At 39.5% G+C, this 72,089-nt stretch overlaps 1 long non-coding RNA gene across 1 annotated transcript; it reads right to left on the minus strand.

Annotated features, from left to right (window-relative positions):
- Window positions 1-6,158: 6,158 nt before the first annotated feature.
- Window positions 6,159-53,042, minus strand: LOC111765037 (uncharacterized). Its single transcript, XR_002797499.2, has 3 exons — window positions 52,965-53,042; window positions 9,366-9,468; window positions 6,159-6,317 (listed from the first exon to the last, which is right to left on the minus strand). It is a non-coding gene; the product is annotated as an uncharacterized lncRNA (long non-coding RNA).
- Between the last annotated feature and the right edge of the window lie 19,047 nt (window positions 53,043-72,089).

Below are 72,089 nucleotides of genomic sequence, written 5' to 3' on the forward strand. Positions count from 1 at the left end.
GGATGAACCATTTGGGGCATGAACCATTAACTGAGACTATTTTACTATTCTAATTTTTCCTTTGCCTCAATTTCCTCATTAATAATATTCTTGTATAATATATGTAATTCTATAGCTTCCTCTATAACCTTTTGGCATTTAGCTGGGTCAAATTCATGAAAAACAATATTTTCCCATGAAACAATCTACCTTGAGAAGCAAATCAGGGAAAGGGGCTGGCATTTCCTAAGTAGTCACCTAAAGAGATCATCTGTAAGGTAATGATGATAATAATGAACATAAATAATAATTAATTGATCATTTGATGTAGGCTTATGATGTGGCAGTTATGTTAAATGCTTTCTGTGAGTTCAATTCTCACAATAAACTTGGAGGTAGATGTCACCATCCCTTCTTACAAACGAAGAAGCTAAATATTAGAAATATCCAATATGTCCAAGGTCACCAACTATGTAGGGGAGGAGCTATCATTCCATCCCAGGTCTGCTTGCTTCCAGACTGCATGTTTTCTGCCACTAGGCTAAACTCCACCCATAGGTGGAATAGTTCTAACTCTTCAAAGGAGAAAAGCAGGAGGTGAGATAAGGAGGAGGGAGGTGATGCAAGGAGTGCTTAGTCACAGAGAAGGTTCCATTCAGGTCTCCTTTTTCAATTCTATTGCTTTCAGCCCCCTAAGATGGATGATGTGACTTGGTATATGTATTATATTCTCTACCATGCAGTATTGTTAATTTTAAAAGATGGGGGATTTATGACTTTGGCACAGTCCTGTTCTGTAGCTTCTGTAACTTCATTGTGAGGTTTCCCCAGGGAAGCAGCCCCAGAGAACTGCCATTTTTGTGGGGTCAGCACACTTTTAACTGAATTGACCCCAAAGAGGAATGAATAAGGCATGGTTGAAATGGCATCAAAGGCAATTGTCACTGCACCCAAGAGAAAATGGAAAAATGGTGACAGCATGGAATTTACTTTAAGTAGAGTTTCTCAGGTCAGGCAAGCAGCTGTCACTGCTAGCTCTGTCACATGGGGACAATTCACCTCACTTTCTTTGTCCATTGCAAAGAAATTATAATATACAAAGAAGCAAAAATACATTAAAATAACTATTATCTTACCCCACAAATGATTATTAGTACCAGATCATATCCTTCCAGATCTTTCTCTATGTCAATGAAATTGGAAAAAAAAAATTATACTCTGCTATTTTGAGAAGTATTTTTCTTTAAGAATATATTGTGAGCATCCATTCATGCCAATGAATTTTCCACTACAGCAGAGTCTAGTGATTGGTGGCTCATGGATCCCCCACCCCTCAATTCTGCATATTACCTTAACAGGCTAGTAATTAGACTTGATACCCCTCAAAAACAGCTTACCATTGGTGTTCTATAATAGGTCCACCTCACACACTACCTGCCTGGCTGCTGTAGGCACCTGAGTTTGAGGGTTCCTCTGATTCACAACATGGGAAACACTTGAATTCTATATGTCTTTCCTATTGCTGCTGTAACAAATGATCCCAAACAGTGTCTTAAAACAACATACATTTACTAACTTACAGTTCTGAAGGTCAAAATCAATGTATTGGACCAATTTGTATTGAGCCAAAATCAATGTATTGGGAAGACTGCTTTTTTCTGGAGGCTCTCAGGAATAATTTGTTTCCTTGACTTTCCATTTTCTAAAGGCTGCTGCATCCCTTGGCTCAAGGCCCCCTTCCTCCATCTTCAAAGCCAATGACATGTATCTCACTGACCCTTCTCTGTCACCACATCTCTTTCTCATATAACAACTGAGGAAGTTCTCCACTTTTAAGGGTTTATGTGATTAACCTGACACACCCAGATAATCCAGGATAATGTTCTCATCTCAAGGTCCTCAATCTTAATCACATCTACAATATCATAGTTTATGAGAATCAGAACATGAATGATTTGGGGGGGGGCATAAATGGCACACCATAGTATAGTATGGCTGTCATTGTTTAATCAGCCCCCATGTAGGAATGTATACCATTGTATTATACGGCTGCCACTTGTTTAATAAACCCCCTATTTATAAATGGTATACCACTGTATTGTTTGATTGTCATATTTAATCAGTCTCCTATTTAGGCTGCCACCAACTTTTGTTTTATAAACAATCCCTCAATAATTATTACTGTAATTAAGTCTTTGCTTAGTTCTATTGTTTCCTTAAAAGATTTGGGATTTCTAGATTAAAGCATGTGCCCATTGGTAAAGCTTTTCCACATTCAGAGTTCCAAAAACTTTTCTTGAGTATCTACTTTGTGCCAAGCATTGCTCTAATCAGCAGGGATTTATTAGCAAACAAAATAGACTAAAATATCTCTGCTCGAGTAGAAATTATATTCTGTGGGATACCAATGGTTAGTTGCCTTTTAGGAATTGTTAAACTGCTTTTGCTACTAATTGCCTTTCTTTATCTCTATTTTAGGGAGCCAGCTTTGATTCTGTTTGTGTATTTGAATGTGTGTGTGTGCGTCTTAAAAAAGACATTTATTTCAACATATGGTCGGCAATCATTTAAGGTGGAATATAGCGGAAAATTACTTAAGCTCAGAAACCCAAGGCCCTGTGCTACCAGTATGAACTTGGAAACAGCTCCTCATTCTTATAGATCTTCATGGTAATAAGAGTAATTTGTCTAGGTATATTTCTGATCATTTTACACAAATATCTCAGTTCTCACAGCAACTCTGTGAGTTGAATACTTTAAAGAATACCAATATATAGATAAGAAAACTGAGTCAAATAGAGGGTAAGTAACCTGCCCAAGATCACACAACTAAGAAGTGAAGGAGTCAGGATTCGAACAAGATCAATCTGACACCTGTAAATATATCTATAACCATCTTAACTGTATTCTGGACATAGCTTGGCTTACGTTTAAATTATAGGCAATGTGAATCATACAGATGACCTTGTAACTCTTTTTTGGTTATCGACAGGAAGCTCAGAGGACCTTAGGGAGAACATTTCTATCACCTCAGTGTTCCTATCTGGATGATGGAATTTAGGCTTTATTTTACATTTTCTCTAATATCTTTATTTTTTTTAGAAAATCTTACCATATTGCCTTCAGTCTTTTAAGCCACTTTCAAATAACAGCCTGTCTAATTGCTAAAATCTGTGAAAACACAGCCTAAGAAAATTCTCTGGAGAGGAGATGTGGCTTGCCTAAGGCGTTGGTGGCTTATGGCAGGTGCAGGGTTAGGGCCTAACCAGGCAGGACGACCAGTTCAGTGGAGTCCCTTCACGATGGTGCCCCAAGACAGGAGAAAACTCCTTGGAACCCATGAGCTAGACACTCTGTCCAAGCTGCTTTGTTACAGGACCTGGTGCCTCCAGGAACTCACCAACTGGCAAAATTACTAAAGTGGAAAAGAAAGAGAGAGAATAATGGAAAAACTATAGGCTTTGGTAATATTTCACTTACTAGCTGGGTGACCTGGGGTAAATCCCTTAACCACGTGGGACTCACTCAGTTCCTTACCTGTGAATTGGGAATGTTGACCCCATAGGTAGTTTATGAGGACCCGATCCAATGTTCTGCACGGTGTAGACTAGCCCCTTCCTAACACCCTTGTTTTTACTGTACAGCTAATTGCCAAGGCGTCTCTGCTACAGTGGACTCGTGGGGAAGCGCTCTGATGCTGATGATGAATTAGAGCTGAGCTTTCCTCATTCTCCACTGCCTTACTCCAGGGCCAAATGAATGACAGAGCTGCGAAAGAGAAGACAAAAGCTGCCCGAGGGTACAGGAGTGCAGACCGCTGGGACAGGATGATCGTCCACTCTCCAATCAGCTCTGTCATCATCTCGGTCTGCCTTTTTTGACTAAAGAGACTTGGGGAGTTTTGAATGCTCCAGCCATCAGCCTGGTCAGCTTAACATGTTTGTCTCTTCTTAACCCGCTCTGTCTTTGCTGCTGTTAGGACAGGATGTGTGAAAATTCGAACAGCACCAATGACCAGGGCCCAACAGTTTATCAAACAAAAGCTGACATTTCGTCTGGATCATTTTACATCTCTCTGAAGCACTGTTTACACAAAGAGCACAGACAGATTCTCCTTGACTTCACTGAGATTTATTTCCCGGCTTTGCTATCAGATTGGGGGTCTGGAGCAAGCACTGGCCTAGGGTTCACATTCCAAAGGGGCTGTGTGTGCCCTGCACAAGGTGAGTGCCCCAGTGGCCTGCATCCCTCCTTCCTTACCACAATCACAGATGTTGGGTCCCGTGACTGCTGTTGCACTGGAGAAGAGCCTGAGCCTCCAAAGTGAGTCACTCACCCGAGTTTCCCACCAGAAAGTGTCAACTAGGGTTTGATTCCCAGTGGGTCACTTTCTTCCCTATTGAATTCTCCTGGCCTGCAGACATAGAGCACAGATTCTAATCTTGACTGCCCTGCTTAACAGCTGGGTGAGCCTGGGTCAGCAGCACAGACTCACTCTGAGCTTGTTTCTCACCTGCACGTATGAAATCACTGTCCTGGCCCTGATCACTTCTGAGGTCCCCGTGTAACACAGTCAAGATAAATAGGACGACCATATTATTTGTTGCCAAACCCAAGTGTCAAAGGCGCTCAAGACCACCCCTACATTTAGAGATTTGATAGAAGGATTCACAGGACTTGTACCCACAGCTAAGATGTATTATAGCAACGTAGTTAGGATATAAAGCTGGATCATCAGGGAAAAAGGACACAAGTTGAGTCTGGAGGAATCCATGCAACGGCCCCTAATGCTCTCTCCCTCTATGATGGGTCATGCAGTGTGCACTCTTCCTCAGGGACAAACATACAGCAGTATGAGTGTGATGTCTCTGCTCAGGATAGCCCCTTAGAGCTAGGATTTTAACTGAGGTCTGATGGTGTAGACCCCCTCTGCCGAGTACATCAATACTCCAGACTCCCAAAAGGAAAGCAGGTGTTTCATGTAAAATACCTAGTTTTCCCAGTCTAGGTTCAGAAAGCCGCACCAATGGGGCGGGGGGGGGGGGGGGGGGGGTTGGGGGGAAGTTTTATATCATGTAGGGAACTGCATCCTGCAACTGTTCTCAGATGTCAGCCAAGGCCAACCTTGCAAACAGGAATTTCTAAGGCTAGCAGACTGCAACTGCTATGGTAACTCTTCTGTAAACCAGGATGCTACTGAGAGTGAAAGGAGTTGCATATAGAATGGTATTCTAGGACAACAGGGTCAATCAGGTTATCCCAGGCAAACCACAGCTCATCCAGAGTTTTGACTGAAAAACTGCAATGAACCACTGCATTGCCTTCAGAGGGTCCCAGTTCCCAAATCTGTCTTTACTAGTCCAATCTAACTAGTATTCTCGTGATGGGCAATTTTCAAAATTGAGTTCTGATTTCACGTGAGCTTTATCCAAAGAGAATTCCCACATCAGGAGCTTAAGCAGAAATGAGACATTGTATTTAGGGAAGCAGGAAGTCTAAAATTAAGGCATTACTTAATTGGTTCTGAAGGTACTTAATTAGAATTTCTGTTTGGAGTGAGTGACAGAAAAGTAAGTTTGGTAATGGATGATGGTGATGGCAGTACAAAACTATGAAAATAATTAACACCAATGACATGTATACTTGAAAGTGCAAATGGAACTATTTTGGTTGTATATATGTTACCAGAATAAAAATTTTAAAATCCCACAGAACTGTATAACATGAAGAGTGAAACCTAATGTAAACTATGGACTAAACTTAATATAAATATAATAATACTGTTTCATCAATTGTAAGAAAAGGTACCATACTAATGCAAAATATTAATAAGGAAAACTGTGTTTGGGGGTCATGGTATGGAAGCTAACTTTTTGCATGATTTTTTAAATAAACCTACAATTGCTCTAATTTAAAAAAAAGCATTAGTGAAAAATAGATTCACTTTGTTATGTGTTTTGCATTTGGATGTGCATCTTTAACTTTGACAATGTATTCAAATTACCATGTTTGAATTTTAATATTGGAAACAGCCTGGCAAAGAGGTTTATTAATTAGTATTTCTAGCTAGCTACAGCCCACTAAGTCTGTTGCTTGTTAAAGGCAATATAGTTTTGAGTTCATATGGATTAAAAATAATGAGCAGAATTCGTCTTCAGTTCATTAACGCAGTTGTCAGTACTCTTGGACAGGTGGCCAAATGATGCATCTGACGGCCACAGATGAAGCTGCCATGCGCAGGGAAATCCCCCTTCTGAGGTCTCTCTGTCTTATCCATTCTTGTCACACTTCTCAGCAATGTGCTCTGTAATTCTCTGATCTTTTGACATTGTCGTTTCCTGGTAAAAGAAATTTAATCAAAATATGTATGCTGGAATTTTATTTAAGCAGAAATAATGACACACATAAGTTCGGGTTTCTGTGAGAGCATTTCCATCAGAAATGTGCATAATCTCAAATCTGGCCTCTCTGTGGGAACAAGCCAACCCCTAGGGGAGCGGGCTGGGTGGAGCTTGGCTTTCTTTCCCTCTTTGGTCCTACAGAGTTCTGCACTTGGCCTCAGGCCCAGAGAAGAAGCCAAAGCTGAGGGACCATCCCCATGCATGCTCTGCTTTTTCAGAAGCATTTCTGCCTTACACCCCTCTGCCAGCCCAGCCTTTTAGGGAGAATTAAATAAAATTGTATGTAAGTGAAATATATACATCTCATTACATATGGTGGGTTGAAGGTGGGTCCCCAAAAGAGAAGTCCACACCCCAAACCCCAGAACATGAACTTTTTTGGACAAAGGGTCTTTGCAGGTAAAATTAAGTTAAAGATCTCAAGATATGTGTTATTATAAGAGAAAGGCAGAGGAATATTTGAGACAGTGGAAAGGGAAGGCCATGTGAAGAGGAGGCAGAGATTGGAGTGACAGAGCCCAAGCGAAGGAAAGCTGCTAGAAGAGGCAGGAAAGGATTCTCCCCTGGAGGCTTCAGAGGTGTCCCTGCCAACATCTTGACTTCTAATTTCTGATCTCCAGAACTGTGAAAGCATTAAATCCCTGTTGTATTGAGTCACTAAGTTTGTGATAATTTGTTACTGCAGCTACAGGAGAGAAATACTCTATGTATTTACAAAAGCATATCTAAACCCAGCACAGGCCTGGGCACACAAAGCATATTCAGCAAATGGGGTTCCTTGCTCTACTACCTGTCCTGACCTGCCTCAGTTCCCCAGAGCAAAACTGGCTCTCAGAAGTCAGCACCCTCCTGCATCAAGTGCCCCTCATCCAATTTCAGTGCTTGCACCAAGAGCTCCCTTTACAAGTCTCTTCTCCCCGGCCTCCTTCTAGCAGTGAAAGAGGATACAGACAACTCTGAACCAGGATTTAAGGAGTGTCTCTAAGAACCACCAGGCTTTACCCTAAACATGAAACTCAAAGGCACTCACCCGCAGACCAATAAGGACCAAAGACGAGGACCCATGGGCTAAAAAGTCCTTAGACAATTACATATAGTGTCAATGACCTCAAATGTGGTCCTGCAAATTGGTACACTTGCACGCTCTTGCCATGTGCTGGGCTGTAACCTAAGCTCTTTTTATATAATCACTCATTTAATCCACACAATATTTTTTTTTCCTGAAATAACTACCATTATTATCCCATCCTATGCAGAAGAAACTGAGGCACAAAGAGGTTACAGAGCTTGTGTGCTGGTGTGGATATCTTGGCATCTGGCTCCTAAGTCTGATTCTGAACACTTCAGTAGACTGTGTGAATAACAGGCAGGCCTCAGCATATTCCAGTCCTCTCTCACTCCTAAACATTTTCCAATGATTTATTTGTTGTTATTTTTTTCTCCTCTTAATCACACAAGAGCTGCTCACTTGGAAACTGGCTTAAAAACAACAGAAAATTTTTGGCATCGACTGCTAAAGAGACATCAAATGGAAGCAAATATATTGATGGTAATGTTTCCTGTGGGGAACTCTAAATATTTTTGAAATATAATGCAATCTTCTACAATGACCTTTTCCAAACTTCCAGAAAAAAAATTTAAAAAGAGGGAAAAATCAGTAAGAGCTCTTTTATCATTTTTGAGTTTTATTGACTCCAGGGTTTGGAAAGTTATTAAGGACCTCCTATCTGGTGGGCTTGTTGGGAGTCACAATTATATATTTATCATGTGTTTTTATTTATTTATTCCTTTGCTTCCTCTAACAGGGTCATATAGAATCAATAGGGCTAAGAGAGGGAAACCTTGTCCTACTTGGTTTCCACGAAGAGAGATTTTTTCCTAAGCATATTAGATTCTTTCTCTGCTCTTCTTATTCTTTCCTGAGGAGGCAGAGTGGTTTGCCAGGTTGTTAGTTTTGGGAAGAATAAGACAGGTGTGTTCAGCTCAACTCAGTCCCATACCCCTTTTCGTCTTGGTCCTTGCTGCCTTCAGAAAGCTCTTGTAGCTCTTCTATACTCCAGTTTTATCTGCCAATGCACTGCATGGAGAAACCTGCCAGTGGTATAAGTTTTTAATACCCTTCATTAAAGCTTGGTGCACAAACATGCAGCCCAGAAATATCAGAGTGTTGCAACTCTGGAGGCAATCCTCAGTCAATGTGGGGAGACAAGTAGTAGACAGAGGTTCCAGCTTCCGTCTTTCAAGTGACAATTCTTCAAGGCCTGTTCTATTTTTTCAGAGGAACTGAAGCAATCAAGTCCCTCTTGCCATTAGCAGTGGCCTCAGTAAAAAACCTTTTTGTCAGTTTTTCCTTCTTTCCAGTCTCATCCTCCATACTTCCTCATTTATGCTTACTGGAATCACCGCTCAAATAATCTACCTGCACCCAGGTCCTTGTCCCAGGCTTTGATTTGGGGGAAAGCCAAACTAAATTCTACCCTATTAGAATTAGCAATCAAGTCATTTTGCTCTACTCTAAGCTAAGCCCCCCATCTTCTATCACCAATAAAAATTCTGTTTTTTGCCTCCTAATGTATCTGGATTTATTTCTTAGATTGTTCAGATCTAGAAGGGGAAAACTTATGCTCTTCTGGAGGAAACCCATAGACCTCAGGGTGCAGCACCGATTAATACTCACATGGTATTTTATCGTTTGTAAAGTACCCTGTACCTGAAATTTCAGGTGTGAGGAGGAAGGCACAAAAAGGGTCCCAGCAAGGTCACTCCTTACCATCTCATTCATGTCACAAGTTTATCTGAGCAAGCATTAAATAAGTTAATAGATATTTAAGAAAGGATGTCACCTTCACAATGCTCATGTTAAGCTAGAAGGACAGGGATAGGAAAGTGTAAATTATTAATTTGGGGGAAAAAATTATGTGTGTTTTAAGTTCCCAATGTGAGATGCAGAGATATTCCTAAGGGGTGAGTTGAGACTCCACATACCATACACTTGACCTTCGGTCCTGTTTGAAATCTGGCTCTATCACTTACTAGTTGTATGATCTTAGATAAGTTGCTTGATATCTTTAGGTTCTCCATTTCTCATCTGGAAAATGAGCACAAACATCATACCAGAATTCTCCAAATTTGGGTAAAGAATGACTATAAGAAATAGACAAAACAGGTAGTAAAGTGCCCCACTCACTTTAAGCCTCTCAGTAGAGCCAGCAAATTGTATTAGTTATGTATTGTTGGGTGCATGTCTCCCAAAATTTAAACTATGTAAAACATGGATAAATATTTATTATGTCACAAAGTTTCTGAAGGTCAGGAATTTGAAGACTGCATAGCCAGGTGGTTCTGTTTCAGAATAAATAATGAGGATTCAATCAGATATTGGCCAGGGCTGCAGTCATCTGAAGGTTTGACATGGTTTGGAGGACCTGATTTGAAGATGGCTTCCTCTCATGACTGCCAACAATGTGTTGGCTGCTGGCAGGAGGACACAGTTCCTTGCTACATGGACCACTCCATAGAGCTGCCAGAAAGTTCTCATGTCATGCCTCATGTCATGCCAACTAGTTCTTCTTTCTCTCTCTCTGGCTGTTTCTGATTATATTATCTCTCTCTCTACCTATCTATCCTGATGTAGTTTAAGATTAATTATAGAACTGGGGGCAAGATGGTGTCGGAGTGAGGGCACCCTCATCATCTCTCCTGCAAAAAACCTGCTGAGTGGGAACAGAATCTTGCCCAAGTGAGCAATTTTAGGAGCTGACAAAGCAGGGGGAGTCTGGACATTGATCTGGAGAGACTGCAACAAAAGAGCACTTACTCAAGGTAAAACCACAAGTTTCTGACAGTAAAGCCTGAAGGTGTGAGAAGGCAAAACCCTTTCCCTAGGGCTGATAGCTGCAGCATTCCCTGAACACCACCGGTCGCACAGCAACAGTCCCAAACCCCATGCTCCACAAAATGCCATCCCCAAGCCCATGTCCCCTGAACTTCATGTTCCCCAAACCCCACATTCCCCATAACTCATTCTCCAAACCCACATACCTGAGCCCACATTTTCCCAAGCCCATGTTACCTGAACCAAGTACTTCCCAAATTCAGGCATTCCCTTAGCCCTCTGATCTTGGACAAACTCTGAAAGTGGGAGGGTTTTGGTGAGGGGTGCAGAGGGGCCCAAGGAGTGCAGGTTCACTTGACTGGTTCCCCCCTTTTTTTGAGCATGGAAGAGCATACTAGCTGGCTTAGGGAGAGGCTAGGAGGAGAGGAGAGGTGAATCTGCTGAGAGAGCCCAATTTACCTGAACACCCTGGGATAGGGAAACTAGGGCTGGAAGAAGGTAGAGTCAGAAAATTAACTAATCCTCTGGAGTACATCTAAGGGAGGGGGACAGTAAGAAGCGCTTTGTAGGTTTCCAATAGCATATTTAAGATTCCTGGTAAGGTGTGGATGCTCTCTCTCAAAGAAACTAAGAGTCATTATTTTCTGTAGTGAGTTAGATCACCAGGGTCCATTTGAATCTCCAAGGGGCGCCCTCACACAGCCTTTCTGCTGCTCTGGGAGAGGGAAGTGAAGAAGGGATAAAGGGGGAAGGATAGACTCCAAAGCAGTTTATTCAATTGCAAAGAGGATTCCCTGTTTGAGGCCATGTCTGGTTTTTATCGTTGGTTTATTTTTTTGTCTTTCCTTCCTCATTATCCCCCATGACCCCCCCTTTTTTTTTTTTTTTTGCTTGCTTGCTTTTTTCCCCCCTCTCTTTTTATTTTCTTTTTTTCTTTTTTTCTTTTTTCTATTAAGTGCTGCAGGCAGTGTTTCTTATTTGCTTTGCTTTCTCATCCTCAATTTCCTCTTGTCTGTGTGTACTCATTTTGGGTACCAATGCTGTCCCCTTTCCTTTATATCTTTCTATGTTCCATCATCTATTGTATCTCTTACATTCCACCTCTCTCTGTTTAACCCACACTTTTTCTGACTTTTTATTTCTAACACTTCTATTCTGTTTTCTATCTTTTATTCACCCTTTATATTTTATTCACCCTTTCTTTTCTCTTTCCCTCTCTCCTGACCACACTGGCCTTATAATTCATACTATATTCTTACCCATATTCAATTTACCATTTTATTGTAAGTACTTCACTTTTTTACTGTTATAACTCTACACAGCTTACATGAGTTTAATATTCCATTCTCCTAGATCTCACATAGTTATTCTGCTAAGATTTACTATCAATACTACTATTATACTTTTTCTTTACTTATCTCTTTTGCTTTCCATGGCCCTAATATTTTCCTACAAGGGAACATAGACAACAACAAGGAAATAGGATAAGAAGAGCAAAGTGTCAAAGAGAAGACTTAACACACACACAAAAACAGCATCTAAATAAACCTCAATACTAGATGGAGAAGCTAATCATCTGAATAAACCCATCAAAATAAAATGACAACCAGACAGCAACAAAAAATTACAAACCATACCAATAATCAGGAAAACATGGCTCAATCCAATGAACAAACTAAAACCCAGGAAGAGGAGCAGAATATCGAAAAACTGATCAAAGCTCTCAAAACATGTATCATGGACAAATTTAGTGAAGTGAAGGAAGAGATTAAGGATATTTAGAAAGACTTGGAGAGCATACACAAGAATTGTAAACATATACAGAAAGATAACGGATATGACGGTGATGAACAACACAATCCAAGAAATTGAAAATATACTCTCAGCAAATAATAGCAGGTTTGAAGAGGCAGAGGAAAGAATTAGTGATGTGGAAGACAGTACATCTGAAATCAAATGGATAGTAAAGTTGATCAATAAAAAGATAGAAAAAATCCAACAGGGACTTAAGAACCTGAATGACAGCACAAAATGCACAAATATATGCATTATAGGCATCTCAGAAGGACAGGAGAAGGGAAAGGGGACAGAAGGGGTATTGGAGGAAATGATGGCTAAAAACTTCCCAAAAGTATTGACAGAGAGAGATGTACATGTACAGGAAGCACAATGCACCCCAAAGAGCAAAATCCCAACAGTCCTAACCCAAGACATATACTTGTCAAATTAACCAATGCTCAAGACAAAGAGAAAATACTGAAAGCAGCAAGAGAAAAGAGAACCATCACATACAATGAAGGCTCCATAAAATTAAGTACTGATTTCTTATCTGAAACCACGGGGTCAAGAAGGCAATGGTATGACATAGACAAGGTACTAAAAGAAAAAAAAAAATTCCAACCAAGAATATTCTATCCAGCAAAGCTGGCATTCAAAAATGTTGGAGAGTTCAAAATATTCACAGAGAGACAGAAACTAAGAAAGAGTATGCAAACAAGAATCCTGCCCTTCAGGAAATACTAAAGGACATTCTGCAGGAGGAAAAAAAAAACAAGAGAGACAGAGTTGGAGAAGAATGTAAGAACAACTAAAAGGACAAAAAGAAAAAAAGAAAAAAAAAATGACAAACACAAATCCAAAGAAAATATGGCTACTATAAGTAATTTCTTGAGAATAATAATACTAAATGTCAATGGATTAAAATCACCTGTGAAGAGACACAGATTTGAAGAATGGATAAGGAAACATGACCCACCTATATGCTGTCTATAAGAAACACATTTTAGACCTAGGGATTCAAGGAGGTTGAAAGTGAATAGTTGGAAAACAATCTTACAAGCAAACAATTACCAAAAAAAGGGCAGGGTAAGCTGTATTAATATCAGACAAAATAGACTTTAAATGCAAAATTATTGTGAGAGACAAAAATGGACACTACATATGAGTGAAAGGGATAATCTTTCAAGAAGAAAGAACAATCTTAAATATTTATGCTCCTAACCAGGGTGCCTCAAAATATGTGAGGCAAACACTGGAAAAATTAAGTGAAAGAATAGATGCCTTTACAATTATAATGGAGGGGCTTTAATACACCACTTTCACCATTGGACAGAATATCTCAAAAGAGAATCAAGAAAGAAAAATATTTTGTTATATATTTGAACAAAATATAAGAGGAGCTGGACACAATAGACATATACAGAACATTACACCCAAATGCAGCAGGATATACATTCTTCTCAAGTGCACATTGAGCATTCTCCAAGATAGACCACATACTAGGCCCCAGAGAAATTCTCAATGAATTCAGAAAGATTGAAATCATATGAAATAATTTCTCTGACCACAGTGGAATGAAGCTGGAAATCTGCAAGGGCCAGGGACCTACATTTGGCACCAAGATACAGAAAGATACACTCTTAGACAAACAGAGGTTCAAGGAGGAAATCTCAAAAGAAATCAGCAACTACCTTGAAATTAATGAAATTGATAACACAACATATCAAAACATATGGGATGCAGCAATGCTGTACTGAGAGGGAAATTCATAGCCATAAATTCATACATCACAAAAGAAGAAAGAGCTAAAATTGAAGACCTAACTGCATACATGGAGAAATTAGTAAAAAAAAAAAAAAAAAAAAAACACAAGAAACATCACAAAGGAAAAAGAAAGAAAGAAATAACAAAGATCAGAGCAGAACAAAATGAAATAGAAAACAAGAAAGCACTAGAAAAAAAGCAAAACTAAGAGCTGGTTCTTTGAGAAGATCAATAAAATTTATGAACCCTTAGCTAGATTAACAAAGAAAAAAAGAAGATGCAAACATAAAAAATAAGAAATGAGAAAAGGGATATCATCCCTGACCCCACAGAAATAAAGTCTATCATAAGAGGATACTTTGAAAAACTATATGATAACAAAAATGACTATTTAGAGGAAATGGACAAATTCCTAGAAACACATAAGCAACCTACATTGATGAAAGAAGAAATTGATGATCTCAACAAACCAATCACAAGTAAAGAGATAGAATCAGTCATTAAAAACTTCCCAACTGAGAAAAGTCTTGGGCCAGATTGGTCCACAGGTGAATTCTACCAAACATTCCAAAATGAACCAACACCAATCTTGCTTAAACTCTTACAAAAAGTCAAAATAGAAAGAACATTGCCTAACTCATTCTATGATGCCAACATTAGCCTAATACCAAAGCCAAACAAAGACACCACAAGAAAGGAAAATTTCAGACCAATCTCTCTAATGAACATAGATGTGAAAATCCTCAACAAAATACTTGCTAATCATATCCAACAACATATTAAAAGAATCATACACCATGTCCAAGGGGGTTTCATTCCTGGTATGCAAAGATGGTTCAATCAATTAAGGCAATACACCACATAAACAGATCAAAGGGGAAAAAATCATGTGATTATATCTATGTACAGAAAATGCATTTGACAAAATACAGCACCCTTTCTTGATAAAATCACTGCAGAAGATCAGAATAGAAGGACACTTTCTGAACATGATACAGGATATATATGAAAAACCCACAGCTAGCATCATTTACAATGGTGAAATCCTAAAATCTTTCCCTCTAAGATCTGAAACAAGACAAAGATGCCCACTATCACCCCTCCTATTTAACATTTTGTTAGAAATACTTGCTTGAGCACTGAGGCAAGAACCAGATATAAAAGACATCCAAATTGGAGAGGAAGAAGTCAAAATTTCACTATTTTCAGATGACTTGGTTCTATACATAGAAAGCCCTGAGAAGTCTAACACAAAGCTTATAGAACTTATAAATGAGTTGAGTAAAGTCACAGATTATAAGATCAATGTACAAAAATCAGTAGCATTTCTGTACACCAATAATGAGCAGTCAGAGGTGGAAATCAAGAAACAAATATCATTTACAATAGTACATGAAAAATCAAATACCTAGGAATAAATGGAAAGATACAAAAGACTTATACACAGAAAACTACACAACAGTGTTCAAGGAAATCAAAGATTTAAATAAATGGAAAAATATTCTCTATTCATGGATAGGAAGACTAAATATCATTAAGATGTCTATACTACCCAAACTGAGCTATGGATTCAATACAATCTCAATAAAAATACACACAGCATTTTTTAATGAACTATAAAAACTAACTATGAAATTTATTTGGAAAGGAAAGAGGCCTCAAATAGCCAAAGATATTGAAAAAGAAAAATGAAATTGGAGGAATCACACTACCTAACTTCAAAACATACTACAAAGCTATAGTTGTGAAAACAGCAGGGTATTGGCACAAGGATAGACACCCTGACCAATGGAATTGAATATTGAAAATTCTAATGTAGATCCTCATATATAAAGTCATCTGATATTTGACAGGGACACCAAGCCCACTCAACAAGGAGAGAGTGGCCTCTTCAACAAATGGGGCCTGGACAACTGGATATCCATATAGAAAGGAATGAAAGAGTATTACCTAATCACGTCTTATAAAAAAATAAACTCAAGATGGGTCAAAGACCTAAATATAACAGCCAAGACCATAAAGACCTTGGAAAGCAATATAAGAAACCATCTGCAGTACCTGGTTTCATGAACTTCACACACAAAGCACCAGCAGCAAAAGAACAAATAGATAAATGGGACCTCCTCAAAACTAAAACCTTTTGCACCTCAAAGAATTTTGTCAAGAAAGTGAAAAGACAACCTACAAAATAGTAGAAAATATTTGGTAAACATATATTTAATATCCTGCAAATATAAAGAAAGCCTATATCTCAAAAATAAAAAGAAACAACCCATTTAAAAAATGGGCAAGAGAATTGAACAGACACTTCTCCAAAGAAGAAATACAAATGGCTAAAAAGTACATGAAAAGATGCTTGAAATCACTCGTTATTAGGGAAATGCAAATCAAAACTACAATGAAATATCATCTTACTTCCATAAGACTGGTGGCTATCAAAAAAACAGAAGACTACAAGTGCTGGAGAAGATGTGGAGGAATGGGAACACTCATCCACTGCTGGTGGGAATGCAGAAGGATCCAGCCATTCTGGAGGATAGGTTTTCATTTTCTCAAAAAACTAGCTAAAGATTTGTCATTTGGCCCAGCAATTCCACTGCTAGGTATATACCCAGTAGAACTGAAAACAAGGACACAAACTAATACATGCACACCGATGTTCATAGCAGCATCATTCCCTATTGCTAAAAGTTAGAATCAACCCAATTGCTCATCAACAGATGAGTGGATAAACAAAATGTGGTATATACATACAATGAATACTTCTCAACTATAAGAAGGAATACAGTACAAACACATGGGATAACATGGATGAACCTTGAGGATCTTATGTTTAGTGAAACAAGCCAGGCATTGAAGCATAAATACCACATGACCTCTCTGATATGACATAAGCAAACCAAACTGTCTCAGAGAGCTAAAGAATGGAAGATAGGCTTACAAGAAACTGGGCAGGGGAAGATAGGAAGGTTGTGAGCTGATGCTTACCTGGGTGAAATCTGATAACGTGGAGGTAAGTATTTGTACAGGGAAGGGATAAGCCAGGGGCATAGGGATACTATGGGGTGGGGCTTTGCAGGCTTGAGGGGCTAGGGTTGGAAGGATGGGTCAGATGGCCCAAGGAATTGGGGGGAGAGTAAGGGGGAACAGTTGAACATGGGAGATTGTTGGGTATGTCATTGAAACTGAAATGTTGAGAAAACTCTTTAGAAAATAAAATAAGGAAAGTTTACCTGTTTAAGGTACTTAAGCAGGAGCATCTGGCACAGGGGCAGGCTTCTAGGGAGCGGGTGGGTGCTCATCTTGTCATAGTGTGTTAAATCATTAGGCAGACACTCATACAATGAGTGGGAAGGTGTACCCACATCCTGGGAAGGCCTGGTGTTCTCAAACAGAGGGAATTGTGTCTCTCAAGAGAATTCATGGCTCTCAATGGGGAAGACAGTCTAGTTTGTCAAGCCCTCAGCATTCTTGCAAGTATCTGCGAATCTGGTCCTTCAAGCTTGGCTGTCACTGTGGGTCCTGAGGGGAGGGGAAGAAAGGAATAGAATAGATGGTAGCAGGGTAAGTGGGGGGCAATGGAAGTTTTCCACAAGCTCATGCAATGATGGAAATAGGACATGTTAAATTTCACCAAAAATATATAAAAATCTGTAGGTGAAAATGTAAACCATAATGTAAACCATAATGTAACTAAAAATTTAGAAAATTGTACAGTCTAAAAGATATATAATAATGTAAACCCAAATGAAGCCATGTTTGATAGCTATGTTTCAATATCTGTATATCAACTGCAGCAAATATAACATGAACACGTAAAAAGATCACTGCTAGGGAAGGGAGAAAATGTACTGTATACATGGGAGTCCCCTATATTGTATATGTAACTTTGCTGTGATCTAAAACTTTTTTGAAGATAATGTTAAAAATCAGAAAAAAAATGGATGTAGACATTGAGGAAGAAATTAAAGAAATTGCTTTGCCACTGTACATACAGGACAACACCTATTACAGTGATGAAAGGTGAAACATCAAAAACAATGTTTCATTATATTTTTCATTTTTAAATACCCCAATTTATTTTTACTCTATTTCAGTTTTTTCTAAATTAGTATGTATTCTATTTCTAAATATTAAATCTATCATTACTATTTCATTTTCCTATTTACTGAATATGGTAATATATTAAACTTCACTTTTGAACAAGTTTTGGAACACAGAGGGGTTCAACTATGGCAGGGGAGGAATGCTGGTATGGAGTATTACTGATGGGGAGCATATGGTTGGGAGGGAGTTCTCCAGGGCATGTATATAGGGTGTACAAAAACGTTCATATATTTGTTGGGTACTTTTATATTAGTTACAGTTACAAATGACACCTGAGGGAATGCTGAGTTCCAACCCAGGGGAGCTCTGTCACATTCCCCAATGGAACAGCAACAATCCCCCAAGTGCAAAGGCAAAGACCAATGAAGAAAGATGGCCCAATAATGAACACTTCATACTGATAAGTATGCTTATGAATCTGTGTGCCTGAAATTTGAACTAGGCCTAGAGCTGCAGGGTGCCTAAGAGTTACCTCCTGAAAGCCTCCATGTTGCTCAAATGTGGCCACTCTCTAAGCCAAACTCAGTATGTAAATGTATCACCTTCCCCCAAGTGTGGGACATGACTTCCAGCAATAAGCCTTCCTGGCACCGAGGGATTACTACCAAACACTAACTGGTGATGCAACTAGAAAAAGACCTTGAATAAAAAGAGTAAAGGGTACAGACAAATGAGTAGATCTTTCAAAAAAGTCAGGAGGTCATCAGAAGGGTCATGCTTACGCACACTTCAACAGTTTCCCAAAGACAGCCAAAGTAGATACAACACCAGGTACTGGTACTCCTGAGGGCTATGGAGACATATAGTTTCTATGGTCATGGCATTTGGCTCTGGAATTCAGTGCCTTGTCAGTGGGCCCTACTTTGGAATTTGTGTTCCTGGGTGAGATGGAGTTGGACTCAGTTGTGACCTTTCTACACATGCCTCTTCTGTTACCTTTACTGAACTGGTACTTGGTGCTGTGGTTGGGTATACCCAGGAGACTTGAATCTCTGAACTGGCCATATACCAGCTGGGTCCTGAGCTTCAGCAGAGTTGCAACTCCTACGCTCTGGTTCATTGGACTTACCCAGGTCAGCTAACAGGTAAGTGAAGATGGTCAACCACTACACCAGGGAAATTAGAGTGCCTACAACTCCAAGCAGGAGAATTGCATCCATCAACCACGTGGGTCTAAGCCTCCTCTTGATATAGAGGTAGAGTGGACATCACCATCCCAGGGTCCACAGGACGGAGGAATAAAATATGGATTAGAGTGGAGCTTACTTTTATTGCACTATAGAACTATTGTGAGTAATAACAGAAGAAACTGTAGAATTGATATGGAAAAAGTGGCCATGGTAGTTGCTGAGGGCAGGGAGAGAGAAGAAGAGATGTGATATGGGGCATTTTGGGGACTTGGAGTTGTCCTAAATGATATTGCAGTGACAGATGCTGGACATCATACATCCTGCCATAACCCACTGAATGGACTGGAGGAGAGTATAAACTACAATGTAAACTATAATCCATGCAGTGCAGCAGTGCTCCAAAATGTATTCACCAAATGCAAAGAATGTGCCACAATGATGAAAAAAGTTGTTGATGTGGGAGGAGTGGGGGGGGTGGTGGGAGATGTGGGAACCTTTTATATTTTTAATGTAGCATTTTTTGTGATCTATGTATCTTCAAAAAAATACAATAAAAATAAATGCTCAAAAAAAGACAAAAAAATAAAAATAAAAATAATGAAATGCACAGGGTTTCTTTTTGAAGTGTTTAGAAGTTCTAAGTTTAATTGTATTTATCTGAGAAAATGCCAAAAAAACTTTGAGTTATGTACTTTAAATAAGTGAATTGTATGATAATGTGAAATATATTTCATTTCAATAAAGTTGATAAAAATTTTAAAAAAAGAATCATATAAGGGTAAATTCATGGAAGCAACATTATTAAAAGCAAATTGCTCAGGATACATTAAAAAAAAAAAAAGATGAATTGTGAATCATTGGTTCTCACCAAAGAACAGAAGAGTGTGGTTACACAAGGGACTTCTTGTGATGCTTCAAAATAAGATTAGATTTAGATAGGTGGAAAGGTTAATGAAGAGCATTTCAGGAGCTGCAACAACAGGTGCAATGATATGAAAGGAGTGACACATATTTGACAGATGAAAGAGAATACACATTGGATGAAAACATGGAGTAGGAGAAGACTCGGGCTATTAAAAAAATACAGGGAGAAGTGAAAAATAGGAGGTGGAAAAGGGATCAATGAGGTTAATGACAGATTATTGGAAGCATTTGAACAGGTGACTGACCTGATTAAAGCATCACTGGCTACAATTGGCTTGGGGCATAGTGTAGATTCAGACAGCATGAAAAGTCTTAGAATCTGGAAGACTGCTTAAAATTTTGATTTTCATTCATTATAAGTAAAATTTGTATGTCATTGCAGGATAATGAGCAGTAATTCATTCAAGACTCCTTGAAAGAATATATTATACCCTGTCTATCATAACAGTAGAAATTAAGACATAATGGTACTGGTAGAGGATAACTGTGAGTTGATAGCCCTAGTAATTTCTCTGAGCTCTGGCTCTTACAGTCAAGTCTGGGGCACATTTTGAAGGAAGCAATATGGAGCAGATGCCTTGTTAAATTTTCTTGAGTCACATCATCAGTATCAATTGAGGAATTTGCATTTGAGCAAAGCTCAACAGAATACAACTGAATATCATTTCTGGGTAACTTGGTCCTTCCTCATAATTACCGTAGTGGAATACACCATTGTGGGTGGGGCAGAGCTTGTGCTCTTGAGTCACACTGACTTGGGCTCAAAACCCCAAACATTTACTGCATACTTATGGTTTGCAAGAACTTTTGCTCCTTTTTCAAATAAATGAATAATGACTAGAGACATTTCTGTGAGAATTCATTGAGGTTATACTTGAAAATTATCTAGACCACTAGAGATTATAGTCTTCTCCCTTCCACATGTATTCTCAAGCCACATTACAGACAATGTAAACATTGAAAGGAGTCAAGCATTTTTCTCTAAGGCTGTCAACATTTAAGCAATGGTGGCATCCCCTTGGGCAGGTTATGACCTAGAAGAATACAATCAGCCAAGTGAGGTTTCCTAAGCCCATTACAGCCATTCTCCAGTTTCTTCTATATTGTTCCCTCCTGGTTATAACTTTTTACTTTTCAAATAATTTTAAACTTATAAAATAATTGCAAAAATAATATAAAACCCATACAAAGAACTCTAACATCCCACCCACTCCCCCAATTCCCAGATCCACCAACTTTTTTATTTATTTATATTCTGGTAACATACATAAAATTTCTCATTTCAGCCACTTCAGTGGTGTTAATTACCTTCACAATGTTGTGTTATCGTCACCACCATCTATTACCAAAATTTTTATCACTCCAAACAGAAACTCTACCAATTAAGCCTTAACTCTCCATTCCTTACTCCACCCTTGGCCTTGGCATTTATATTTTAATTTCTGACCTATAAATTTGCCTATTCCAGGTATTTTCTATAACTGAAATCATAAGTTATTTGTCCTTTTATGTTTGGTTCCCGCTTTTTTAACCTACTCCCTGCTGATCTTGGAATTTGCTCCTCAGACTCTGGTTATATCATTAGCAGCACGTTTACTGTGTTCAACTCTTCTTTCAAACTGCGTTTTTCTTTTCTTTTCTTTTCTTTTTTTAATCTCTCATGCTTAATCTGAAGCTTCAAAATCTGCTCTGAGGAATAGATGAAGAAATCATCTAGTCCAAACACACCATATTACTTGTGAAAAGAGACCATAACTTACTCCTTATAAACATATTGAGTGAGAAATAAGTGAACATTTGTGATTAAAGGTTGTGAGAGATTGGGGTTGTTTGCTATGACAAAATAATTTAGTCTATTCTGACTATAAAAAATCAGAAGGTATGGCATTCAGTAATCATGTTACAGTTAGCAAGTAATCGATTCTTTATCCCCCTGCCCGAGAAAGTCATGAAGACCACCTCATTCCATTGAAGTCTTTAGGATAATAGGATCTTGTTTGCAGATCTAACTGGGAGACCAATATGAAGGCATAAAATTATGTAGAGTTCCATTCCCACAGGTTTTTGAACAACAAGCAAAAGCTGTTAGAACCATCTACCTCAAAACTCCAGGAAACAGTTAAAGGGTTGCACAAAATGGGGAAGTCCTGAATCAAAAAAATACAATTTAAAAAAAAACAAAAAATGAGAAGCTTCTGGAAATTTTGCTGGCCTCTCCTCCAACCATCCCAGATGAAATATAGAATCACCCTGTGCTCCCATTGTGGGACATAGACCTTTCTAGAGGGAGCATAGCAACCCATGTGCACGCAGGGGTGGCTTTATGTTAGTGCCAATCTATCAGGGAGCAACTGAAAGACTGTACCAGAATGCACCTCTTGAGCTCATCCTCTCAGAATTTGCCCTATATGCAGAAGCAGCTTGCTCACAGCTAAAGCAGTATGAGAAACAATTAAATCAAAGTGATCTGGTACAAAGAATTACCTCCTTTAAGACATACAATAGAGCATGTAGAGAGAGGGTCTAGTTCTTTGAGAGTAGAAGGGCCTTCAAAGTCTTATAAAATGTGAGAAGCACAAACCTAGGGTGAGGTGTAGTCTCAGAAAAGATGGAGAGAATCCTACACTTTTGCTTTAGACTGCTTGTCTTGGTGGGGGGGCTAAACTCTGAAGAAAAACTCCAGCCAGCACTGAATCACCTTGCAAAGAATGTGAAAAGTGCTTTTTGCATTGGTTTGTTTTGTTAGCTTCTGGGAAGCAAAGGGGATTTCTGTCATACCATTAGTTGGACATAAACTTAAAGAAGACACAATTCAGGGGCTAAATCTCTGAGAAAACAAAATAAAATATTAAAATGTGCAATGTGCAACAAAACTTTCAAGATTAGAAGGAAAAAATAGACAATTCTATATTAATAATAGGAGAGTTCAATACACCACTTTCAATAATGGATAGAACATCTAGGCCAAAGATCAATATAGAAATGTAGATGTAAATGACACTATAATCCAACCAGACCTAACAGACCTATATAAAGTATTTCACTCAACAACAGCAGAATACATATTCTTTTCTAACTCACATTGGTAATTCTCTTATATAAACCATGTTAGGTCATAAAACAATTTTTAATAAATTTAAAAATATTGAAGTAATAAAATGTATCTTTTCTAACTGAAATATAATGAACCTAGAAAGCAATAACAGATGCTGAGCTGGAAAATTCACATATACATGGAATTTCAATAACACATTCTTAAACAACCAATAGGTCAAAGAAGAAATCACAAGGTAATTTACAAAATATCTTGAGGCAAATGAATATGAAAACACAATATATCAAAACTTATGGGACACCGCAAAGCAATGTTGAAAGGGAAATTTATAACTCTAATTGCTTACATTAAAGAAGAATAAAGGTCTAAAATTAGAGACCTAACCTCACAACAGGAGGAACAAGGAAAAGAACAGCAAACTAAATCCAAGATGAACAGAAAGAAAGAAATAGTGAATAATATAGTGGAGATAAACTAAAAATGAAAATAGAATCAACTAAGTCAAAAGTTGTTTCTTTGAAAAGATAATTAATTCAACAAATCTTTATTTAAACTAACAAAGAAAAAGAGGATGCAAATAGCTAAATTAATAAATGGAAGGGGCAACATTACAATTGAACCCAGTTGTAATGCTATAAAAAGGATTATTAAAAATATTACTACAAATAATTGCATGTCAACAAATTAGATAACCTAGATAACAAATTCCTAGAAGCACACAAACTACTTTAACTGACAAAAAAAGGAAAAGATCTCAACAGACCAATAACATGTAAAGAGTTTGAATTAGTATCAAAAGTAATTGAAATCCTGCCAACAAAGAAAAGTTAAGGACCAGAGGGCTTCACTGATGAATTTTATGAAACACTGCAAGAATAATTCACACCGATCTTGCTCAAACTCTTCCAAAAATGTGAAGAGAAGCAAACACTCCCTAACCAATCCAAATAAAGACACCACGAGAAAAGATAGAGATTGATATCCCTTATGAACATAGATACAAATATTCTCAACAAAATACAAGGGAACAGAATACAGTAGTACATTTGAAGAATTATCCATGTCATAAAGATGGTGACATAAGATATCCCCTTAAAAAACAACAACAACAAAATCCTCCCTAAACATTCAGCAAATAAAAGAACAAACCCTGCTTATTTTGACCTCTGGAAGATGGTAGAGACTTGAGAAGGAATTCACAAATACTAAATTGAAGAAAGAGAAAAATATCAGATAGGAAACATCACCACAGGCCAGTCAGTCTACTCACTCTCCATCACCTACTCCTACACAGTTTGAGAGTTTCTCAGACACAGGGCCTGGGTCCCTCCCACATCCTACTGGGGAAACAGACTATACAGTTCACAGCACAGCATTGAGTTAGAACTCCACACATATCCAAGCACAAGGACCCAAGTCCACAGAGATTCAAGGCAGAACAAAGCCACTGAGGAGTGATGAATAAAAAAGGTCCCCAGGAGGAAAATGGGAGAGGGATTTAGAAAGAAAGAGAGGGCAGTAGAAGCTGCACTAGGAAAGTATTGTGCTCACACAATTCAGTTTCTGTTGACTGGAACACCCAAAGCCATGCACATGGAGAGCTGACACAACAAGATGATGCAAGAAAAAGAAACACAGATTCCCGAGCTGCTGACAACAACAGAAGCAGACAAAGAAGAAGACACAGCAAATAGACACAGAGAATGGACAACCAGGGTGGGGTGGGGTGGGGGAAGAAGGGGGGAAAATTAAATAAATAAATAAATAAATCTTTTTTAAAAATGCAAAATGGACTTTTCTGGAGCTGTCCACCTTTCTGGATTGACCCACCTGGCTCCACATGGAACTTGGAAGAAACCAGAGAAAAAAATTGGAGTTAAGGTGAACTGCTGTAAAACAGGAGGTTACCAGAATGGAAAGGAATAAGGAAAATGGGGCACTAAGTGAGGGAATGAATTTAAACAAGTCATAGAAGCTTGGGAGAAAATTCTGGACAAACACAAACAAAACAGATCAATATTCCTGGTGAAGGAACAGAATAAAAGAACTTGCACAAAAAGTGAAATCTTAAAAATTATATCACAAATTCAGGGCAAAAATCAGACGAAGGGCTGAGAAAATCTGATCAATTAAACCTGGGGTATTCTAAAGGTCTAGAACTAGTTGGGCCAAGCATCAAAGAAGAGCATTAACACAAAGCCAATCAACAATAAAATCCTAGACAAGATGAATAAATGGATCTTCAAAGTTAACTGATCGAAATAATCAGATGACTAGAAATCAGCAAAAAAAAAAAAAAAAAAATACAAGCCATACTTAGAAATAGGAAGAGATAGCTCAGTCAAGGGAACAAATTAAGCCTTCAGAAGAGGCACAGAATTTGGAACAATTAATCAAAGATGTTCAAACAAATCTAAATCAATTTAAGGAAATAAAGGGACATATGCATAAACAGATAAAGGATATTAAAAAGACAGTGTGTGAGCATGAAGAATTTAAAAGTATAAAAGAAACATAACAAAAATTATGGGAATGAAAGACACAATAGTAAAGATTTAAAAAATACATTAGAGGGATACAACAGAAGATTTGAATAGAAGAATAAAGAATCAGTGAACTACAAGACAAACAATTGAAATCATGCTGTTGGAAGAATAGATTGAGAAAAGAATAGAAAACTTGCAGTGTCTCAGAGATTTGAGTGACAGCATGAAGCCCACAAACATATGCATCATGGTGTCCCAGAAGGAAAAGAAAAAGAAAAAGTGGCAGAAATAATATTTAAGGAAATAACAGCAAAAGATTTCCAAACTCTTCTGAAGGACATAAATATGTATGTATAAGAAGTACAACATACTCCAAACAGATTAAATTGTAATATACCTACTCCAAGACACATAGTAATCAGATTGTCAAATGCCAAAGGCAAAGAGAGAATTCTGAAAACAGGAAGAGAAAAACAGTTTGTCACATAAAAGAAATCCACAATGAAACTAAGAGCTGATTTCTCATCAGAAACTATGGGTGTGTAAAGACAGTGATATGATATATTTAAGGAACTGAAAGAGGAAAACTGCTGGCCAAAAATTCTTTATCCAGAAAAATTTTCCTTCAGAATGAGGGAGAGTTTAGAGTATTCACAGATAAACAGAAACTGAGAGAGTCCATCAACAAGAGACTTGCCATATAAGAATTACTAAAGGGAGTTCTGCAGGTTTAAAGAAAAAGAAAGGAGAGAGTGGCTTGGAGTAGTGTGAATAAATGAAGATCTTCAGTAAGTGTAACTAAAAGGGTAAATGTAGCTAAAAAGGTAAATTAAAAACCCAAAAGTACTGTATCCTCAATATACAACTCTACTCTTTAATTCCTATAAGAATCAGAATACAGCTGAACCAGGAAAAGATATATTTCCTTATAAGAGCAGAAAACATGTAAGCTATTGAAGGTAAGTTGTTATCTTATCAAATTAGTAGGTTATAGATGTAGATTGTGTAATGTAAAATACAGGTAAACAGAAAGAAGTTATTTTTAAAAAACACAAAAACAAAAATTAAGAAGGAATCAATCAGAATACAGAAAAGGAGGATGCAATAAAGGAAAAGAGATATAAGAAATATAATATATAAAAACCAAAGGACAAAATGGCTGAATTAAATACTGCCTTTATGTAATAACACTGAATGTTAATGGTTAAACTCCCCAATCAAAAGGCAGAGAGTGGTAGAAGGGAAAAAAAAAATTATCCAACTACGTATTGTTTACAAGAGACTCACCTTAGAAGCAAAGACACAAATAGATTGAAAGTGAAAGATTTAGAAAAAGTATTCCATGAAAATAGTAACATAAAAAGAGAAGGAGCAGCTATATTAATATTGAACAATATAGTTTTTAAGTCAAAAGCTGTGATTATGAGGTGAAACTTTAGGTCGTATATGTTACTAGAGTAAAAATTAAGAGATAAAACAGGACTACACAGTACATTTAACTGTATTATAGATGATGGTTAATAATACAAGTATAGGAATGTTATTTCGTGGATTATGTATTAGTTAGGGTTCTCTAGAGAAACAGAATCAACAGGAAATATCTGTTACTAGTAAGAGATTTTATAAGTCTCTCAAGTGACCATGGATATGCACAAGTCCAGATTCCACAGGCAGGCTGCAAATCAGTGGCCCTGATGAAAGTCCAATGAAGGTCCTTGATGAGTTTCTGGGAGGCATTGGCTGTCCAAACAAGAGCTGGAAAATTTTTCCTGAATGCTGAAATCACTTCCCCTTTTAAGGCATTCAGCTGATTGGATAAAGCATCACACATTGCTGATGGCAATCTCCCTGACTGATGTAAATGTAGTCAGCTATCTATGCAGTAAAGTCACTGGTGACTAAAGTCCATAAATGTGTTACAATTAGCCCAGTGCTTGATTGACAAAACAACTGGGCACAATTACCTGGCTGAGTTGACACATTAGCCTAACCATCGACATTCACCCCTTGTCAATTCGGAAACCATACACATTACCTTAAACCATACTTAGTTTCTAAGTAAAAATAACAACAGACATGCATATATATATATATATTTCCACCTAACAATGTTCAACTCTCCTGTGTCCAGCCAGAAACTCATTAATCCCCTATAGAATAGGGTGCAAGTTCTTGGGTAATATTCACCTTAAACTTGACATCCTCAAATATTGTGACATGAAAATCATTCAACTTGTCATATGATAAGGGAAAAAGTTGAGAAAGAAGACAAAGAAATTCACTTTATGTGCATATACAATCAAAATCATAATGAAACAAGAAAGAAAGATTCATGACTATTACAGTCCTCATTTCTGTTACTGGTCACGTGGTCAAAGTTCATATTTTATCACTACTTTCTTCCACTATTTACTCCATGTTCCCATTACCCTCACAAGCAATTCAACTGGCTGTGGTTCTTTACCCGGTGGGATGACCCAAACTTTCAATGGCCCACCTGAAGTTTCTGGGCCATTGTTAGTCCTGCTTGGATTGGGTTTTTGCAATTTTCCATTTGCTTTACTCACAGAACATGGAAGTACTAGGAGATGCCTTAGAGGATCGCCTGTATTCCAGGCAAATTCTTCTTTACCCCGGGTAGGTAATGCAGTACTATTTCCCCTTGATAGTCAGGATCAATGGACCCAGCCAGTACAGTAATTCCCTTCTTTACCTCTTGATTCAGAGGTAAGAGGAGTCCAAAGTGGCCAGCATCAGTTTTAACTTCCAGGTCAATGGAATTATTGTTGTGTTCCCTGGTGGCAGCACTCCTCCTTTTGGGACTAAAACCTGTAGATCAGCAGAACTTGAGGTTGCAGGGACAAGAAGCAAAAACTGTTTGTAGTGAGTCACTAGGAGTAATAGTGAGTGGTTCCACTCCCATTTCCTCCCCTTGATTCCTGGACCCATGGATCCTGGTTATGGAAGAAACAGCACAATTGAATGGATGTTGATTTAGAGCATACACAACCTCCTAGAAAACATTGCCCCAACCCTAAAAGGTATTGCCACCTAGCTAGCACCATAATTGAGTCTTCAAATGGCCATTCCACCATTCTATCAATTCAGCTGCTTCAGGGTGATGGGGAACATGGTAAGACCAGTGAATTCCATGGGCATGTGCCCACTCCTGTACATCATTTCCTTAGAAATGGGTTCCTTGATCAGAAGCAATTCTGTGTGAAATGCCATGGTGATAGATAAGATATCCAGTAAGTCCACAAGTGGTAGTTTTGGAAGAAGCATTGCATGTAGGAAATGCAAGCCCATATATGGAGTATGTGTATTTTCCAGTTAAAACAAACTGCTGCTTCTTCCATGATGGAAGTGTTCCAATGTAGTCAACCTACCACCAGGTAGCAGGCTGGTCATCTTGAGGAATGGTGCCATATCGAGGGCTGAGTGGGACTCTGATGCTGGCAGGTTGGACTCTCACCCATGGCTCTAGCCAAGTCAACCTTGGTGAGGGGAAGTCCATGTTGCTGAACGATGCATAACCTCTATCCCTACCTCCATGACCACTTTGTTCATGAGCCCATGGGGCAATGACAGGAGTGGCTGGGGAAAGAGGCTGAGCATTAGTCATAGAGTGGGTCATCTTATCCACTTGATTAAAACCTTCCTCTGCTGAAGTTACCCTCTGTTGAGCATTCATGTGGGAAACAAATATTTTCATGTTTTTTGCCCACTCATAAAGGTTGATCCACATATGTCTTCCCCAGACCTCTTTGTCTCCAATTTTCCAATCATGTACCTTCCAATTCCCTGACCATCCAGCCAAACCATTCACAATAGCCTATGAATCAGTGTACAAATGCAGCTCTGGCCATTTCTTCTTCCAGGCAAAATGATCAGCCAGGTGCACTACTTGAAGTTCTGCCCACTGGAAGGATTTGCCCTCACCATTATCCTGCAGGGATGTCCCAGAAATGGGCTGCAGTGCTGCAGCTGTCCACTTTTGGGTGGTACCTGCATATTGTGCAGAACCATCTGTAAACCAGGCCTAAATTTTCTCATCCTCAGTCAACTGGCCAAGAGGCCAAAGCTGTAGGTAGGGAAAGAGAAGGTAACAAGGTAGGGGTGGTGACCATGGGCATTTGGGCTACTTCCTCATGTAACTTACTTGTGTCGTCAGGACCTGCTTGAGCCCTATCTTATAAATACCACTTCCACTTTATTATGGAGTGCTGCCATGCATGCCCATTTATGGTTTGGTGGGTCAGACAATACCCATCTCATGATAGACACCTCAACTATCATGATAACTTGATGGCCCATGGTTAAACGTTCAGTATCTACTAAGGACCAGTAACAGGCCAAAAGCTGTTTCTCTGAAGGAGAGTAGTTATGTGCAGAGGGTGTCAGGGCTTTACTCAAAAATCCTAAGGGTCTGCATTGTGATTCTCCCAGAGGGCCTCCCAAAGGCCAGAATTTCTATTTGCCACTGAAACTTTTCAGCACCACTGGACCTGCTGGATCATATGGCCCAAGTGGTAGCACACCTTGCACAGCAACCTGGACCTGTCACAGAACCTCTTCTTTTTCCAGACCCCAATCAAAACTAGCAGTTTTTCTAGTCACTTGGTAAATGGACTGGAGTAGCAAACCCAAATGAGGAATATACTGTCTCAAAAATCTGAAGAGACAGGAAGCAGCTGTGGCTCAATCAGTTGGGCTCCTGTCTACCATATGGGAGGCCCTGGGTTCATGTCCCAGGGCCTCCTTGTGAAGGCAGGCTTGCCTACACACTACAGAGAGCCACTCAGCCCACAAGCACCGTGGAGCACCGCCTGGCTTGCCGGGGCTGCAGAGCATCCTCTAGCCCACAAGTGCCATGGAGAGCTGACTCAGCAAGGTGATGCAACAAAAAGGGAGACAAGCAAAAACACAGAAAGCACAATGAATGGACACAGAGAGCAGACAGCAAGCAAGCTGCAAGGGGCAAAGGGAAGTAAAATAAATAATTACAGATACAGAAGAATGCACAGCAAATAGACACAGAGACCAGACAGCACACAGAAAGCTGGCGGGAGGGGTGGGGATAAAATATCTGAAGAGACCAACTAAGCATTGTGCCTCTTTTTTGGTCAAAGAAGGGGCCAGATGCAACAGCTTATCCTTCAGTTTAGAAGGGATATCTCAACATGTTCCACACTCCTGGACACCTAGAAATTTCACTGAGGTGGAAGGACCCCATATTTTTGTTGGATTTATCTCCATCTTCTCTCATGCAAATGCCTTACCAATAAGTCTAGAGTCTTTGCTACCTCTTGCTTGCTAGGCCCTATCAATAAGATATCATCAATATAATGGGCCAATGTGACGTCTTGTGAGAGGAAGAGATGATTAAGGTCCCTGTCGACAGTATTACGACATAGGGCTAGAGAATTGATATATCTCTGTTTAGGACTATGAAGGTGTACTGCTGGCCTTGCCAGCTGAAAGCAAACTGTTTCTGGAATTTCTTACTAATGGCAATTGAGAAAAAAGGATTTTTCAGATCAGCAGCTGCATACCAGGTACCAGGGGATGCACTGATTTGGTCAAGCAATGATACCACTTCTGGGACAGCAGCTGCAGTTGGTGTCACCACCTGGTTAAGTTTACAATAATCTACTGTCATCCTCCAAGATCCATGTGTTTTCTGCACAGGACAAGTAGAAAAGATGAATGGGGATGAGATGGGAATCACCACCCCTGCATCCTTCAAATTCTTGATGGGCACTAATCTCTGCAATCCCTCTAGGAATCCGGTATTGCTTTTGATTTACTCTTTTACTAGGTAGGGGCAGTTCTAGTGGCTCCACTTGGCCTTTCCAACCATAATAGCCCTCATTCCACAAGTCAGGGATCCAATGTGGGGATTCTGCCAGTTACTGGGTATGTCTATTCCAATTTTGCATTCTGGAACTGGGGAAATAACCACAGAATGCGCCCAGGGACCACTGGACCAACTGTGAGACAGACCTGAGCTAAAACTCCATCAATCATCTGACCACCATAATCCCCTATTCTGACTGGTGGACCATGGTGATGTTTTGGGTCTCCTGCAATTAATGTCATTTCTGAGCCAGTGTCTAATTATCCCTGGAATGTCTGATCATTTCCTTTTCCCCAATGCACAATTACTCTGGTAAAAGGCCATAGGTCTCCTTGGGGACAGGTGGGAGAATAACAATATAAATTTTGGGCAGTTTAACAGGATCATTCCCCAAGGGGACCTGGACTTCTCATTCAAGGGGTTCTGGATCTGTGAACTGTCTCAAGTCTGGGAATTGATTAAAGGGCCATAATTCTCTGCATCTGTAATTTGAGTTAGGGTTTTGTTCCTGATTCAGAAGAAATTTAGTAGACTGCCCAACTATTTCATTTCTAGGTACCTCATGATATATTAGTCTAGGGCATAACTCTGTGGGACTCAGATTATTTTGAGTGCTGCTTTGAATCTGCCTTTCACTGCAGTAGCCACGCCCACCTTGCCCTTTAGTGATTAACTGCTGATACTTGACTTTTACCAGACTGAGATCAAATCATCCCCATAATGTTTAAGGATTCTAATTTCATTACAGTCCTCTCTACAGTAATATCTGGACTACAAAGAAGAGCAACCACAGAGCTCTTCAGGGAAGATGGAATTAGTCTTATAAATTTATTCCTCACAGTCCTGGTTAAGATGTGTCTTCTGGACATTCCTGGGGTTGGTGGATTGTTCTCAAATGGTAAATCCATTCCAGCATTCCAATCTCTCTAAGCCTTTTAATTCCAATTCCCTCTTCTACTATATACCTGGGCAAGTCAGGCATCTCAGACTCAGGCATGCTAGGCCATCTTTTGGTCCATGTTTCAGTCAGCCACCCAAACAAACTGGTAGAGCCCTTTCTAACCCCTCAAGCTACAGCTTTGAATCTAGAATTTCTACTTAGTTGGCCCATATCAATAAATTCAGCCTGATCCAACTTTATATTCCTTCCACCATTATCCCATATACTTAGTATCCATTCCCACCCATATTCCCCTGATTTCTGTATATATAAGTTGGAAAACTCATGCAGTTCTTTCAGAGTATACTGTACTTCCTCATGGGTCACACTTTGTATTTCACCTTTAGGGGCTTGTGGTCTTAATCTCTTGAAGATAAGAGAGGTGTTGGGGTGGGTAAGGAGAAGTATTAGAAATGCCTTGCAAACTACTGACCTCAGGACATTCCTTTGAATTTTCTTCTGGTGAGACAGGATTAATTTCTTCAGGCAGGGGTTTGAAGGCAGTTTCCTCAGGGCAGACTGGAGGCTTGGCAGTGCATGCTGGAATTTAGCTGGTACCCACATCAGGGCTGGAAGGATTTCTGGACTCCCTGGGGCAGGCTGGAGGTTAGGTGATACAAGGTAGGCAAGGTGTGTTCTCCACAGGGCAGGCCATTGCAGGCTTACCTAGTAAAGTCTCAGCAGAATTTAGCATTCACATGTTCCCTGTAATATTATCATCCCATGTCTCCTCTGGACTCCACTCCTTTCCAATCAATGCCTTCACTTTAACTGCAGAAAACCTGTGGGGTTGAGATTTTAGTTTCCTTTGTAATACCGCTACTCCGCTACTTGCTACTTGTATAATGACAGTCTGAGTTTGATTCTCAGATATTTTGAGCCTGTGGCTACAGGAGACAAGATTTTCTTTCAGAACACAACTAGAAACTTTCTTATCATTCATGTGTTTAAGTTTCAAATTCCAAGTCTTTAAGTTTCAAATTCGAAGTCTTTAACGTCTCTCTTTCTTTTGTAACAGTATCCAGAATATCTAGGAGGAGCCTGCCAACATCATTATACATTTTGACTCCACAAAACTCTGTTAACGTGTTGAAAACACTCACCCAGATCCTTGCTTCTTGCATGCATGGAAATAGGGAAATCCAGTGATGATATTTTAAGTATCTCAATTGCTAACTCACACCATGAACTGTTAACAGCCTCTTGTTACTGGAAAGGAAGTCATCAATACCCTTGAGTCCAATTAGAGCAGACAGCCAATTGCAAAACTTCCAAAACCACCTCAGACATCCCATGTTTAAGACTTTGTTCCTCAAGAACTACTCCTGTTACCAAGCTGTATTAGTCAGGATTCTCTAGGGAAGCAGAATCAACAGGAGATATCTGTCAATAGTAAGAGATTTTATGAGTCTCTCACATGACCATGAGGATGCACAAGTCTAGGTTCCACAGGCAGGCTGCAACCAGGGCTCCAATGAAAGTTCAGTGAAGGTCCTTGATGAGTTTCTGGGAGACATTGGTTGTCCAAACATAGCTGGGAAATTCTCTCTGAATGCTGGAATCACTTCCCCTTTTAAGGCATTCAACTGATTGGATAAAAGATCAGTCATTGCTGATGAAAATCTCCCTGATTGATGTAAATGTAATCAGTTATCTATGCAGTAAATTCACTGGTGACTAGAGTTCATAAAAGTCCTTATATTACAATTAGCCTAGTGCTTGCTTGCCCAAACAACTGGACAAAATTACCTGGCTGAGTTGACAGATTAGTCTAACCATCACAGATTATAACAAATATACATTAAACATAGGGTGGTATATGGAAAAATTATACTTAATGTAAAATATGGATGATAGTTTATAGTCCTATTTTAATAATTTTTCATCAATTATAACAATGGTAACTACTGTTAAAAATTAGTACAATTACAAATAGTACTTCATCATTTGTAACAAATATCCCACACCAATGCAAGTGGGGTGGTATATTGGAATCCTATATTTTATGCATGATTGGTCTGTAAACTCACAACTCCTCTAATATATATATATTTTTTAAAAGAATGATCCAATGTGATCAAGTAGGTATTTTCCAAAGTATGCAAAGGTGGCCAAACATAAGAAAATCAACTAATATACTATGTTAAGAGAACAGAAGAAAAAATAGCACATTATCATTTCAATTGATGCACAAAAAGCATTTGAAAAAAACCCAACTGCTTCTTGATAAAAACATTTAGAAAGCTAGGGCTAACAGGAAATCTCCTCAGCCTCAAAAAAGACATATGTGAAAAAAAAACACAACTAACATTCTGTACAATGGTGAAAGGCTGAAAATTTTCACCCTTAGATAAGGAACAAGACAAGAATGCCTACTGTCACCATCACCACTGTTGTTCAACATTGCACTGGGAGTTTTCATCAGAGAATTAGGCAAATAAGAAATAAAAGGCATCAAAATTTGAAAGGAAGAAGTAAAACTTTCCCTACTTCAAATACCCTTATCCTATGTAAAGAAAATTCTGAAAGATCTACAACAAAACTACAGATGTTAATTTAAAAAAATTCAGCAAAGTAGTAGGGTACAATATCAACACACAAATGTCAATAATGGGGAAGCAGATGTGTCTCAAGCAGTTGGATGCCCACCTACCACATGGGAGGTCCCAGGTTTGGTTCCAGTGCCTCCTAAAGAAGATGAGCTGACACAATAGGCTTGTGTGGCAAGTTGATGCAACAAGATGATGCAACAAGATGACTCAATGAGGAGATACAACAAGGAAACACAAGAAGCAGGGAATGGAGTGACTCAAGTGATTGGGCACCTCCCTACCACATGGGAGGCCCTGGGTTTGGTTCCCGGTGCCTCCTAAAAAGAAGATGAACAGACACAGAGAGCACACAACAACAGACACAGAGAGCAGACAGCGAACACAATGAGGGGGAAAGGAGAAATAAAATAATTTTTTAAAAAAAGTCACTAGAGATTCTCTAAATTATTAACAAATAATTTAAAGAAAAATCAATTAAAAATTCAATTAATTCAATTTGCAGTAGAAACTAAAGCAATCAGGTGTTTTGGTATAAACTTAACCAAGGATGTAAAGGACTTATACATGGAAAACAAAAAAAATTATTGAAAAAAATAAAAGAAAGCATAAAAAATAGCAGGATGGTCTGTTTTCATGGATTGAAGACTAAATATTGTCTTGTCAATTCTACCTTTGGTTTTCCTGACTGCTGAAGCAAATATCAATGCAATAGGTGGGTTTAAACAGTGGCAATTTATTGGTTTGCAGATGCTTTCTCTCAGAACACTCTGGCATTCTAGGACTGGCTCCTGCAGATTTTTGGTTCTTGCCTTTGTTGTCACGTGGCAATGCACATGGCAGCCTCTTCTGGTTTCTTCCTTCTCCTCCAGCTCTGCTGGCATTCAGCTTCTGACTGCTCCGTCTGGCTTTCCTCCCTCTGTCACCTTCCCTGCAAAGCTTTCAGTAATAAGATGAAGAGCCATTCCTGTTTGGTTTGGGTCATAACTCAACTGTAGTAACTTCATCAAAAAGTTGTATTTACAAGACTTCACACCCATAGAGATGGATTAAATTTAAGAAAATGTTTCTTGGGAGCACATAGTGCCAAACAACCATACTATCCAAAGTGATTTACAGATTCAATGTCATACCAATCAAAATACCAACAACCTAATTACAGAAATCATCCACTATTAAGTTGGTGCAAAAGGAATTTCAGTTTCAGACCATGAATTTTAAATCATTATAACTAGGTTCAAACACATCTTTATTAATCAAAATAGGAGCCATTACAATGAACACGTTTTTGCCAATGAGAATTGTTTGTTTATTCTGTGCTTTGGGATGCAACAAACTTTTGGAAAGAATTTTCTGCATCCTGCTAGTTGTGGAAGACTTTGCCCTGCAAAAGGTTTTCAAGACACTTGAAGAAATGGTAGTCTGTAGAGGTCAGGTGAATACGGTAGATGAGGCAAAACTTTGTAGCCCAATGCCTTAAACTTTTGAGGAGTTCATTGTGTGATGTGTCATCGGGCATTGTCGTGGAGAAGAATTTGGCTCTTTCTGTTGTCCAATACTGGCTGCAGGCTTTGCAGGTTTTGGTGCATCTCATTGATTTACTCAGATGTAATTGTTTTGCTTGGATTCAGAAAGCTGTAGTGGATCAGATCGGCAGCAGACCACCAAACAGTGACCATAACCTTTTTTTGGTGAAAGTTTAGCTTTGGGAAGTACTTTGGAGCTTCTTCTTGGTCCAACCACTGAGCTAGTCATTAGCGGTTGTCACACCAAATCCACTTTTCATCGCGCGTCATGATCCAATTGAGAAATGGTCCATTGTTCTTGCATAGAATAAGAGAAGATGACACTTTAAAACAATGACTTTTAAAATTTTCAGTCAACTCATGAGGCACCCAATTATTGAGCTTTTACACCTCTTCAATTTGCTTCAAATGCTGAACAACTGTAGAGTGGCTGACATTGAGTTCTTCTGCAACTTCTCATATAGTTTAAGAACATCAGCTTCGATGATTGCTCTCACTTGGTCATTGTCAACTTCCGATGCCAGCCACTATGCCTCATCCTCAAAACTCTCATCTCTTTTGCAAAACTACTTGAACCACCACTGCACTGTATGTTCATTAGCAGTTACTGGGCCAAATGCATTATTGATATTCAGTTGTCTCCACTGCTTTATGACCCATTTTGAACTCAAATAAGAAAGTCGCTTGAATTTGGTTTTTGTCTAACATCATTTCCATAGTCTAAAATAAATATAAAATAAACAGCAAATAATAAGTCATTAGCAAAAAAACATAAAGCAAGAAATGCACATTAAAATGAGATATTGCATAACCACACTTAAGAATGTGTGCCAATATCAAAAGGCAAATTTCAACAATGCAAGTGTGCAATTACTTTTGCACCAACCTAATAAATGGAAGAGTAAGAGCCCCTGAATAATCAAAACCATCTGTAAAAAGAACAATGTAAGAAGAATCAAACCACATGATTTTAAACCTTATTATAAATGACAGTAATCAAAATAGCCTTTTACTGGTGCAAGACATACATATAGACAAACAATATCAAATTGCAGTTCAGAAATAAACTGTCATATCCATGGCCAATTAATTTTTGAGAAGGGTTCTTAGTTTACTCAATCAGGCAAGTATATGTTCTTCAAACATTTTGTTGGGAAAACTGGGAATCTATATGCAAAAGAATGAAAATAGGCACTTCCTCCTAACACATACAAAAATTTATTCAAACTTGATCAAAGAGTTGAATAAAAGAACCAAAGAACCCAAAGCTCTATAGGGAGCATAGGGAAGCACCTTTAGAAATTTGTGTTAAGTAATGGTTTCTAAGACTTATACTAAAAGCACAAGCAACAAAAGAAAAGGTAAATGAATTGACAATCAAAATTAAAAACCTTTGTGCATCAAAGGACTTTACTGTGACAGTAAAAAGGCAACTTATAGAATGGGAGAAAATATTTGGAAACCACATGTCTGATAATAGTTTAATATCTAAAGTATATAAAGAAATTCTACTACTTAATATGAAAAGACAAACAACCCAATTTAAAAATGGGCAAAAACCTGAATAGACATTTTTCCAAACAAATATATAAATGGCCAATAAGCACATGAAAAGATATTCAACATTGTTCGCCATTAGAGAAATGTAAATCAAGGCAAACTGAGATACTATTCATACCCACTAAACGGATATTATTTTTAAAAGGAAAATAACAAGTGTTAGAAAGGATGTGGAGAAGTACAAATAGTCATTCATATTTGGTGGGAATTTAAAAGCTGCAGCTTCTGTAGAAAGCAGTTTGGCAGAAATATAAGTGTTGAATTATCACATGATTCTGTGATCCCACTTCTCAGAATGTACCTAAAAGAATTGAAAGCAGTGAAGCGGTGACTTGAACCAATATTCACATACTGATATTTATAGTGACATTATTCACAATTGCCAAAAGATGTAAGCCACCTATGGTGGTTCGAAATTGTGTGTACCCCAGTAAAGTACATTCTTAAAGTTAATCTATTCCTCTGGGTGTGTAACCATTATAAAGATCTTTATATATACATATATATATATATATTTTTTTTTTAATTTAATGTCTTTATCTCTCTCCACCCCCTCATTGTTTGCACTTACTGTGTCTGTTCATCTTCTTTGTTTCTTTAAGAGGCACCGAGAATTAAATCCGGGACCTCTGATGTAGGAGGAAGGTGCCTAATCACTTAAGTCACCACTGCTCCCTGCTTCGTTATGTCTCTCATTATGTTTTTCCTCTTGTGTCTCTTGATGCATCATCTTGTTGTGCCAACTTGCCATCCTGCTCATTCTCTGTAGGAGGCAGAGGGAACCTCTGCTCTCTGCTTTGTTGCATCTCTCATTATGTTTTTCTTCCTGTGTCTCTTGTTGCATCATCTCGTTGTGTCAGCTTGCCACACCTCTCCATCACGGCAACTCTCTGTCTTCTTTAGGAGGCACTGAGAACTCAACCAAGGATCTCCCATGTGGTAGGCAGGAGCCCAATCACTTGAGCCACATCTGCTTCCCTTTTGTAAAGATCTTTTGGTGAATAGGATCATAAGGTGTGACCTACCTCATTCAGGGTAGGTCTTAATCTTCTTACTGGAGTCCTTTATAAGAAAACGAAATTCAGGCAAAGAGAAAGAAAGCCATGGAAGCAAGAAGCTGAACGCCAAGAAACCCAGAACAGAAGGAAGAGACCAGCAGACACTACCATGTACCTTGCCATGTGGCAAGAGTCCAGGATTGCCAGTGCTGTTCTTCAGGGAGAAAGCATTGCCTGGATACCTCAATTTGTGATACGTTTGCTTTCTTTTTGATCAAAGCGGTATTTAGAATTAGAATTACAATTTTTTAACTAAGTAATGGAGTCTATAAAATTGTAACAATTCATGTATGTATGAATTCAACTATAAAACTGTTTAGTTATGCAAAAACCAAAAGCACAAAAGGAACAGGTATCAAGTTCCTGGCATGTGAAGTTTCTCAGCCTAGAAACTCAGCTTGCAAGCTAATAAATTCCCACTGTTAAAAGACAACTTATTTTCATGTATCTGGTTTCAGCAGCCTAACAAGCCAAAATGCCACTTAAATGTTCATCACCCCATGAATGCATATACAAAATGCAGTATGCACATATAATGGAATATTATTCAGCTGCTAAAAGGAATGGAGTTGTGAATCAAGCTACAACATGGATTAATTTTGATGACATCATGTTGAATGAAATAAGTTGTATACAAAATGTCAAATATTGTATGATCTCACCTGAATGAAATAATTACAATATGTAAATTGATAGAGTCAAAAGCTGGAATACAGATTACCAGGAGCTGGAGGTAAGGAAAGGGCAATTAATACTTAAATTGTACAGAGTTTCTACTTGAGGTAATGGAAAACTTTTGGTAGTGGATGGTGGTGATGGTAGCACAACACTGTAACTAAAACCACTGAAATATGTATTTATTTGAAAGTGGTTAAAATGGGAAATTTTAGTTGTAAAAATGAACTATAGTTAATAGTATAATTATGACATCGTTTTACCAATTACAACAAATTTGCCACATTAGTAATAAGTGTTAATAAATAAATCTAAGTATGGATGTGGGAGTATGGGAATGCTGTATTTTTGCATGAGTTTTCTGTATAACTACAACATTTCTAATAATACATACATACATACATTCATACATACATGACCCAGCTGGACAAAGTGCTGCCTGACCGACTGATAGATGTAGGACTAAATGCTCATGATTAGGAGTCACTTCACATCAAGAGAAATGATATTTAGTATTCATTTTGAAGAATGAAGAAGAGCTAAAACTAGAAGAAGTAACTGAAAATTCAATATTTAAGACAGTCATAGGTTGGAGGGACAGGACTGTGGGTATAACACTGGAATGGAAGCTAAGACCTTGAATCAAGTTCTTGGCGTCCTCTTTGATGGTGTCCTGGGCTGCTGGCTGAGGTTGATCATGGACCTGGTGGGATGTTTTTTCTCTGAGCTATGGTTTCCTCCTCTTGTAAGATGGGGATTATTATGTTTACCTCATATTTAGTATGGAACCATGTCCAGGGAAAATCAAAAGGTAACACAGCCCAACTGTAAATGGATAGCTTACAAGACAAATTTCAGTTGAAGTTTAACCTGAAACAGATGGTGCTCTCCTTCCAAATTATGCAGGACAATTCTCTTGTCATCCACGCAAATTTACAAATTGTTCCAGCTGTTCCAAAATCCCCATTTGTAACCAGGCAGGTCCTAATGCCCTGACTCCTTATGTCTCTAGAAGGACTTTCCAGTCTCAGAGGCACTCACCATTCTAGTGACTCCTTTGAAACTCAGAGAACCAAAGATGATTTGTAGGGTTTTAGGACAGCTAGGAGTTTACTGTTAACTCACATCATAGCTGAAAGGCTACTGGCTGCAAGCACAGGCTCAGGATACCTGTACCCACTTGTGTGCCTTTCACCATTGAAGTCTCATTAATGAGTTGTGTTTTGATTTCCTCTCATCTGCTACAGTATAATAAACTAACATTTGTTGGGGCACTTGAGTGGGCCAGATTCTGTGAAGGACTTTATATGTAGTAGATTACCTAATGTTCTCAACAACCCCATGAAAGACAAAATATTATTATTCCCATTTTAGAGATGACATTGAAATACAGGAACTTCCCCAGGGTAATGCAGCTGGGAAGGATGGGAGAGGATGTGAACCAAGTAGTTTTGTTCCAAAGTCAGCATTCATACCCCATGGACCGTGTCTTGGCCACATGTGTCAGTGTGTTTGAGAACTCACACCCTTCTCAAAATTTGGAAAGAAATGGATTTGCCAAGGCAGCATTAAACAGCCAACTTCTAGATGTCACTACCAGTATGAAAAGTACATTACCCAAATCTAAAATTCCATTGTCTCCGTTATAGGGCTTGTCAATCTATGTGTCACTTCCCCCACTACCTTCCACCTCATGCCTTCACTTCACATGCCAGGAACTTGATATCTGTTCCCTTTGGGCTTTCGGTTTTTGCATAAATGAACAGTTTTATAGATGAATGAATAAATACATGAATTGCTACAATTTTATAGACTCCACCACTTAATTTAAAAATTATAATTCTACTTCTAAATACTCCTTTGGTCAAGGAGAAAGCAAAGGTGTCATGAGGTGAGGTATCCAGAATTTAAACCCTGGTACTCATATACCTAAAGGTGCTGCTTGATCCATCATATAGTTCATCATTAATTTAAAAAGAGCTTGTCTGCCTTACATTTTTTATTCACTTAAAGGAATTTGGCTAGTATATAACATTTTGGCTTGATTTGCCTAAATAATCTCTTCCAAATATAGACGTCTAACATGTTTATAAGTCATCTATCCATCAGGCTCAGGAATCTGGAAGAGCTCAACCAGAAATGCATGAAAATCCAAAACAAGCTTAAAATGGGCAATGGGCTTTGACCATGAGTATGTTCCTCCATCTCTTATTTAGCTGTCCTTGTTTTTTATTTTATCACTTATATCCGACAGTCTGAAATCATTCTAATAGGAAGTGTAAATCTGAACTTCCCATCATTAAAAGTCCAATCTAGCATGCAAGGGCCAAGTGAAAGTTAGTATATATTCTCTGGATTTGAAAATGAAATCAGGGAATTTTAATTTCATTATCTCTCAGGGAAAAAGAACACATCCCATTTATAGTACACTGAACAAGCTGTAAATTTTAAAACAAAATATCTTTTGTTTCTTCCTTCTTTCTGGCTTCCTGATTCTGCATTATTATTATTATAGTTTCTATTTGTTTAGAACCTATGGTTTGCCTGGAAACTAGTAAGTATTCTTCCATTCAAACAAATCCTTATTTCATAAATTAGAAAACTGTTAACAAACTCTATCTATAACTATTAATTACATCAGTTACGGTTCAACCAGAAAAGCAGAACAAACAAGAGATACACACTCGCACACACACGAATACACACATAAATTACAAGGAGTTGACTTACCCAATTGTAGGGCTTGGCCAAGCAAGTTCAAATACTGTAAGGCAGGTGGTCACAAAGGGAAACCCAGAGCACACTGTCTGGAGTATCTGAGCTCAGAAAAAACCTAAGCTCGCCTTTAAAAAACAAAAAAACAACAAAAACTAAAAAACAAAACCTGATTAGGGCAGGCCCACCCAAGATGATCTGCCTTTTGATGAACTTAACATCAATTGATTAGGCATGTTAAGCACATCTGAAAAATACCTTCACATCAGTACCTAGGTTAGTACTAGTTTGATATCTGGGGACATAGTTCAGCCTAACTGAGTTGATACATTGAAAGTTCATTTAAAAAAAAAAGAAAAGAAATAAACCTCAAAAAACAAACAAAAAGTTCACTAAAGTAATGGAGTTGACCCACAAGACCCTAAGAAAAAATAGTACTAATTCTGTCACATCACATTGCCCCTTACAAAAAGGTCCCCAACTTTTATTCCCCCCCCCAAATGATACTTCCTCCTTAGTAACTGATTCATCATGGAGATGATTTTCAAGGTGGAGGTGAAGGATATAGGATAAGTACATCCAAATATACTTAGTGGTTGTGAGTAAGTCTGAGAAAACCCTTTTCAGCTCAGAATAGCATCACTCCCCTAAATCCTTTGAAGAGAGATACACAGAACCACTGGAAATTAAGTGTGGTGGCATTTTAGAGGAAGACTACTGTAGTGGGTTTCTGTTTCTACTAAGGCAGATGATACAGCCTATTTCATATTTGATACAAGAATCTTATCAATTATCCCCTAAATATTAAATTCCCTGGGGGCTCATCCTGCGTTTCCCAGGAGCAATGAGGAATTGTTCTGAATTCTATACCACCTTGGGCATGTGTCTTCCTACAGTAGATCCAAGACAATTTATGAAAAGTTAGAGGTACATGAAAGGACTCATGCCAGCCTAAGAGCAAGGAAGAAGACAGAAAAATGGTAACAATAAGATAATAGAACTTCTGACAAGAACAGTATCGAAAACATCAATAAGCTGGTGCTCTTTAAAGTCTGGCAACTCTGCACAGCCCCATCCCTGGATCCTGTGTCAGTAATCACTAATTTGGGGGACCCTTACTCAGAGCTATCAAAGAAGGGGAAGATATGGCAGGGGTCCTTAACCTTTTTTTGTTCCATGGACCCCTTTGCCAGTCAGGTGAAAACCAAGGACCCTTTATTAGGTCCACACTATACTGTGCATTATTTAATAAATATATGGCACCCGTACCAACACGTCCCCACAAGAATAATGTTTTTGTTTTTTTTTAATTTAAATTCAAGCTCATTGACCTCTTGTTAAGAATCCCTGGTTTAGGGCCATATATGTATATGTATACAGGTGATTTAAAAGTTTTTTTGCAGATTTTGTCCCAAGAGGTTATATTTCCTTAACTGAAAAGAAATCTCATCATTTCTATGGTGATACCAGAGAAACAACACTGTCCATAAATGTATGGACCTCCTTTGACCAGCCCACAGAGCTGGCTTATATCCACTCAGAACTGCTTGTGAGGGCAGAACCCAATATGCAGGTGAAAACACAAATACAAAATGAAGTACAAGGACAGGATTTATTCCTGTATCTCTCTGTCAAAGGCTAGAATGGAGCAGACCACAGGTGGTGGTGTAATGTAAAATTTTGGGGGGTACGATATTTGGAGAGGCAGAGTTGAGTTTGAATCCTGATTCTAAAACCTGTAGTTTCAGGCAAGTCACATATTTCTTATCTGCCTTAGTTTTCTCATGTAAAATTTAAAGGGGGCTAATAGTTATATGCCCACAAGACTTTTGCTAGGTTTTAGTGATTGCAAGTATATCCAGGTCTACGCACAGTGGCAATGCATTATAAGAGCTCCGTCGATATTTGCTATTATTATTTCCCCAATAAAGGTGGATGAGTATTGTAGGAACCAGTGCAAAAAAATGCTGAGTGGAAGCTGTGGACTCTCTTTTACCGGGGGCCTGCAGGGAGTGTGGGTGTGTGTAAGCCACGACTACTTTATAGCTGGATCCCTGGCACAGATCAAAGTCTAGCCTGGAGGCTCCCTTCTCCAGAGCTCAGACAGGGCTCTGTCATGGCAGCAAATCCTGCCCACGGCGTCATATTAATCTGCTCACTGAAAATGAAGATGGGTTTCGGCACAAAATGGGATCTGCCAGAGGCCCACTTTCTTTCAGCCAAAGCGTGTATCCTTGTGCCCTGTCCATCATCACAAGAGGGGCTACCACTTGTCCTTGGTGGGGCAGGAGTGCTTCCACCCTGAAGATTAATTGGCACTTTCCTGTGAGTGGGGAACACAACCCAGGCGCAGGTGGCTGGAGACGAAGGCCCAGAACTGAACCGGCGCTGGCCTCAGGTCACAGAAGACGAGCATTTCCATAAACACTCAGAGGGCCTGTGAGGAGCTCCTCCTTGAGGGGACAGAGCATCCTCGGAGGCCGACAGAAAAAAACACAATCAAAAACAAAAAAGAAGAGGAAGCCATTTCTTCAGACACCTGAAGCGTATGTTCCGGACTCTCAGAGACCTTTGTTTATGCGTCTCTGAAAATCATTTTCTGTCTCTAAGCTAGATACAGCTTTGCTTTTCAAAGCAAAAACAACAGCAGAACATTCTGTGTGTACGTGTGTGGAGTTAACAGGCTGCCCTAGTGAAGAAAACAGAGTGTGTATAAACAGGAGAGTGGTTAGGCTGGCTAACACAAAGGCACACAAAACGTGAATTAGGGAGGCATATAAACATATCCAGTAGGGTAGAGAATAATAACATTTGGGGATTGAAATAGATTTTTAAAATTTAAATATTCATGTAGTTATTTATCATACTTGTCAAATAATTTTCCAGCCTTGGATTACAAATTTTCAGGGACAGAGAGGTTATGACTTCCCAAGACAGCTCTAACTATTGGAAACTTTCCTTGACCATGGGAGGCCAAAATCTTTATTCCTTCTGTTTCCAGTCTTGGGTTCATGTTCCACAGTAGATTTAAGTTCCTATGGGCAAGATCAGAATAATCGTGTGCTGAGAGCCAGTGAGAAAATTTATTTCATCTCTCAGTTTCTCAGCTTTTTCTTCTGTGGAGAGGGTAATAACAGTATCTATTTCCTACTGCTTTTATCAAGATTAAATGAGTTAATTCATGTTAAGAAAGGACTTGGCATCCGCTTTGACACATGGTAAGTGCTGGCTGAAAGTTAGGCTTTATTTATTCATTCATTCATTCAATCATTCATTGGTATTTTGATTCACTTGACAGTCTTTAAGTTATGGCATTGATTATATAGAGCCTCCTTTAGGAATGCAATTGTAGAGGTAAGTAAATTCTATTAATTTGATCCAGCTCACCAAGATTTTACAAAGAATCTACTATTGGTCAAGGAATATGCTGCATACCATGTGGATATGAGGAGCACAAAGATGGAAAAACACAGTCCCTGCCTGATGAAAAGCAGTGAGCATACTCATTATCTAGAAAACACTGTGGATGGTAAAAAGGGGGCTGGATGTATAGATAAGAGAGGGGTGAATCCTGAACCTGGGGGTCAAAACATCTTTATAAAGAAGGATGGGGAGCAGACGTGAGTCAAGCTGTTGGGCACACACCTCCCACATGGGAGGTCCTGGGTTTGGTTCTCAGTATCTCCTAAAGAAGACGAGCAGACAAAATGAGCAGACACAACGAATGGAAACAATGAGCAGACAGATGAGGACGCCATCTTGTGGAAGGAGAAAGAGGCGGTGACTTTGGAGCAGATTCTTCAAATAAACAACTTTAACAGCTCAAGGACAAATGGTTGTTTTGCATTTTCCAGCAGATTGCACAGAGTTGGTCTCACTCAGGAGAAGTGCCTATATTCACAAGGGACGTTAATTATTGCATATGTTCTGGAATGCAGTGGAATATTTGGGATATAGACTCTGCAATTAACTCAGTAGCCTTCCGATCCTGGGCAACCAGGCAATAGCCTCTGTTCACTCCGTACATTGAAGGTATGAAACAATGGAGCACAGCCCTGCCTGGCTCCCGTGGCGGCTTCAGAGAAGCTAGAAAGACAATGTGGGGTGTCAGGGTAGAGGGTTAGCTGAAGGCACATAGCGCAGAAAGAAGTACCACATATGCAAGGCTTTAAGAGAGGTTGCAATAGCCTCTTTCAACCAAATTAAAGCTGACCATGAGTGTTCCCTTGGGCTTGGACAGGACAGAATTCAATCTCAGCCATTACTGAGGATCCTTTACCTTCCCCAGCAGAGAAGCAGACACAGGCCTTTGTTTCTGTTCAATAGCTGAAGCTAGCAAAGGAGTTAAACTTCAGACAATTCTGCTATTAGTCTTACAACAACAACTGCCTCTAAAGAAAGGATCGCCTGAGGCCTTAGATCAAGGTGAAGGACAGCAAAGAATAAAACTCAAGTTAGTATCTCAGCAAAGTATTGCACTGCAATTGTAAACCAGTTAAATTGGAGAGCTACTGGGACTCTAGAGAATTATTGGCTGTGAGTCCTTAGGGGATTCTGTGGCTTTTTTGGGTTTGTAGTCTCTACTCACCCAGAGTCTGCCCTTTTCTTCCCCTTCTGCCTGCACTTAACCAATTTTTTTTTTTTTTTTTAATGCTTGAGCTCTTCCTGTGAGATCACACAAATAGTATAACTGAAGTTCCCAGTGTTAACACCAAGTCATTCAAGGAGATGTGAAATTCTGTTCAGGTCAATCCAGGGTTCGCATCTTTTCTCCTGATCACACCCTCAATGTACCCCTCCAGCTCTCTTTATTCACAAAATCCCCATTTCCTTTCTTCTCCAATGACCCCTTATTTCTCTTTCAAGGAGAAATTTTTATGCTCCTCTCTGGTCCATGAAGCCCTAAAACTGACATCTGGATTTCTCTCCTTCAAATCACAGGCTCTTTCCACTCCACCATGCTTCCACTGTTACAATCTGAGGATTCAAGGACATCTCAGAGATGGAAATTCCAATGGCCAACTAAGACTGAGGATGTGCAGATAAATGCAAGTCCTTCTATCTAAGAGCGGAGGCAACATGGAAAAGCAGAACATCCAAATTTTGAGGATTCATCATAGGTGTTGAACAGTTTAAGAGGGAAATAACTGTATGATGCTGTTTTGTGTTATACCAAATAAGACCCTCTCTGCTAACATACTAAGAGTACAATTGAAGTACATTCCCAGCACAATCCCAGTCAAGATAATTACTGTTATCTCTGCAAAGGTATATGAAATTATTTAGGAAGAATAAATTGTTCAGCTATCTTTGAGTAATCCGTGGAGTCTGTCAAAGGGAAGAGAGAATCCAGAGTGCATACTGAAAAAAAATCTTAACCACTGACTGGAATATAGATATTCTGGCAGGATGTGTGTGTGTGTGTGTGTGTGTGTGTGTGTGTATATATATATATATATATATATATATATATGTGTGTGTGTGTGTGTGTGTATATAGATATATACTTTTTTTTTTTTTGGCTTGTAAAAAGTTGGCTTTATTTGTCATTTCACCTTATCTTGGTTATGCCATTTTGGTGTCCACAGTGACAGTCCCCTGGAAGCCGGGTCAGCTCCACCCACCCTGGCTGGGAGCCACAGTGCACAGGCTATGCAGGGCCGGGTAAGCAGGCTCCAGGCTTGCAGGAGGACCCAGTGGCTGCCTTGACTCTCTGCGTGGTAGGCAGAGGATGGCAGGGCCTCTGAGCCTCCCTCTGCTCAGGACAGGGTCTAGACAAGGCTGTGTGTGATGGGTTGGTCAGCCTTGGGCTGTGGGTTGAGACGTGGTGCCATCCTGGTGCTGCCACATATGAGATGTTATAAGAGACAGCACTAGAATTTAAGGCAGTTTTAGGAAATAACAAGAGTATTAATTTTACATTCTTTTCCAAAGAGTCCAAAGCTACTTAGATGGGTAAGACAAAGATGAATCACAAGACCTTGGGCACATCCTTTCCTTTTCTTCAGTCTCATTTTCCTGAACAAGAAGAGATTTAAGGTCCATTCCAGGTCCCACATCCTGAGAATGAAGGGAATATTAGCAGGTTTTGGAAGAAGGGGTCCTGCACAGGAAATAAGGAAAATATCTGCAACCATTCTTTCTAAATTCTTATGATCCTGGGTCAATAGTTCTAATCAATCTGAACTGATTTTATATTTGATTAGAGGCACATGGCCTGGGAAAATGGTCCCTAACCTAGTTTCTTAGGTGACCAAGGGTGCCCTGAACAGAATTAAGACCCCAAAGATTCCCTGGAATTGGGTGCAAATTTCATGTTGACCTGTGTGCATACATACACATGTACAGGGAAGTACATACCTTCCTCCCCTCACCTGGGAAGAAGATTCGTGGCATTTATTAGATTTTCAAAGGGACCTAGAACATTCCAAATATTTAAGAAGAACTTCTGTTCTTATGGAAGGTACAAAACATTGAATTCATGAGACCCACATCCTAGGCTAGTTTCTCCCACTAAACATATCTATAAATAGATAGATATAGTATCACTTTGAAGATCCAAATTTTGTGTACTCTCCATTACATTTTGTACTTGAACAGCATGAAGAATTCAATTTAGTCCTTTTCTTTTACTTAAACAATGAAGAAACTGGAAGTCCTCTAGCTAGCTAACTACATGACTTGACTAGCTGCAGATGGTAAACACTACACCCCACCAGGCTCTGAGCTACTTCATGGCAAAGAGCCAAGACTTTTATTTTCTCACACTTGTGTAACATGTAGTAAGCATATCCTATAACTTCAGGTTAATGTAATAAAACACGAAAAAAATAAAATTATACCTATTTTAAATAAGGCCAAATTATCATCATCATTGATTTTCTATCTACAAAAATCAACTACAAAAAATCATTATAGTTGCTGCATTATAAAAGAAGAAACTGAACTTGGAGAGAGACTCAAATATGCACAAGACCATGGCTAGTAAGAAATAGAGACTACGTTTAAAAGTCACATGTTGCATTATTAATCTTTAACTAGTGAGTGATTTTTTTTCATTTTCTTAATTAAATTTACCCAATGTTCATCTTTCCACCTGAAGATTCAGCTCTTGAAGTTTTTTTCAGCTCTATGAATTTCCAACAGTTTAATTCATCTGATTTTTTCCTTTTTATATTTTTCCTCTCAACTACTTTATGGTTTTCATAGCTGTAGTTGCCATTATCTTGCTTTTTAATATGCTGTTCTTAGCTTATTTTCAGTCATTGTATTTTATTTTTATAAAGCACTGGCTGGGGCTTATAGAAGACAGACACTAAAATAAAGGATAATTCATCTGTAGGCACCCAGGCAAACAGTATTGGAAGAGACATAAAGCAAGAGACAGTGAGCTTTTGCCTTCTAATAATCATCTGATTTTCCTCTATATCCTTTTAGATAATAGTCTTCTAAAACTCTTTTTATCCTGAAGAACTCCTCTGGGTGGGTTCTAGAAAGCAGATGTTTTTCCATCAATTATTTGGGTTGGGTTCTAAAGCTGCCTCTATTATGCAAGAGAGAAATAACATTGCTTGACCTCCTTCAGGTTGACTCTCTTCTTCCATGAAAAATGAGGTCTGTAACACCAAAATCAAAAGAATGAAGTAGTTTCCACAGAAGGGGTAAAACTTAGCCAACAAACTCAGGCAGGCAAACTCTTTGTTCTTTAAATCATCTCAAATATGTCTCCTTTCCCAGCTTGGTGGTAAATTTAATCTTGGTTAGGAATATATCTTGCCATCTGCCAGGTGTGTCCTGGAAGTCTGAAGGTTTAATTGGCACTTAGGAAAAGGAAGAAGGACCTTTGACATTCAGACTGTTTTAGTTGCCATGACACCCTCGTTATTTCCACCGTCTATGGATCTTGGAGGTCTGATGATTTCCCTGGAAATCCAGATTCTTGTCTAGCATTTAATGGATGGATCACTTGCCCTTCTCTGAAAAGAACTACCACAGAACAGAGTTGGCGATAATAATGTAGGGATACCACGATCACCATTCTCAGGGTTCTTCTCCTTCTCACGTTCATAAAATTGTCTCTTTCTCTTTCCTTTTCCTCTCTTTCTCTCCCCTGCTCTCCCTCCTTGATCTCAAAGGTTCACCCTTCTTCCCTTCTCTTCCACAGTAGTTTTCAATAAACTTAGACATTTATAAATTACAATTATAATTCATGGGCATTAATTTCTGGGAAGTTCTGATTTTTGCTAGGAAAAAAATTTTCCTGTGAACAGTTGAATTTAGGTCAAGGGAAATATAGGAAAAACAAATACAGATTAGAATATTTTAATCTCTTATCTTGCCACACATATAAAGCGCTGACCACTTAAAATATGAATAATACTTCCTTCTCCAAACTAATCAGTGATTCCTTCATCATGTGCAATAAATACAAATTCTTTAGATGACCAGTCAAGGTCCTCACTTATCCAGAAACCTATAAACTTAAAAGACAAGGAATGTTTTAGTTTTCTTGGCTACTCAAGCAAATACCAATCATTTGGTTGACAATGCAAACTTATTAGCTCACAGATTTGAGACTAAGAAAAAAGTTTAAATAAAGGTGTCATCAAGGTGATTTCCTCCCTGAAGACTGGTGGTCTGAGGCTGGCTCTTGGGGATCCTTGGTACTTAGCTTCTCACATGGGAAGGCACATGGTGGCATCTTCAGTTCTCACCCTTCTCTTCCAGGTTTCTTTGATTTTCAGCTTCTGGCTGCCCCCTCTATGGCTTTCTCTCTGTCTGAATTTCATTCAGTTTAAAGGAATCCAGTAACAGGATTAAGACCCATCCTGACTGAAATGAGCCATACCCCAGGTGAAGTAACTTCATCAAAAAGTCCTATATACAATGGTTTCACACCCAGAAGAATGGATTAGGTTTAAGACCATGGTGGGTTTTTTTGGGAGTACATAAGACTCCAAACCATCATAGGGGATTTTCCTCCATACACCCAAAATATACTAGTGATACAAGGACAGAATGACCACAATAACACACTAACTTATAAAGGTAAATTTGAGGGACACAGCAGTCACTGAACTATAGCAATTTTTAAATCCTCCTGGGCAAACAGTGTGATGGGACACTGTCTTAGGGTCGGGAATATTACTTGAATAAATCCTGTTTCTCCACAGAGCATTGTTCTTCTGATTCTTAGATCCAAACTTTGTGATATCTTTTCTTTTCATTACCCCCTTGATCACATTTAAAAGAAGCATTGGAGACTACACCCTCCAAGGGGCATACACAGCTTTCTCAACAAGCTTCCTGACCACACAACATTGCAGCCAACATCAAGAAGGTATTCAGATATCCTGCCTGACATACATGCCCTTGAGTAGTACCCTCCCATATGGTCACAGTAATACAGTAGAAATGATACTTGGTCACTTCTAAGGCCATCTCCTAGAAAATATTTTGGTTCTTGGCTTGTTCTCTTTGATCACTTCCTCTGGGAGAAGCCAGCTCCCACGCTGTGAGAATATATAAAGCAGACCCATGGAGAAGCCCATGTGACAAGGAACATTGTGGCAATAGCATGCCAATAGCATGGTGACCTAGCCATCCCAGTAAAGCCTTCAGATGACTGCAAGCAAATTCTATATTGGTCAGCTTTGTGACAATACTTCATAACTTGAAGACTGAGGCACAGACTGTGAGTTAGTCAGTCATAAACCAAGGAGCACTAAGGAGTGCCAGGGGAGAGGGAAGAAAAAGATTCTTTTCTATAGGCTTCATAGGAATGGCCCTGCTGAGACCTTGGTTTCATCCTTCTATCTCCAGAACTGTGAGACAAGACATTTCTGTTGTTTAAAGTCACTGAATTTGTGACAATTTGTTATGGCAGCCCTAGGAAACTATGGCATGCATTATTAGAAATTTTGTCACCTCAAAGTGCAAATGCAGCACCCTGAATGCTGACTCCAATGCTTCACAGAGGCATGGAGCTGGAGAGAGCTCCTTCTACTTTGTCAAATGTAAAGCAGCAAATTCCCCTGAGCTTCCAAACCCTCCAAGTCATCAGGTATTGCAGAGTATCACGTGAAACTCAGCACAGGACACCCAGTTCTGTAGTTCTTTTGCATTGCACAAAAAGAAGCATCTGTCCCAGTACATTCAGGGCTACCGGTTGTACATACAAATTCCAGTGCCAGCAACAGGAGGCTTGGCACTCCCTCCATTTGCACAGCTTTGGTTGGCTGTGTCTTAGGAATCCCCAGGGCCAGGATAGTCTTTGTTCTCTGCCAGTATTTGGTCCTTGCACTCCTAGACCTGCAGCTGGTTCAGAGGACCTAGGGGAGAAAGTCCCATTAATGGACTCTCATGCACGTCCTGGCTGGCAATGAGACACAGGCAACACTTCCCATGACTGAGAGCCTCTCAGGAGCCAGTGAAGGTCTACTCTTCTATGTTAGGGATTGAGGGGACTCAACAAATAGCATCAACTTATCTAGCTTGAGTTTTTAACCCATCAAGAGGCATTTGAAAGCAGATGCGAGAACAAAATGTCACATTTATAACAAGTAATTATCATACTGGTAAACGTGGCTTATATCTGAAACCCAGAATTAGACAGACTCACCCAGTAGTCCCAGGTTATTCTGGACCAAAGCAAGCTTCCCACGGCAAGGCAGAAGCTGCACTGTCTGGAAGAATTCTAAAGTATGAATGCTCACTGCAGGAACTCATTCCAAGCAATAGAAAGAATGAAGGAGTGGAGACCCACTGGCTGTCCCACGGAGGCCCAACCCTAACCCAACCACTAAGTTGACTCTACAGCAGAAAACAAGGCTTGGAGTGTGTAGTATGCTAAACAGGGAAGAGCAAGAGCTGACAGGCCTGGTACATGCTGTTTTTCCTTTGACCCCCAGCACAAGAATTATGCCATCCCTCCTTACCAGGAGAAGACATAAAGGAGGTAGAGAGAGGCCAGAGTGTTGAACTCACAATACTCCTTTCCAATTGTATGGGAAAGGGGATGAGAAAGACATTTTCCTTGCCCCAAAAGTAAGGATTGCTCAAGTGCTTTCTCAATGAAAACACTTAGAGATGGGGGTGAGGAAACCAAGATTCCCATCTACAATCACTGCGCCCACGCTAGACCTCAATTTTTCCTTATTTATGGTTTGTTCCAACATTTATAGAGTATTTCTCTTTGGTCACATACAGTAACAAAAGAACTTGAGCAAAAGATGGGTATAGTTCAGTGCTTTACCTAGGAACACTGGAGAAGAGATGGCCATGTGAGTGCTGTGATTTCTAAAAATCCCTTTAACCTTCTGAAATTCTAAGTTTAATGTAACAGCCATCGTAGTATGGCATAGCATATATAAGTCAAGGAAAGATAGTATGAGAACATCTCACTAAAGAGGTGGGTTTTCCTTTGTAATTACTAAAGATTTGGGGGGAAATCCTTTGTGACAATGCAAATATCCTGCTTCTGCTTAAACTCTAGCCCACCCATTTTAGTATCCACTGGTAGATTTGGCTTGTGGCAGTTTTATGTGTTGTGTCCTAATGGTGTTTTTAAATTTCTTGTATTCCTTCTATATTTGTTGATTGGAACTTTTCTGTAAGGAACAGTTGTCTCTTCTGCATTTATATTTTTAATTATGATATTTAGGATAAGTACAGATTTAGAATTTAAAGGTGTAAATCATGTTAAAATGACTGCAAATACCATCATCGAAGCAAAAGGAAAACTAACTTTTATCAGAAAATAGAATGAATTTAAAAAGAACTAATATTTATGATTTGTAGAATTATTTCACCTTTGACTTAATATTATTCCAGACTGAATTCAAAATTTTCTAGAAATGTAACATGTGGTTTAAAAATTTCTATATTACTTCAGGGATCATTTTCATCAAAATTTTGAATAAAGTTATCTAAACTGGCATGTTAAAAAGAAAAATGAGTGTTGATTTGTGGATTGAAACTTCTTTCTTAGATGTAGAACTCTTAAATGTTTCTTCTCAAAGGCAGAACCAATGTCAAGTGTGTGGAGAGTTTGGGGCAGTTTACAAAATTGTGAAAGAGGAGAGGTATAGGGGGCGGAAGGGCAGGAAGAATAGGAAAAGAAGTTTCTGAGAGGCATATCTTGGCACAGGGAACTCTTTGCATTTAAGTGACACCCAACATAATAATGCTTTGTGTCGGATCCTTTAAAGCCTCTCTCTGATCACAAAGTCTAACTCTGTTAAAGGGCTTGCAGAACAGATTTAATCTGACTCTACCTTCCTCTTGTAGTTTCTTCCCCTGAAATCTGTAATCCAGCTAGAACAAATTCTGTTTCCTAGACAAATATAGTGTTCTCTTTCTTCTGTATCTGCCAAATCTTCTCTCCATTTGGAACCCTATAACCCCACTCCTGACACCCAGACTCTATTTCAGTTGGGAATATCCTCTCATACTTAAGGAATTGGCTTAGATATCACTCCTTCCTGGAAGCTTCCCCTGACCTTCCTGTGATCATCTGAGTGTGATGTCCTCACCAGGGACCCTCACCTCCTGTCCAGGTCCTCATACAGCACCTGCTTCCCCTTATCTCTTCATCTTCCATGGAGTTGGTGAGCTCTGTGAGAATGGGACCATGTCTGTCTTATTCACTATACATCTCAGCACCTGAAGAAAACAATGCATTGGACACATATTTAGTGAGCCATGTCTGCATTTTAGGCATTTTGCTTAATTCTTAAAAGCAGGAATTTGAGGGGGTAGGAGGAAATATTGCTATCCCCACTTCACAAATATGTAAACTAGAATCAGATAGTAATAGTTGCAGGTTTGAGTTTACAGAATTTATTGAGAGATAGAGAAAGAACTATAACCTGATCTTTTGAGGTTTTCAGTCCTTTACAGTACACATCTTTTGGGAAAGAAATAGAAAAAAGTAAATTATGTTCAATTGTCCAATGATCATCTTACCTGATGCATAAATATTAATGCAAAATCACTCACATTCTAAGTTTGTTTATAATAGTTGGCTTTAACTATAATTAGTTCATTCAAACATTAAAACAATCACATATGTGATAGACAATAAATACATATATGTGTATGTACATGTTTATATACATACATACATGCATACATATAATGTATATATGGTCTTGAACATTTCTGAACCTTAATGTCCTGCAGCTCCTCAAAGAACTGATATTCCTTTTGACCCTGCTGTTTTGCTGTTTTTGCATTAGTGTTTGCCACAGAATAGTACATTTACTAGACTCACTTGTAAGTGCTTCTTATGTGTATTTTATATGTTGTTTATAAGTGACATCATGTTAAGTCACTTTAAAATTTTCAACTTTCTATTTGTTAATTATGTAAAAGTAGTTTTAGTATGTTTCAAAATACTGTATTAGCCAATATTGTATTGCCTTAATTTGCTAAGAAGAGGTGGTAGAAAAATTGGTGTGTATTTGAGAGACAGTATGTGCCAATAACTGTGCTAGATTCTTAATATACATAATTCAACTCAGACTTAGAAACTTCCCTTTGTGGTAGGGGTTGTTGCCACCATCGTACAAAAAAAAATGGGAATTGATAATTTAAGAGATTGATCTTGCCCCACAAGTGGTAATTGGCAGGATTGAAATTCGAATCCAAATTATCTAGTCCTCAAGTCCTGCTCTTTTCATTCTTTTCTAGAACCACAACATGCACTCTTGAATGTGCTTCTTCAATGATTTAGACCGTTGTCAAGTACTTAGATCTACAGGAGTTAGGATGATAATACAGAAAACATACTCCCTGAGACTATCAAGAGTAGAGTTCATTTCCAAGATCTGGAACATACCAATTACGATAATCTTGATAGGGTTAACTATTCTTCATCTACAGTCAGGCTATTGAGCAGTGGAGTGCTGCTGGATCAAGACTGATTGTGGTATCCACCTGATTCTAAGCTAATTTTGCTCCCATCCAGCCATGCAACCTTAGACAACTCACTTTATTTATTTATTTTTTCTCTCTTTATTTTTTTTTAAATGTTACATTAAAAAAATATGAGGTTCCCATATACCCCCGACCCCCCTCACCCCACTCCTCCCAAATCACCAACCTCTTTCATCGTCATGGGACATTCATTGCATTTGGTGAATACATTTTGGAGCACTGCTGCACCACAAGGGTAATGGTTTACATTGTAATTTATACTCTCCCCCAGTCCACCCAGTGGGCTATGGCAGGACATATATTGTCCAGCATCTGTCCCTGCAGTACCACCCAGGACAACTCCAAGTCCTGAAAATGCCCCGCATCATATCTCTTTTTCTCCCTCCCTACCCTCAGCAGCTGCCAAGGCTATTTTCTCGACATCGATGATACAATTTCTTCCATTACTAATCACAATAGTTCCATAGGGAACATCAGTAAATCCACTCTAATCCATACTATATTCCTCCATCCTGTGGACCCTGGGATGGTTATGTCCACTCTACCTCTGTCTTGAGAGGGGACTTAGATTCCACATGGATGATGGATACAATTCTCCTACTTGCAGTTGTAGGCACTCTTAGCTCCCTGGTGTAGTAGTTGACCTTCACCTCCCTGTTTGCTGGCTGAGGTAAGTTCAATAAACCAGACGGTAAGAGGTGCAATTCTGCTGAGGCTCAGGGCCTGGCTGTCACATGGACAGCCTAGAGATTCAGGTCTCCTGGGTATACACCAACCCCAGCACCAACCACAGGTCCAATAAAAGTGACAGAAGAGGCATGTGTAGAAAGGTCACATCTGAGTCCAACTCCATCACTTTAACTTTCTTAGGTTCCATGCTCTCATCTACAGAAATAGAGGCAGTGACATCCAAAACATCTTGCTACTGCAAAATTCTATTTGTCCTAGACCACTGCAAAATTCTTTTTATTATTATTATTATAAAGGAAAAAAATAATAATAACTTGTTTCTTACCTCTGAGTTTAAATTTTGATTTTGCTTCATATATATCTTCCATACTTCCAGAAATCGACCAATTAATGAAGCATTTGGCCATTGCCATCCTTTAAAATAAACACAAGCCATGTGCTAAACCTGTTTGCAGAGACTCAATCTGTTGTGCTGCACTACACTTTTGAAAAATGTACTTACCTTCAACTCCTATCTACTTTTGAACACAGGCACATATAGGTGTTTTATTCATGGCCAACCTCTTTTTGCAGCTATCACCATGATGACCTGTAAGAAATAGATGAGCTAATGGACAGTACAGAATTGAATGCTTTGTTTTCACTTTTTCAGTTAAAGGGGGAAAACATAATTTAGGTCATCTTGTTAAGCTACATGTCTTTTCCTGTTTAGTTTTCCATTTGTAATGAGTTTTGATGTTAGAGAGAAAAGTGTAGAAATGACCAAGAGAAGAATGATAGCCCACTAGAATCAGTTCCACTGAGTATTTGTACCTTACAGGGAGTATCAAGCTTTAGTGTCTGGTCCTTGACATTTTAAATTTTGCTACTGATTTTTCCAAGGTGGTCAGACTTAAGAAGACTGGCATTTCTAACCAAACACACAGGAAATTGGTAAAAGCAATTATTTTGTTCACCTATTTATTGTGTACCTACCCATATGTGCTATATATTCTAATAGGTGTTGCACACAATGGTAGCATGGTGTAGTCTTAGGAATCAAGAAGTTTATAAACTAATGAGAGATACAGCTAAGCTAATAGAATTAACAAGCTGACTACTGTAATACAAGCTCTTATAACTAGAGACAAGCTAGCAAGAGCTATGAGGAGTTCAGTATTTCTAGAACCAACAATATAAAAGTGAAGAACACAATGATGCTAAAGAAGTTTAAGATTGAGAAAATTCTTGTAAGAATGGTAAGGGGCTTAAACATGTGGCCATAATCAGATCTGCATTTTGAAAGATCTCGCTGGTTACTGTCTAGAGACCAGTGAAGAAGGACACAAGCAGAAGAGAGAGCAATCGAGATATCATTATGGTTATCCAGATAAGCAACAATTGTGGTAGCAGAGATGGGAAATTAAAGACAAGGTTGAATTGATGTGTGTTTCCTTATCTACAGCTATTGAGAGAGGGGGACATATCAGTTCAATCAGATCAGGAATACAAAGAGAAGCCAGACCCTGGTGACATGTGGGAGGGGGATGTCTTTTATGTCCCTGGTGTCTTCATGCATATCGATCTATTGTTCATTCACAAATCCATTCAAAATTATTGTTTCAAGAATATATTACAGGCCAAGTTTTAGATTCCTTAGCAGATCAAGCCAATACCATGCAACGCACTGACTTAAGCAATAGGAATTTAATGGCTCACAGTTTTGAGGTTAGGAAATAGTCCAAATTGAGGCATCATCAAGATGATGCTTTCTCTTAAAGACTGTGACACTCTGGGACTGGTTCTGGAGATCCTTGGTCCTTAGCTTGCCACACAGCAAAGTACATGGCAGTGTCTCCTTGTCTCTCCCTTCTCTTCTTTTTTTTTTTTTTTAAGACTTTTTTATTTCTCTCTCCTTCCCCCGCCCCCCTGTTGTCTGCTCTCTGTGTCCATTCGCTGTGTGTTCTTCTGTGACTGCTTCTATCCTTATCAGCAGCACTGGGAATCTGTGTTTCTTTTTGTTGCATCATCTTGTTGTGTCAGCTCTCCGTGTGTGCAGTGCCATTCTTGGGCAGGCTGCACTTTCTTTCGTACTGGGCAGCTTTCCTTATGGGGCGCACTCCTTGCGTGTGGGGCTCCCCTATGTGGGGGACACCCCTGCGTGGCAGGGCACTCCTTGCACGCATCAGCACTGCGCATGGGCCAGCTCCACACAGGTCAGGGAGGCCCGGGGTTTGAACTGCAGACCTCCCATGTAGTAGGCAGATGCCCTATCCATTGGGCCAAGTCCGCTTCCCTCTCCCTTCTCTTCTGGGTCCCATCGATATTCAACTTCTGTCTGCTCCCTCTGTGCCTTTCTTTCTCTTTTTCCATCTGAATTTCATTCTTCTTAAAAACGACTCCAGTAGTAGGATTAAGACCCATTCACTCAGCTAAGATGGAGTTGAAGAAGGACAACCACCACACCATGGAGTCTAGAGGGCCTACAACTGAAAGCAAGAGGATTGCATCCAGTATCCATGTGGAATCTGAGCCTCCTCTTGACATAGAGGTGCAACGGACACAACCAATCCAAGGTCCACAGAGAAAAGGTGGCATTGGAGTGGGAAAAGTGGACATGGTGGCTGATGGATATGGGGAATGACAGGAAGAGATGAGAGGTGGAGGCGCCTTTGGGACTTAGAGTTGCCCTGGATGGTGCTTCAGGGGCAATCACCGGACATTGTAAATCCTCCCAGGGCCCACTGGATGGAATGTGGGAGAGTATGGGCCATGATGTAGACCATTGACCATGGGGTGCAGAGATGCCCAGAGATGTACTTACCAGGTGCAATGGATGAGTCATGATGATGGGAGTGAGGGTTGCTGGGGGGGGAGTGGTGGGGTGAGGGTAGTAGGGTTGAATGGGACCTCATATTTTTTTAATGTAATATTTTTACAAAATCAATTAAAAAAAAAAAGACCCATTGTGATTGGATTGGGTCACACCTTAACTGAAGTAACTTCATCTAAAGGTCCTATTTACAGTGGGTTCACACCCACAGGAACGGATTAAGTTTAAGAATATGATTTTCTGTGTTACATATTGCTCCAAACCACCAGACCAAAGATTTTGGGAAAAAAGCAGTGAAGAAATAAAGTTTTTGCTTTCATAGATCTTATACTCTAGTGGGGAAGGCACATAGGCATATAAAAACAACAAATAAATGCATATGTGATACCTGTGATGTCAGAAAATTTTAAGTGCTGTGAAGTCAAAATAAGCATGGCAAAAGGAAAGAGTGATGGGGGGGGATGGGAGAGGAAGCCTTGTTAGAGAGGGCAGACTTTGAAGGTCTGACATTGGATCAGAAATTGTTGGAGATCTGTTATTCTTGATATTAAGAAATATGGGCAGCTGGGTTAGTGATGAGAAGGGCAGAAGGAAAAGAAAAAAGGTTGGGGAAAGAGGAGTGATTGTTCTGGCCTTGGAGAGCCAGGATGAACCAGGTTTACCTTCTGTTGTAACTTGAATTCTGTTCCCTCAAAAGATATCTTAAAGTCCTAATCCCTGGTAATTGTGAATGTGGCTTTGTTTGGAAATAGGGACTTTGTGGATTTAATCACATTATGATGAGGGCTTACTGGATTAAGGTGGGCGCAAAACCCCGTTACTGGTGTCCTTAAAAGAAGAGAGAGATACAGGCACACACTAAGGGAAGGAGAGAGACCCTGTGAAGATGGGGCAGAAACTGGAAAATTGGATGTGGCTACAGGTCAAGGAACTCCAAGGATTGTCAACAATTACCAAAATTAGGATGACAAAAGGTAGGATATCCCCCCAAAAACTTCAGAGAGTGCATGGCCCTGCTAACATCTTATTTCAGAATTCTATATTCCAGAACAATGAAAGAATCAATTTCTGTTATTTTAAGCCATGCAATATGTGGTGCTTTATAATGGCAGCTACAGGAAGTGAATATACTCTCACATTGGGAAGTCCTCTTCTCCCTTAGACCCAGAGCTTCTCCTCTGTAGACTGTGCTGGATACACAGGGATAAAGGTCTTCTTCACCAGAAAAACTGACTAGGGTTCCATGGGGATCACTACACACACCAACTCACTGACCAAAAATGGCCACCATGATGGAGATCCTACTATGTGATGGACCTACTTAATTCCTCAAACTTGTCCAGGGAGGTTGACTTGGGGCAAGTTACTAAACTTTCTGAGGTGCAAGTTTTTGTATGATGTGGGGATGAAGATAGCAAACAACTAATAAATGAACAAGAGAGGGGCTGAAACTAGGATTGTCTGATTCCAATTCCAGTGCTGTTTAATGGATGACAGCCAATATTGCAGCCTGGAACACAGAGATTATTAAATTTCTGTCCTTCCAGATTATATTACTTCTGTCTGGAATGAGCCCTTTCCCCCTCTTGGGATGCCAGGCAAACACCAGGTGTACATTGAGATTCAGCTTCAGCATCACCTCCTCTGGAGGTCTGGTCTGACTTCTACAGAATAAAAAGCTCTCATTATGCCCTCAAGCACCAAGCCCACATCTGCACAACAGCGGTTATCTGAGAAGACAAGAGGCAGGATCATTTTCACCTCTTGGCAAGTAGCAGGAAAATGATGAGTTCTCTCCATAAGTTGGATTGACAAATGAATAAGTTACATTTAAGCTTGGCTTTCCTAAGATTGCCCTCTACTCTCCTCGTGGATTTCCCTATTTCTCTCCTTCTCTCAGGAATCTTTGGAAGACTTCCATAGCTAATTAACCTCCCTCCCCATTAGAGTCAGACTAGATTTCTGACTCAGAGGATGACCCTCTTTCTAAGCTCAGAAAGGACCTAAGTCTACTTGTATACTGATCTTCTAGAATCTTACTGTTACCCCAATCTGAAAGATAGAGAAACTAAAATCAATGTATATACCTATCTGTGTGTCAGAGGCCCTCACCAGTCTGTGAGTCATTTATTCTTTCTTGTTTGAGGACATATGTTTGAGGCTTGATCTATAACTTTATGCTAAAAAAAATTTAAAAATTAAAAATAAAAAATCAGCTTTTATCCTATGTTGTTTCTCTGACTGAAAAATCTGTGTCTGAAAACCAAGCCCCATCCTCTGCTCTGCAGGGAAAACATGGTGACTTTTTGTGTTGTTGTTGCCTTTAGAGGTTGGACCTGCTTTTAATACCCTGATAAATCTCCAGTTTTATTTCCTCTTTTTAGTAGGTGAGTGTGAGATTCCCACAGAGGGAGCCCACGGGGATTCAGAGGAGGCCAGCGTTCACAAAGGGATTGAGAGCACTGCATGTTTTAAAGTGGAGAGGGACGGACAGGAAGGCAAGCTCACATTTTTCTGTTCCTAGTTTGTGTGCTAGACAATATGATAAGTTGAACATTATTTGATTAATCCAACCAACAATGCTGCAAGCAAAGTATCTATATGCACCGTTTCTTACCAAGCAGGTTTAGGTAATCAATCCAAAGCTACCCAGAGAGGGTGGGAGATCTGTATCAGCATCCCTTAGCCACCTCTTCAGTCCTTTCTTATTCCTGCCACTGCCTCCATGATCACTTCTGCACAGACCCAGATCTGCTTCAATCAGGTGCAAACTGGCAGCCCTTCCTCAGGTCTAGACCCTGCTCCAGGCTTGTCTGGGTTCCTGGGTACCCTACCTTTGCAGCGATGACATGAGGCTGCCATGAGACTTTTTCAAGGAGCCTGGGACTGGAGCGTAAGTGGATTCTCCCTCCCTTTCCTCGGGTGGACTGTCCCGAGGCTCAGCCTGCGTGGTTTCTTGGACTGCCATACAGCACTGGGCAGCCTATTGCCTTAGTGGCAGCTGGCCTCATCAACATCCACATATTGGCTCTCCCTCCCTCCATCCCTGTTTCATCCCCCAACCTTCTCACCTGCTTTTCAGGGTCACACACACCAATAAATCCCACACACTCAACTCTTCATCCCAGGTTGCCGTCTATGGAACCCAGACAATTAGAATTCAAATCCAAGCCCAGAACTCATGCTCTTTCCAATTTTCTAGTGGTTATGAAAGCATGCCTATCCTCAGAATCCCTGCAGGACTTTACATAATACAGAATTCTGGGCCTTCTCCCAAACCTAGTAGTTCACATCTTCAGTGGAGTGTTACAAATCTGCACTTTCTTCATTTTATTTTTCTGATTTGTTTTATTTCCCCTTAAACTCCATTATGTTGAGTGAAGACTTTTCATTCAGATGTTGACAAGGTTTCTCAAGGTCAAATGTTCCTATTCCTGTCCTTAGCCTTTGCCGTACTCTTATGCCTGCCTAGCTCTGGGTTCATGGCAGGCACACAGTAAGAGGAGCCTTTTATATTACCATGTGACCTGGCAATCCCATTTCTAGTTATATACCCCAAAGAATCGAAAACAGGCACTCAAAGAGAAATTTGTACACCAATGTTCATAGTGGCATTATGCACAATTGCCAAAAAAAAATGGAAGCAACCTAAGTTCCATCAACTGATGAGTGGATAAACAAAATACGATATATACACACAACAGAATATCATTCAGCCGTAAAAAGGAATGAAATCCTGATACATACAACAACATGGATGAAACTTGAAGGCATCTTGTTGAGTAAAATAAACTAGACACAAAAGGGCACATATTGTGTGATCTCATGGATATGAAATACTTAGAATATGCAAACCCATAGAGTCAGAATCTAGAATACAGGAGATAGAGTGGGGGTAAGGAATAGGGAATTAAGGATGAAAGTGTATAAAGTCTCTATTATGGACGATGGAAATGTTTTAGATGGTGGTCCTGGGAGCACAACATTGTGAACACAATTAACAGCACTGAATTATGTCTTTGATGTGGTTAAAAGGGGAAATTTTAGGCTGCGTATATGTTACCAGAATAAAAAGAAAATCTTTGGAACTGTACAACACAAACAGTGAACCCTAAATTAAACCATGGACTATAATTAACAGTACAATTATAAAAATGTGTTTTTATCTATTGTAACAAATGTACCACACCAATGCAATTTGTTAAAAAAAAATAGAACTGTATGTGAGAACCATATATTTGATGCATGATTTTTTTCTGTAAACCTACAGCTTATCTAAAAAGAAAATAAAAAGAAAACCTTTCCTCTCCTCCCCAAAAATGTTTGTAAACTTGAATTAAATTCATTGAGTCTTGTCTTTCTAGAAGAATTCAAAATCTTCCTTCCTTACAGAACAGCTTACTTAGAAAACTCAGAGACTCCCCTCTGCCAAAAGTTTTGTTCCTGAATCTGAGGCACTTACTGAGAATGCAAATATGCACACACGAATCCTTTCTTAAGGCTTCCTTCTCTCCTCAAAACTAGAGGCCCCAAGACAAGAGATGCAAGCTTGGGGAGAGTAAGACATTAAAAATTAGTTGCCTTCTCAGGTAGGATAAAAGCATCATGTTGTGTCACCAAGAGCATGAACTTGAAAATTAAAACTGTACATTTGCATCCTCGGTCCATCAAGTTGCAAACCTCTCTGAGTTTTGATTTTCTTATCTGTCAAATGAGGACTGACATACTTCAAATTAATATAAGATTGAGAAGAAGTATCATATTCCAAAAGCCCATTATGAAATATTATAAATGCAAGGATTAAGCAAAGAAACTGAGACTGCGAAATAAGTAAACTATCTACCAACCCAGCAATTTTGGTCTTTGCTCTTCAGAAAATCTTTGGAAAGTACAACTGACTTTGCTCAAGGACCATGTTGTTTATTCTTGGTTAGAACTAGCTACTGTGTTTCCACTCACTTCCTCCTTTTTGCACAATTGCAAGTAAAACCTGCCACGCTTTCCCATCTGATTACTGTGCTGCCTCATAGGGTGCAATGATTGCAAATCCCTGGCTAAAGCTCTCGTGGACTTTTCAGCCATTATACTCAAAAACATATTTTAAAATGGTCTGCTCTGTGTTCTTCTTAAAATGTTTGTAATTTTGTTTAAAGCAGCATGACCTTGGAATGAAAATTATTTTTCATTTTGTTCATCATTTTTCACAATGTTATTTAAATTTCAATTCAAGTTCATAGAGCCCTGGTTAAGGACCCCTGACCTGTAGTGTATATTTTCCACTAACAAAATTGTCCATTAGTCATGGATAGCAGGCATTGCAACTTTAAGTCAATATTCAGGTTGGTTTCCTTTCTTTCTTTAATACACAAATGCAAATAACCTTACCATTTTTATTCAGAACAATACTTGTGGATTTCTTTGGTCGATAAAAATATAAAACTTAAACAAGGGAGCTTGATTTCATTTAATTCAATTCAATAAACATTTGCCAAATAACTTTCATGTGCAAAATTCTGGGACATAATAGCTAGAAGAATAACTGCTATAATCTTACATGCATATAACAGTTGAAAATCTTCAAGTTGCTTGCAAACATATCACTTCAGTTAGCCCTGACAATTACCTTAAGAATTCAGCAATTCAGGTGTTACATACATTTTGGAATGGGAAATTGATGCACAGGGCATAGCAAAATAAAAATTGATGGTTCAAGCATGCAATCTTAAAAACCGGATAGGTATTTAAAATGTATCATTTCGAACATACAGCCAGTGGACACAGAGAACAGACAACTGGGGGGCAGGGAGGGGAAGAAATTTTTAAAAAATAAATCTTCAAAAAAAAAGTGCTTATAAAATGTATTATTTTACCCTTCCAATGACCTATAAGACGGTTATTTTTGTTATTCCCATTTTATTGAAATGAGATTGAGTCCTGGGGAGATTAAAGGATTTGTCCAAGGTCACACAAACGGAATAACCACAGGCGGTCTGAGTCCAACTCTAAGTGATTTTTTATGCCAAACAGGAGCCATCAAGATGATGAATCAAAAGTGAAGCAACAAAGCAACTGAACTCACCCAAGGCTACTCAGAGGCTGAGCTGCTTCAAAATGAAAGGCACTTAGACTTCAGACCCTCCCCTGTGGAGCCTGACCCCAGTCCTGTGGCTGTATTATTTGACATAGTAAAACCCTGCTCATTTACATCATTGGAATCTGTCAGGGGTTCATTTATTTCTCGATATCAATTCCTTCCTTACTCCAAAGAGCACAGACTCATTTTTTAATATGAATATATTGTATAATTAACAGCGACCGGAAAAGAGGCATCATCCTTCGCAGAAATATTTGCCTCTGCCTACTTTGTAAGGGAAGAGATGATGTGAGGGTCAAAAGAGCTAGTGTTGGGAGTCCTTGGCCCAAACACTTAACCCCTCCAAGCTTCAGTTTCCTCTGCAGTATAGTGAAGATGTAGGGCATAGAACTGATGCCTGGAAAAATTATTTTTCCTCTTAGAACTACAATTCCCACATGTGCAAATTGGAGAGGGGGCATTGACTGAATGACATCACACCGAAATCTCACTCCAGTTTGAAATCTCCCAAAGGTAAAGTGGAAAGGATGTGATAAACAAAGTGGAGGGAGTCGCTGTGAGAAGATGGAGACACTCCAAAATGAGCAGCAGCTCACTTAATAATTTGGCCCAGCAATTCTCCTTTCACACCCAGCCCTGTTGGTAAGTGCTGGATCTAGAACGGAGGCTGCTAAATGTGTTCCAGGAAATGTATGTCGTCCTGAGTGGTGAGGGCAGGTAGAAATTCATCATGATAGTGATAGTTAAGTTCCTCATGAGTGAAATAGCAATAATGATGCTCAGATTAGAGCAGTAACCCTGGAATACAGCCTCCTTCCACATCTTGTGATAGCAGCTCCTTCAACCAGTAGCCTCAACACTGCCCTGGAAGTGGAAGAGAGTATGGGGACTGCACCATGGACCCCTCCTATCATCTCACCTTCCCTGAACCTTAGGCAGTCAGATGACCCACTTTAGGGCAAGGGTCCAGCAAGGTAGTGCCTGGCTGGGAGTCCTCTTTCCCACCACATTCTGCTTTATGGAAAAGGAGAACAGACCTGGGTGGTGGGTGGTCATCTGTGTGAGTCGGCATCAAAGAATGTGACTATTTACAAACGGGTGGGCAGGTTTTGAGGAAAGCATGGGGGCAGGAACACCAAGGAAGGGTATTACCATTCCTGCACTTGAAGGCATCAGAGGAAGTTGTGGATGCCAGACCAAGAGCAAGAAGACCCACATGTGGAGAGGGCTGCCTGACAGGACCCACCATCCCTGGCAGGGAGACCCACTGGAGCGATGACACAGCCAGGAGACCAGATGAATGATAAAGACGCCAGCCTAGTCCTGACCTCCTTCCTGCCTCACGCTAGAGGGCAAAGGGGTCATGGGTGGGTGCTTACAGGGAGCCCCCAGCCCACAGCAGGTGGACAAGGGTGGAGAGCAGACCTAAAGATCAAATGATTCTCAGACAAGTCAATACTAATGGTGCATCCTGAAGCAGAAAACAATGTTCAAACGCACGTCTTTGGAGGTATCCTAAAGTAGCTCCGTTTCTACTTGTTACTCCCTGCACTATACTTTCCAGAAGGAATGGAAGGAAGGTGGGTGAGCAGAACAGGTTATGGCCCACAGTGGAGCATGGCTGCCAGCCACAGAACCAGCATCCGGTATTTTATTGACTAACTGAGGGGAGGCATTTATTAAGGAGACTCCCATAGGTTAAGTGCTTTCCCATGCCTCACAAAACCTTGCATGGCAAGCACTGTTATCTCCATTGCAAAAGATCTCTGACTATGGATTCTCAACTCCCTTTCCTTCAAGCCCCCTTGACTCCATCAGCCCTCCAGCATCAAAATATTCTTCCCAGCCAATCAGAAACTCCAATCCCTGCAACTCTGCAGAAACCCCAAAGAGCCCCAAGGTCTATCACCAAAGAGTTCAACAATATTTGTAATAACACAGATTGCACTTTCAAGTGGAATGCATCAGGGACACATCTCCAACATTTGTTACATACATCTCTTTTTTGCCCCACACCCTTTTCAAATAAGAAGTCGGAGGACCTGCGAATTTGAACCACTCCTTCTAAGAGTTCTGAGCCAGGGCCCCACTGCAGCACATTCACGCACACTCCCAAACATTCACACACTGTTTCATACTCTTGCACACACACTCACCCACTCTCGCTCACACACATATGCACAAGTACACACACAGTCTTCCAGCTCTCCAGGAATTACAATAGTTTCTTTTTTTAAAAATTTATTATACTAATTAATGCCATGGGTTTCTATTTTTTTTTAAGATTTATTTTTATTTATTTCCCTCCCCTTCCTCCCCATTGTCTGCTCTCTGTGTCCATTTGCTGAATGTTTTTCTTTGTTCACTTGCATTCTTGTCAGCGGCACTGCGTCAGGTCTCTGTGCGTGTGGCGCCACGCCTTGGCAGGTTGTGCTTTTTTCTTGCATGGTGGCTCTTATTGAGGGGTGTACCCCTTGTGCACGGGGCTCCCCTATGCGGGGACACCCCTGTGTGGCACGGCACTTCTTGCGGACTGCAGCACTGCGCCTGAGCTAGCTCACCACATGGATCAGGAGGCCCTGGGTTTGAACTCTGAACCTCCTATATGGTAGGTGGATGTTCTATCAGTTGAGCCAAATCCTCTTCCCACAATGCTTTGTTACTTTCTACCAAAGCCATCTCCACCCGACTGCAGATGAGGGGAGAGGAAAGGCGAGGCTAGTCACCCCTCTCTGCTCCACAGTGCAGAAGGGATTTTTTCTTAACCTCTTCCAGGCTCTGCCCTGGATTTTCTCCTGAGTGAGGTGTCAAGGTATAGAACCAGGATGTCTGTACCCCCATTTCTGGGGACTAATTCTGTGAATCCTGTGCTGGGATCTCTATACAAGCCGATGAACCAGGACTAACGCCGAGTTAGACATTTGGGCATATCCATCAACTCTGTTTGGGGAAAGGCCAAATGTGGCTCAAGCCTCAGTGAAGAGCAAAGCCATGAATAGGTAGCCCTGCCGAAAGGGCCTTTATCAGGGGTCACCAGGCACCTTTGACTCACCCAGAGGGGTGGGCTCCCTGCCTTTCCCAAGCCCCCTAATCTCACCAGCTGGAGTCAAGGAGAAGGTGAGAGTAGAGTTAGGTAAAGAAGGAGATTCCACAAAGTGAGCAGCTTCTCTTCACTGAGACTGCTGCGTTCCCTTCAGAACATGGACTCGCGTCTAAAGGAATCCCATGCTCAGCCACGTCATGTCAGGGCATCCATTGTAAAGAGGAGGACCCTACCGTTCAAAACACCTGAGTGGCTTGCCCATGGTCCCATAATGGGAACGTGCTGCAGATCCCCAGGTTGAACTGAGGTTTTGGTCCCTAATGCAGGTATTCTTTCCACTGCACACCAGCCTGTAAGCACAAATCAGCTGGAAGGGGAAAGGAATGGAAGAGTTTGAACTATTTAAAGGTCATATGGAGAGAATACAACTAAATTTCTGCTTCCTTAAAATCCAGACTGTCATTTCTTTGGATGAGAAATTGGCCTAACAAAATGTATGTGGACGTTTTGCTTCTATTGCAGGGAAAAGAAATTATAATAATTAAAGTGTCATGGATCAAATTTGACAGAACTGGTGACAGGAGTTACTTTTAGCTACAAATGAAGCACACATGTAATTAGAAGTAAAGTAAGATCCATAAAGGTTACACAAACTCCAGCTGTAGAAAAGACTCTGGTATTAAAAAAAGCAATTAGTAAATGAGCAAGCATGGTAATAAGGCAAATATTTATTTTTAGCAGATTCTGGAATTGGTATACTTCAAAGTCAAAAGGGTCCTCACTTGATGATGAAATGAAACTGTGGACAAACATATGTTGGGAAGCAGCAGATTTCTTCACCTGGTTTAAACAAAGAAGATTTCTAAATGTGGACAAAAATTTACCCAGCACAAAGAAGCTCAAGCACAAAGAAGAATATGATAATCACGACAATGATTATAATAATATCTGCATGCCTCTTTATAATGCACAAAGCACTTTCACAAAAGAAACTAAACCCAAATCCATCTTTCATTTCCTTCCTTTATTCCTTCCTTCTCTCCTTCCTGCTGCCTAGCTTTTCTTCTCCTCCTGACCTGGTCAGTAAATATTTATTTGCCCTATGTGGCAAGCACTCTGAATGAACAAGATAGGAAAGGTACTTACCTTCACACAACTAACCATCTAATGAGGGAGGTAGACTTACACCCACAAATAATTCAAAAAACATTATATTTTTCAAATTATGACAAGCAAAAAAATAGGTGAAATGGTACACAGGAACAAGTTGGGGGTGACTTTGGATGAAGCACTTAAGAAAGGCTTCTATGAGAAGGTAACATTTGAGATCAAAATCAGTTGCGGAAGATCATGGTTAATGCTCATTGTTCAAGCATTGGTAATGCCAAGTGCAAAGGCCCTAAGGCAGGAGAGTTTACAGATACGTAGCTCTTTGGAACAATATTCCATACAGCACTCCGCTATAGAGTATATGCATGACATCCACAGGAACAAGGTTGGGAAAGGAAACTGGTCAGATTCGGTTTGAAGACCTTGGTACAAGACCACCTACTCTGTGAATGCAGACAGGTCTCACTGCCACTATCCAAGATTCCCTTCGCTTTCCAGAAAAGCAAATTAATAACACCTTCCTCATTGGTGTTGAAAGTGTTGATGTACATGAAAGTGCTTAATAAACTGTTCCATTCTCATAAAATGAGAAAGAATATACATTTTTCAAAAAATGGTTAGAAATTGACCTACCAAAGACCTGGTTCATTTAAAGGCTGGGGAATAATGGATTTTGTTTTCTTTAAATTCTAGTAGAAAACTAGATTGTCCTCTGTTACCTGCCTTCTAAGCAACTGATTTTTTTTTAAATTTTGCATCTCAAAGTGAGAGGCACAGCATGACATAGCGATTAAGGACTTGACTCTAGAATTAGACAGGATTTGAATCCTGGCCTTACCACTTAGCCATTGGGTTGTACTGAGTGAATTACTTCATCTCCATCTATGCTACATTATCCCCAAGTCTAAGAGTAACATGGGGAAATAGTAGAACCTACCTCCTATGCCTGTTAGCATCACAGACTCGTAGGGAGCTGCCAAACATTTCAAATTGCCATGTTCACGCAGATGCTCTTGTTAACCAAGCTTAACTAAAACATGTTCCCCAGCCCAATCACTGCCCTCCTGCTTTACCTGTTACTCACTTTTGCTTATACTATCTAACTAGCTAGCTATATCTAATGTATATAAATGACATCAAATAATAAAGTATATCTAATTTTACATATATGCATTTGTATGTATTAATTTCCTTGTGTATTCTCTGTCTCTTATGTTGGACTCTAAGTTTGAAGGGGAAAGGGAATTTGTTCAAGTTTTAATCATATATCCCCTACTGTCTAGGTACAATAGTAACTGCATACAAAAGAGAAGGTTATGATTTATAGAATCCCCCAAATTCTTTTGTGTATTTCATTTCTGTTTTTGTTTCATTTTGATTTGGAGCACCAGACACCCAACAAGTTAGCATGCAACACAATGCACATGTTCTCCCTGTTATCTCTTCAGCCCGAATTGATTCTCTGTGAACAGGGTTGAGCTATTCTGGGGCTTCCCTTGTGGCCTCTCATAGTGTCTTGTGTGGACCTGCTATACATGATTATTTTGTGGTTGATTGGTTGCTTGACTGGCCAGCTGTCTATGTCACATGAACCCTTGTTTTTCTGATCTCTTTAGATCACCTATTAAAGTTTCAATAGGGAAGCACCCAGTTCTGACTGTTCCACTACCTTCAGAAAGAATGGTTTGTCCTGAGACGTCTAGCAGTAGTTAGCTCCCAATACAAAATTTGAGAGCAAATTCAGGGTGATGGGAGAATAAGTGAGTGGGTGGGATTATCACTATCTTAACTAAGACTCAGCAAAGCCATAATTTGCTCACAGTTGCCCACTTAGCTATCTGTAACACTGTAGTCACACTTGGATTTTGTATGGCTCCAAAGCCAGTTCTCAAAAATTCACTACTCTCAAACATCACCTCCCATGCAGGGAGGGCTGGCTTTTCTCCCCAAACTCTGCAGAGTTCTTGAGGATGTCTTCTGAAAATATTTCCTCTCTGAGATACAAATTTTCCCAAAATTTTTGTTCTGCCATTCCAGATTTGATATTTCAGAATTGTGT

The sequence above is a fragment of the Dasypus novemcinctus genome, chromosome 1 (assembly GCF_030445035.2).
Source record: "Dasypus novemcinctus isolate mDasNov1 chromosome 1, mDasNov1.1.hap2, whole genome shotgun sequence".
In the NCBI taxonomy this organism is placed as follows: domain Eukaryota; kingdom Metazoa; phylum Chordata; class Mammalia; order Cingulata; family Dasypodidae; genus Dasypus; species Dasypus novemcinctus.